At 44.6% G+C, this 71,375-nt stretch overlaps 5 protein-coding genes across 6 annotated transcripts; 1 reads left to right on the plus strand and 4 right to left on the minus strand.

Moving 5' to 3' along the window:
• Positions 1-15,389: 15,389 nt before the first annotated feature.
• LOC130294275 (phospholipase A2 inhibitor and Ly6/PLAUR domain-containing protein-like) lies at positions 15,390-21,836 on the minus strand. The gene is made up of 4 exons (XM_056543888.1): positions 21,680-21,836; positions 19,868-20,017; positions 17,174-17,323; positions 15,390-15,589 (listed from the first exon to the last, which is right to left on the minus strand). The coding sequence occupies exons 1-4, from the start codon at positions 21,693-21,695 to the stop codon at positions 15,390-15,392; spliced, it is 516 nt and encodes a 171-aa protein (XP_056399863.1). The 5' UTR covers positions 21,696-21,836.
• A 22-nt stretch (positions 21,837-21,858) lies between these two features.
• On the plus strand, positions 21,859-28,908 carry LOC130294276 (uncharacterized). Its single transcript, XM_056543889.1, has 3 exons — positions 21,859-21,868; positions 23,349-23,462; positions 28,265-28,908. The coding sequence occupies exons 1-3, from the start codon at positions 21,859-21,861 to the stop codon at positions 28,906-28,908; spliced, it is 768 nt and encodes a 255-aa protein (XP_056399864.1).
• Positions 28,909-29,081: 173 nt separating this feature from the next.
• On the minus strand, positions 29,082-34,864 carry LOC130294277 (phospholipase A2 inhibitor NAI-like). The gene is made up of 5 exons (XM_056543890.1): positions 34,777-34,864; positions 32,261-32,377; positions 31,490-31,636; positions 29,354-29,518; positions 29,082-29,272 (listed from the first exon to the last, which is right to left on the minus strand). The coding sequence occupies exons 1-5, from the start codon at positions 34,838-34,840 to the stop codon at positions 29,082-29,084; spliced, it is 684 nt and encodes a 227-aa protein (XP_056399865.1). The 5' UTR covers positions 34,841-34,864.
• Positions 34,865-40,565: 5,701 nt separating this feature from the next.
• LOC130293855 (phospholipase A2 inhibitor and Ly6/PLAUR domain-containing protein-like) lies at positions 40,566-46,929 on the minus strand. The gene is made up of 5 exons (XM_056543025.1): positions 46,096-46,929; positions 43,711-43,830; positions 43,212-43,358; positions 42,895-43,035; positions 40,566-42,199 (listed from the first exon to the last, which is right to left on the minus strand). Exons 1-5 carry the CDS (start codon positions 46,142-46,144, stop codon positions 41,943-41,945), a joined length of 714 nt encoding a protein of 237 aa, XP_056399000.1. The 5' UTR covers positions 46,145-46,929; the 3' UTR covers positions 40,566-41,942.
• Positions 46,930-53,488: 6,559 nt separating this feature from the next.
• Positions 53,489-67,452, minus strand: LOC130293854 (phospholipase A2 inhibitor gamma subunit B-like). Of its 2 annotated transcripts, XM_056543023.1 has the most exons (5): positions 67,263-67,439; positions 61,246-61,371; positions 59,538-59,693; positions 58,931-59,068; positions 53,489-57,459 (listed from the first exon to the last, which is right to left on the minus strand). In XM_056543023.1, the coding sequence occupies exons 1-5, from the start codon at positions 67,309-67,311 to the stop codon at positions 57,164-57,166; spliced, it is 765 nt and encodes a 254-aa protein (XP_056398998.1). In that variant the 5' UTR covers positions 67,312-67,439; the 3' UTR covers positions 53,489-57,163. The 2 variants fall into 2 exon arrangements, with proteins under 2 accessions (XP_056398998.1, XP_056398999.1); XM_056543024.1 differs by lacking the exon at positions 61,246-61,371 and having other exon boundaries at positions 54,213-57,459; positions 67,263-67,452.
• Positions 67,453-71,375: the final 3,923 nt, after the last annotated feature.

Below are 71,375 nucleotides of genomic sequence, written 5' to 3' on the forward strand. Positions count from 1 at the left end.
AATTTGAGTAAAAAAAAGAAAACGAGAATTTCAGCTCTGCTACATCTGTACATTGGCTTTAGCCTCTAGGGAAGTAAGACAGATTTCACACTGTACCTGTTGCAGTAAGTGCTGAGAAGAAGTAGAGAATTCCAAGAAGGGAAATCATGGTGAGATTTACTGATCCAGTGTGGAAGCCGAATCTGGTGATGTGCAGACTCGGTGCTCATTTATATAGTTTTAGAGAGGGTGAGGCAGATAATAAAGGTCATCATTTCAAGGAGAAGAAAAAAAAAGCAAAAAATAAAAAAAAATGAAAGTTATGTCAGTTTTTATTTGCCCATAACCTTAAGTAAACAATTTTGATAAGTTGGGGAACAAGGAAGTTGACTTTGAGGTATAAGGTGGGAAAGTGTTGTCGAAGTGGATGCCTATTCTTCTTTTCTAATTCTCAATAGTGGTATATGGCTGCTTTAGAATCAGTGACTCAAATAAATCTGCTAAAGACGTAGTGGGGACCTTCTCCTGTGTTACCTGTTACATTATATGTCAGTTGTTTGTATCTACCATCCATATATGGAATTTATCATGAAGAGAGCTGGTTAACAAAGTTCCCACAAGCTCAGTGGCCTCTATAGTTCTAAAATGGAAGAAGAATGGAACAACCAGGCTCTTCATAAAGTGCCCGCCCTATTAAACTTAGTAATTGGAAAGTAGGGCTTTGGACCAAGAACCTAAAGCTCCAAAGAGCCATATGCAGATGGGAGAAAGTTAGAGAAGGTCCAGAACCATCACTGCAGCCTCTGCAATCTGGGCTTTATAGCCGAAAGAAGCTTCTCAGTAATAACACATGAAAGACCCCTGGAGTTGACAAAAAAGCACCTAAAGGACTGGAGTAGACCAGGCATTGCCCATCATCTGCCCAATATCATCCCTTCAGTAATCATGGTGGGGACAGCATCATGCTTGGAGGAAACCAGGTACTGCCCATCACCTACCCAATACCATCCCTACAGTGATCATGGTGGGGGGGCAGAATCATGTCTGGAGGAAACCAGGTACTGCCTATCACCTGCCCAACACCATCCCTACAGTGATCATGGTGGGGGGCAGCATCATGTCTGGGGGAAACCAGGCACTGCCCATCACCTGTCTAATACCATCCCTACAGTGATCATGGTGGGGACAGCATCATGTCTGGGGGAAACCAGGTACTGCCCATCACCTGCCCAATACCATCCCTACAGTGATCATGGTGGGGGAAGCATAATTTCTGGAGGAAACTAGGCACTGCCCATCACCTGCCCAATACCATCCCTACAGTGATCATGGTGGGGGCAGCATAATGTCTGGAGGAAACCAGGCACTGCCCATCACCTGCCCAATACCATCCCTACAGTGATCATGGTGGGGGCAGCATCATGTCTGGAGGAAACCAGGCACTGCCCATCACCTTCCCAATAACAGCCCTACAGGGATCATGGTGGAGGCAGCATCATGTCTGGGGGAAACTAGGCACTGCCCATCACCTGCCCAATACCATCCCTACAGTGATCATGGTGGGGGCAGCATCATGTCTGGAGGAAACCACGCACTGCCCATCACCTGCCCAATACCATGACTAGGGTATCATCCACATACGCTGTGACCCGTACACCCCTTCCATTTTCCCCACATAACACACTGCCGGGGTTCACAGCACGAGGCTGGGTACCGCCCCCAGCCTCACCATCCCATTCAGTGCCAACTCTCTCCAATTGTCTCCAAGTCCCCCTCTAGCTCCTGCCACAGACGGCCCTTTGTGACCCCTTACAAGCGGCCATCCGCCCACAACTGGACCGCTCTCTCCACCACACCCCTGATTTCCCAAGCCCAGAGGTCAGTACCCACAGGGTTCAAATGAATCCCATCCGGCCCTAGAAACTCAGAGGAGGCTACCTCCAGCTCCCTATGTCGGACCACCAAGCCGCCATTTCTCGCCACAAATCGACCCACCACCGATTCACCTTCGCCCTCGCCCTATTCAAGCTGGACACCGATCTAGCATTCCTCTATTTAAGTCGAGCCACGATATCCGACCAGATAAGAAAAATCCCTGGAAACGAATTCCATACCCTCAACAGATCCAACTTGATGTCCCTCATCAAGGATCTAGCAGTCTGGCCCCCTAATCATTGCCCCCAATGTGAAATACAAGTACATCCGGGGCCCTGTCCAGCTCAACATACCTCTGAAGGAAAGGCAACACCCCCGACCAAAGCATACCCCCTTTTCCCAACCACCGCACCTGTGCCACTTCCCTGAATAACCCCAACTGCCTCCCATCTGGCCGCACCGCGGCCCTCGCCGCTCCTCTCACCACATAGGAATGTCCCAGGATCCATATCAGGCACGGAGCACCACCTGGAAAACATAAACGGAAAAAAAACCCTTACCACAAATAATCCCACTCCCACACAAATCACAACAAATGAGGACGTACGTACAAACGAAACCTCTCTGATTCCCAGCGCCCAATGCGCCGTATAGCATCAGGCCCCAGCCCCCACCAAGACGCCTCACTCGCAGCCCCAATCCTAAAGGAATTGGAACTGAACTCCCCAGAGCTCCTCCCCAGCAACTACAAAGCCTTCCTGAAAACCCTTATAAATTGAAAAAGGGGTAAAAATTCCCCACCAGCATGCAACAATAAGGGCCCCCCAAGCGTGGGGCGCCGTGCTCGATATTCCCGAAAACAACGCACCAGGCACATCCCAGACCCGGCCAAAGGCGCCAATCGTACCACAAACCCCCGCCCCACTTGATCCGTTTTCGAATGGCGAACCACACACTCCAAAATGGCCCCATCATAGATCACATCAGTAAAAAACAATCCCCCCGCCTTCACCTTGCTAGGCGCCACTAACTCCGAAATCCCCCAAAAAACGCCAACCAGAAGGCACACCTAAACAAAACCTGTTTAAACTCCGAAAAACACACACTGGCCAAAACCACAGCCAACTCCTCTAACAATGAAAAGGAAACTGGCCTCCTTTTTTTTTACGTTCACGCCGTTCACCGTACGGGATCATTAACATTTTATTTTAATAGTTCGGACATTTACGCATGCGGCGATACCAAATATGTCTATTAAATTTATTTTTTGGGGGTAAAATAGGAAAAAACTGACATTTTACTTTTTTTTGGGGGGAGGGGATTTTTCACTTTTTTTTTTACTCGTAATTTGACGTTTAAAAAAATTTTTTTTTAACACTTGAATAGTCCCCATAGGGGACTATTCATAGCAATACCATGATTGCTAATACTGATCTGTTCTATGTATAGGACATAGAACAGATCAGTGTTATCGGCTATCTTCTGTTCTGGTCTGCTCGATCTCAGACCAGAGCAGAAGACGCCGGGAGCCGGACAGAGGCAGGTAAGGGGACCTCCTTGCGGCGTTCTGAATGATCGGATCCCCGCAGCAGCGCTGCGGGCGATCAGATCATTCATTAAAATCGCGTACTGCCGCAGATGCCGGGATCTGTATTGATCCCGGCATCTGAGGGGTTAATGGCAGACGCCCGCGAGATCGCGGGCGTCGGCCATTGCCGGCAGGTCCCTGGCTGCGATCAGCACCGCATGACATGGGCATCGCTCCGATGCCCGCGGTTATGTACAGGACGTAAATGTACGTTCTGGTGCGTTAAGTACCACCGCACCAGGACGTGCGTCCTTAAGGGGTTAAAGGGTACTTCGGTGGAAAACTTTTTTTTTTAAATCAACTGGTTCCAGAAAGTTAAACAGATTTGTAAATTACTTCTATTAAAAAATCTTAATCCTTCCAGTACTTATTAGCTGCTGAATATTACAGAGGAAATTATTTTCTTTTTGGAACACAGTGCTCTCTGCTTCTCTGCTGACATCTCTGTCCATTTTAGGAACTGTCCAGAGCAGCATATGTTTTCTATGGGGATTTGCTCCTACTCTGGACAGTTCCTAAAACGGACAGAGATGTCAGCAGAGAGCACTGTGCTTGTGATGTCAGCAGAGAGCCCTGTGGTCGTGATGTCAGCAGAGAGCTCTGTGTTCCAAATAGAAATGAATTTCCTCTGTAGTATTCAGCAGATTATAAGTACTGGAAGGATTAAGATTTTTTTTATAGAAGTAATTTACAAAGTATTGTTATAAAAAAAAGAAGTAATTTACAAATCTATTTAACTTTCTGGCACCAGTTGATTAAAAATAAAAAGTTTATTGCCGGAGTACCCCTTTAAATCATGACAAGGGGGCAACTTTCTACAGGGGATCTTCAGAGGACAATTACATAAAAGGGACCTACCTACAGGGTTCAACTATCTAAGGGGGTCTACCTACAGGGAGGCAACTATTTTGGGGGGGGGGGGGGTCTATCTATAGGGGAAAACTGTCTAGGGGGTATCTACTAGGGATCGACCGATTATGGGTATGGCCGATATTATCGGCCGATAATCACGATTTTGGGCATTATCGGCAATTACCTTGCCGATAAGCCGATAATGCCCCGCCCACCGCACATCAATCGCCCCCCCCCCCCTGACCCGCCGCATTGCCCCCCCCAACCCATCGCACCGCGTCGCACCCCTCCACCGTAGAGCTGGGCGGTATACTGGTATGAACCGGAGTGGAGAAGATGACCCCCGGAGAAGAAGGACAGCCCGGACCGCTTCACCCTCCACCCGGAATGCCGCCGGACACTACAGGAAGGAAGGATGGCCCGGACCACCCTGACAGGTAGGGGAGAGAAGCGGGTGGCGGCGGCGGCCTATGGCACCGCAAAAGCCACTGCAGTGCATTGATTTAAAGTGCCCGCTTTAAATCAATGATCTGCAGCGGTGTCGCAGGGGGATAAATAGCCGATAACTTATACCGGAATATCGGTATAAGTTATCGGCTATCAGCCTTAACCTCCACCGATTATAGGTATCGGCCCTAAAAAAACGATATCGGTCGATCCCTAGTATCTACCTACAGGTGTCAACTATCTAGGTAGTTCTACATACAGGGGGCTACTCCCTACATGGGGCTGCCAGGAAGCTCTTCTGAACAATTTCACTTGGAATTAGATATCGCAGCATGTAATAGGTAAAAGAACATGCAGGATAACACATCTAATGGCGGTGTAGTAGCGCAGCGGTTGGCATGTTGCTTTTCAGCACCTCTTCATTGAGTTTGTATGTTCTCCCTATGTGGTGTGCGTCTCCTTCTGGTTTCCTCCCACCCCTATACATACTGATGGGTTCATTTGGAATCAGATTGTAAGTCCCATTAGGTACAGTGAGTTATGTCGGAATTGTAAATACATCAGCTTTATATAGGAATTATTAGAATGTGGTAAATTTTTATTTTTATTTTTTATATTTTTCTTCCTTTGTTCATGATAAAAGACTTCCATTTTATCACAGTTACCTCAAACATTCATTACCATTGCCGCGTTTTGTCGCCGACGTTTTTTTCTATAGTTTATATAGTTACATTTTAATCTCTCAAGGACGCAGATAATTTTGGTTCTTTCATTTTCATTTCTTTTCATTTTCTTTATTGTAATGTTTTACGACTCAAATAAATAAAGAAAGGTGTCGATTTAAATTTTTTTTTGACATGTCCTACATTACGCTGGTCGTTGGTGCCGTCCATGTCTAGAAGAGAAATGAGAGAAAAAAAATATGATAATCATCAGTATTGTCACATGATATCAAGACTAGACATCATCCAGAACCCCAAATAATCCTAAAGGGGTACTCCGGTGAAAAACTTTTTTTTTTTTTTTTTTTAAATGAACTGTTGCCAGAAAGTTAAACAGATTTGTAAATGACTTCTATTAAAAAAAATCTTAATCCTTCCAGTACTTATTAGCTGCTGAATACTACAGTGGAAATTCTTTTCCGTCTGAAACACAGAGCTCTCTGCTGACATCATGAGCACAGTGCTCTCTGCTGTCCATTTTAGTGTCCAGAGTAAAAGGAAATCCCCATAGCAAACATATGCTGTTGCTGGACAGTTCCTAAAATGGACAGAGATGTCAGCAGAGAGCACTGTGCTCGTGATGTCAGCAGAGAGCTCTGTGTTTCAAAAAGAAAAGAATTTCCGCTGTAGTATTCAGCAGCTAATGAGTACTGGAAGGATTAAGATTTTTTAATAGAAGTAATTTACAAATCTGTTTAACTTTCTGGCACCAGTTGATTTAAAAAAAAAAAAAAAAAAAAGTTTTTCACCAGAGCTCCCCTTTAAAATCTTGCAGTTTTCAGTCTGGCCACTAGGTGTAGTATTAGGAGGAGACTTCCTTTTGTGTATGTGATAATAAAGAGTAGACTGCCTGGAAGGGATCTTTACAGCATTACAGTAAAATGTGACACAGGCGGGTGAAATAAATATTGAACATGTTGCCGTTTTTTAAATGGACCTATAAATGACCTCAACTCCCACCAAGCTAATATGCGGCACCTTTAACAAACCGACAGCAAGAAATAGTTTCATACTTTTTTCGAGTTGCCACTTACCCCGGTGGCATTCCATGCGGGTGCTGAATCTCCAGTTTCGGAAACCTCTGGGTTTCTGGGACTGGGGACGTGATGTGACGCGACACCCCCTCTATTCATGTCTATGGGAGGGGGCGTGACGGCTGTCACGCCCCCTCCCATAGACATGAATAGAGGGGGCGTCGCGTCACGTCACGTCCCCAGTCCCAGAAACCCAGTGGTTTCCGAAACTGGAGATTCAGCACCCGCATGGAATGCGGGTGCTGCAGGGAGATTGTGGGGGGTCTCAGAAGCGGGCCCCCCAATGATCAGACATCTTATCCTTTGGATAGGGGCTAAAATGTTTTTTGCCTGGAATATCCCTACAAGTCAATATAGACGATTAAAAAGAAACTGCACCAGTGATCAGCAATACCAAATTGAAGCGAAAAAATTCCTAGACAAAGACTTTCCAACTAAAACTTTAGCAAGCTCCAAAGAGAAAATTCAAAAACTCGACAGAAAATAAATAATAATAATTCAACCAGAAACGAACAATAACGCCACACGCCTAATACTTCCCTTTAACCGAGATTACAGAAAAATAAAACAAATCTGCAATAAAAACTGGCACCTGCTACAGCAAGACAAATATCTAGGTACACTGTTACCACATGCAACACCCATTGGGGGAGATTTATCAAAAGGAAAAGTTGTCCTGTTGCCCATAGCAACCAATCAGATCGCTGCTTTCATTTTGAACAAGGCCTCTGCAAAATGAAAGCAGCGATCTGATTGGTTGCTATGGGCGACTGGGCAACTTTTCCTCCGCACAGGATTTTGATAAATCTCCCCCATTGTTTTTATAAAAGCACCTAATTTGGGAATCCAAGTTGCCCCAACCATCCGCAATAGACAAGAAAGCAGATCGGATTCGTGGTTGTCCACGAAGGGGTTTCATCGACGCAGTCTCTGCTCATGTTGCAAAATAACCAAATTTCCAAAAAAGACTGACAAAATCACATCCACATCCAATGCATTCCAGTGGGAAATATAACAACTGTTAAAGGGGTAATCCAGGTAAAAAAAAAAAAACTTTTTTTCTATCTATCAACTGGCTCCAGAAAGTTAAAATAAATCTTAATCCTTTCAGTACTTATGAGCTGCTGAAGTTGAGTTGTTGTTTTCTGTCTAAGTGCTGTCTGATGACACCTGTCTCGGGAACTGTCCAGAGTAGAAGCAAATCCCCATAGCAAAACTCTGTGCAGTTCCCGAGACAAGCAGAGATGTCAGCAGAGAGCACTGTTGCCAGACAGAAAAGAACAACTCAACTTCAGCAGCTGATAATTATTGGAAGGATTAAGATTTTTTAATACAAGTCATTTACAAATCTGTTTAACTTTCTGGAGCCAGTTGATATAAAAAAAATACCCCTTTAACATCCACTCAAAGGGTGTAATTTATGTAATAACGTGTACATGCCTTAAACAATACATTGGGAGAACCAAACGTCCATTAACCCCTTGGGGATGGAGGGTTTTCCAGTTTTTGCACTTTTGTTTTTTCCTCCTTACCTTTTAAAAATCATAACCCTTTCAATTTTGCAGCTAAAAATCCATATTATGGCTTATTTTTAGCGTCACCAATTCTACTTTGTAATGACATCAGTCATTTTACCCAAAAATCTATGCCAAAAACGGAAAAAAAATCATTGTGCGACAAAATTGAAGAAAACATGCCATTTTGTAACTTTTGGGGGCTTCAGTTTCTACGCAATACATTTTTCAGTAAAAATGACACCTTATCATTATTCTGTAGGTCTATATGATTAAAATGATCCCCTACTTATACAGGTTTGATTTTGTCGCACTTCTGGAAAAAATCATAACTACATGCAGGAAAATTTATACGTTTAAAATTGTCATCTTCTGACCCCTATAACTTTTGTATTTTTCCACGTATGGGGCGGTATGAGGGCTTTTTTGCGCCATGTTCTGAAGTTTTTAGTGGTACCCTTTTTGCATTGATAGGACTTATTGATCGCGTTTTATGAATTTTTTCATGATGTAAAAAGTGACCAAAAATGCACTATTTTGGACTTTGGAATTTTTTTGCACGTACACCATTGACTGTGCAGTTTAATTAATGATATATTTTTATATTCAGACATTTACGCATGCGGCGAAACCACATATGTTTATTTTTATTAACACTTTTTTATAACCCCCCTTTTCCCATTTTTTAATGGGAAAAGGGGGGTGATTCAAACTTTTATTATGGAAGGGGTTAAATGATTCTTTATTCACTTTTTTTTCCCCACTTTTTTTTTTTGCAGTGCTATAGGTCCCATAGGCGGCTATAACACAGGAAACCATTGATCAATGATTCTGCCGCTTGACTGCTCATGCCTGGATCTCAGGCACTGAGGAGTCATTTGGCGATCGGACAACAGGAGGCAGGTAGGGATCCTCCTCGCGTCCTACATCGCAATTTCACTGCGGCGGTCCCGAACAGCCCTCTGAGCTAAACGGCAGCACTTTAGTTTCACTTTAGACGCGGCAATCAACTTTGAACGCCTCATCTAAAGGGTTAATAGCCACGGATCCCGGCTGTGTTAGAGGCTAACCTGCTATGACACGGGGCCACGGAATGGTCCCGCGTTATAGAAAGGGAGTGGGCGAAGGGCATACAAGTACGCCCTTCGTCCCCAACAGGTTAACATCATTGTGCGAAAAAGACATTATCCTGCCAATCTATATGGTGGAAAGACAGTAATTTGAGATCTCCAGTCCTCCTAGTGAGACGTTATGCCAATGGGGAATTAATTTCTCTATATAAAGAATTTTTAACTCTGCATAGTATAATTTTTACCACATTTATCTTATTTTATCATTTATTAACCTATGTCTGATGTAAGGGCCCTGCAGAAGACATTATAGGGTATTTTTAGTGTATAATAAATTCCTATTATTTAACATATTCATATATAGTTTTGGCCATAATGTGAATCTGCTATATATTTATTAATGATTTATGATTTGGTCTCATACAATACACAGCCTGCACTAAGGGTTTATTGTACGAGGTTTTGATGTTTCGCAGTAGTAATTTTGTGTGTTATTCTAAAAAGTAAAACATTATGTAAGTTTTATATGTTTTTAGCACATTTAATGGAATTCTTTAGACATATACATTGTGAACTTTATATAGCATGCTGTAAAAATGTGCAGAAACAAGTTTATGATATGTCAGTTTAACCCCTTAAGGACGCAACGATCTTTATTTTGCTTCATTGTGTTCTTTCTTATCTACAAACGGTGGGAGAGATGGGGCGGTCAAATTGTCTAAGGTTCACACGGGCGGGTTGCAGGGGATTTTCCTGTGAGTTTCCTGTTGCGGTTTTGAGCCTCAGCAGCAGCGGGGAAATCACTTATAGGGAAGGGTCACACGTAACAGATCCGCAGCGTATTTTATGCTGTGGATCAGCTGGTGACCTGACCCATAGTGTGCCTCTAGCTGTTGCTACCCCCGTCCCACTCCCTGGCCTACTCACAGTAGCAATCCATCTCTCCGAGCAGCCACACAGGGGCCCGCAAGTCGCCACGAGCATGCGCAGTGTACTCCTCTGCTCCGTGATGTCTGAGTACACTGCAGTGCACATAGCAACTCACAGGCCCCTGTGGCTGTTTGGAGCGACGGTTTGCTACTGTGAGCAGGCGAGGGAGTGGGACAGGGTAGCAACAGCTGGAGGCACACTATGGGTTGGGTCTCTGGTGGATCTGCAGCGTAAAATACTCTACGGATCCGTTATGTGTGACACTGCCCATGTGAACATACCCTTAGACAGTTTGACCATCCCATCTCTTCCACCATTGGTAGAACTGTAAAAACACAATGGCGGTGAAGCACGTGGCTCACTATAAGGGTACGGTCCAACGTAGCGCTTATGCAGCTACGCGCTGTGCAAAATGTGCTGCGCCGCAGAAAATACGCTGCATATTCTCAGATCAGCATACGTACAGGGCTACCCTCCCCACCCCCAAAAACCTCACTGAACACACAGGGTTGCCGCCGGGTAGCCCTGTGTGTATGATCATTGCTGAATACGTATTGTATTTCCCGCTGAGCAGCACATTTTGCGCAATATAAATACGCTGAGTTAGTGCTATGTGGGACTGTACCCTGAAGCAGAACGTCAGAGCACAGAGATCTTAAAGAGAATTTCGTAAGAATAAAATTCTCAGATTACATTGACCTCAATGCGGTCTGCTATGGATAAATCAAATTGAAAGTGAAAATAACACATTTATTACATTGCTCATAAAAGACGGAATAAATGATTTCAAAGTACATTTATTATTCTTTTTCTCCTAAATAAAACTTTGCGAGCTTTTATTCCAGTAAGTTTATTCTTCTTATCTTGGGTGCTGTTAGTTTTCTGCTGCCGACGCATTTCTACAGACTATTTAAACCAGATAAAGAAATGTTTACAATACTATAACCCAGTGGTTCTTAACCTTGTTGGAGATCCTGAACCCCACCAGTTTCATATGCGCGATCACCGAACCCCTCTTAATTGGAAAAATAAAATATGATTTTTTCAAATTCAAAACATAGGAGGTATATATTTATACATAGGAGGTATATATTTATACATAGGAGGTATATATTTATACATAGGAGGTATATATTTATACATAGGAGGTATATACTTATACATAGGAGGTAGATATTTATACATAGGAGGTATATATTTATACATAGGAGGTATATATTTATACATAGGAGGTATATATTTATACATAGGAGGTATATATTTATACATAGGAGGTATATATTTATACATAGGAGGTATATATTTATACATAGGAGGTAGATATTTATACATAGGAGGTAGATATTTAAGTATATATTTATACATAGGGGCACAAAATGAAAAAACCATTAAGAACAAAGAACAAAACCATGAAAACAGGATTATCACACAAAAACATAATGAATATTTACTGCAGATCAGTGAATTCTGCTGTTGTCTTTCAGAGACCAGTTCAGAAATGAGCGGCTTTACCTTGGCAAGTGCCACTCTCATGTCATTAGGCAGGCAGTGTTCCCCCCACATTAGGCAGGCAGTGTTCCCCCACATTAGGCACAGGCAGTGTTCCCCCCCACATTAGGCAGGCAGTGTTCCCCCCCACATTAGGCAGGCAGTGTTCCCCCCCACATTAGGCGCAGGCAGTGTTCCCCCCCACATTAGGCAGGCAGTGTTCCCCCACATTAGGCAGGCAGTGTTCCCCCCCACATTAGGCAGGCAGTGTTCCCCCACATTAGGCAGGCAGTGTTCCCCCCCACATTAGGCAGGCAGTGTTCCCCCACATTAGGCAGGCAGTGTTCCCCCCCACATTAGGCAGACACAGTTCTCCCACATTAGGCAGACAGAGTTCACCCACATTAGGCAGGCAGTGTCCCCCCACATTAGGCAGAAAGTGTTCCCCTACATTAGGCAGGCAGTGGTCCCCCACATTAGGCAGACACAGTTCTCCCACATTAGGCAGACAGTGTTCCCCCACATTAGGCAGGCATTGTTACCCCACATTAGGCAGGCACAGTTCCCCCACATTAGGCAGGCACAGTTCCCCCACATTAGGCAGGCAGTGTTCCCTCCACATTAGGCACAGTGTTCCCCCACATTAGGCACACAGTGTTCCCCCACATTAGGCAGGCAGTGTTCCCCCACATTAGGCAGGCAGTGTTCTCCCACATTAGGCAGACAGAGTTCACCCACATTAGGCAGGCAGTGTCCCCCCACATTAGGCAGAAAGTGTTCCCCTACATTAGGCAGGCAGTGGTCCCCCACATTAGGCAGACACAGTTCTCCCACATTAGGCAGACAGTGTTACCCCACATTAGGCAGGCATTGTTACCCCACATTAGGCAGGCAGTGTCCCCCCACATTAGGCAGGCAGTGTTCCCCCACATTAGGCAGGCAGTGTTCCCCCACATTAGGCAGGCACAGTTCCACCACATTAGGCAGGCAGTGTTCCCTCCACATTAGGCACAGTGTTCCCCCACATTAGGCACACAGTGTTCCCCCACATTAGGCAGGCAGTGTTCCCCCACATTAGGCAGGCAGTGTTCCCCCACATTAGGCAGACACAGTTCTCCCACATTAGGCAGGCAGTGTTCCCTCCACATTAGGCAGGCAGTGTTCCCTCCACATTAGGCAGGCAGTGTTCCCCCCACATTAGGCAGGCAGTGTTCCCCCCACATTAGGCGCAGGCAGTGTTCCCCCCACATTAGGCGCAGGCAGTGTTCCCCCACATTAGGCACACAGTGTTCCCCCACATTAGGCAGGCAGTGTTTCCCCACATTAGGCAGGCAGTGTTCCCCCACATTAGGCAGGCAGTGTTCCCTCCACATTAGGCAGGCAGTGTTCCCTCCACATTAGGCAGGCAGTGTTCCCCCCACATTAGGCGCAGGCAGTGTTCCCCCCACATTAGGCGCAGGCAGTGTTCCCCCCACATTAGGCACAGGCAGTGTTCCCCCACATTAGGCGCAGGCAGTGTTCCCCCACATTAGGCGCAGGCAGTGTTCCCCCACATTAGGCGCAGGCAGTGTTCCCCCACATTAGGCGCAGGCAGTGTTCCCCCACATTAGGCGCAGGCAGTGTTCCCCCACATTAGGCGCAGGCAGTGTTCCCCCACATTAGGCGCAGGCAGTGTTCCCCCACATTAGGCGCAGGCAGTGTTCCCCCACATTAGGCAGGCAGTGTTCCGCCACATTAGGCAGACACAGTTCTCCCACATTAGGCAGACACAGTTCTCCCACATTAGGCAGGCAGTGTTCCCCCCACATTAGGCGCAGGCAGTGTTCCCCCCACATTAGGCGCAGGCAGTGTTCCCCCCACATTAGGCGCAGGCAGTGTTCCCCCACATTAGGCGCAGGCAGTGTTCCCCCACATTAGGCACACAGTGTTCCCCCACATTAGGCAGGCAGTGTTCCCCCACATTAGGCAGGCAGTGTTCCCCCACATTAGGCAGGCAGTGTTCCCCCACATTAGGCAGGCAGTGTTCCCCCACATTAGGCAGGCAGTGTTCCCCCACATTAGGCAGGCAGTGTTCCCCCACATTATGTAGGCCAGTGGTCTTGAACCTGCGGACCTCCAGATGTTGCAAAACTACAACTCCCAGCATGTCCGGACAGCCAACTGCTGGGAGTTGTAGTTTTGCAACATCTGGAGGTCCACAGGTTGAAGACCACTGATATAGGCAGTGTTCCCCCACAGACATACAGCCTCCAGCCATATACAGTATATGCATGAGGAGGAGGTTTGTTACAGTGTGTCACCCAAGTAGTAAAGAGATTACATGAGCAGGAGGTTTGTTACAGTGTGTCACCCCAGTAGTAATGTGGGGCGTGTCAAAGGGTGGGCCAATGGGTGGAGTCAAGGAGTAGGGGGTGGCAAGATTTTGCTTAGGGTGGAACAATCCTGTGAATAGGTCGTTATCCCTAGTACTAAGGCTCAGGATGGAATATGATGACAGAATGTAAATATATCTGCAGATTATCAGCCATGTCTGAACTATACTGTATCTTACAAATGTTTGTTTACTAATACCGGTAATATGTATGTGATTATATTCTGAAATAGTTTTCTTTCTCAGATCAAAACGTAACTTTTGTTATTTGTAGGAAACAAAATATATTGAAATGCGTTGGCAGCAGAGAATTTTGAAGTTTGATGTTGCTGTAATAAAATACGTTTTCATCAGAAAAAAAAAGAATAAAAATCTTTTTTGAAATATTCTATTATGTCTTTTATTAGCAATATATTGAATATTTTATTTTCACTTTCAGTCTCATTTATTAGGAAATTTTTTGGGACATTTAGGTAACAGAAAAAGGTGTGCATTGCTGATCACAAGTGCTTCCAGGGGGTGCTGCTAGAGTGGTAAAAGATCAGGGACACAAAGCAGATAAAACACAAAAATATAATTTATATAAAAATATCGGTGTTAAATAATACTGCTATATGGACCGAATATTGCTGCCATACATTAATCAGCTATGGGACAGTGGTATGCAATGATTTGGAAATGCCACAAACAAATTAATAGACTGAATAACAGGATTATTTACACTATTTATAGCGAGAAAAAAAAATATCTATATATCTATAAATAACTATAGTAATATAAAAAGACATCAAGAATGCTGGATATATTCCCTTTATATTCCTGCCTGATGCATGGCTCATGTGGCCCCTGTTGTCTTCTCTGGCTGCTTGATATTCTTTACCATCCTTCTCCCCCCCTTACCTACATCTCCCAGAAATCATTGCAGCTCTGCTCTGCCAGCCCTCACCTTCCTGCTCTAAGCATTAGAGAGAGATTCAGTGTCTGATTGGCTGAGACTGCACACACCTCCCAATTCTCAGCTCTATAGAGAGGATGACTCATCAGTGATTGAAATAAACTTCTCAGGAGGGTGGGGGCTGCTTTCAGAGAGGGATTTGGACAGAGACAGAGTGGATGCCTGGATGATGTCATTCTCTCACTTCATGCATCTAAGTGACAACCAAAGAGGGGAAACTGCTCTATATAGCCAATGAATGATGAGAGGGAAAGGATGGGCTATGGATTTAGTTCCTCAGAGTACCCCTTTAAAAATCTATCCTAATCATAGTATCAGAGCTCTGTTTTGTAACAAATCCTCTGTTGTGTAACACATTGCACAAACTTCAGCACCCAGCATTCCCGGACAGCCGTTGGCTGTCCGGGCATGCTGGGAGTTGAAGTTTTGCAACATTTGGAGGGCCACCAGTTTGAGACCACTGTTTTACACAAATGGAATATAACCTAGTTGTCATTAATATCACATATGACCAATTCTCACAAAATTCAATATATCTGAAATAAATGTGCAGAGGACCAAGGTCTAAGAAGTAACATTCAGTATAAACACAAAAAAGGTCAATAAAATAATGGAGCCGTAATGGAGCCCGGTGGCGGCACTGGTACAGATGTAGTTATAGACCGTCGACAGTCCGCTGGTCTTGAACAACTGTTGGTTCATGTCACAGACGCTTCTGGTGGCGCAACCGCGAAAGGCCAATACGGATTCTTCTTGCGGATATCCTGTAGAAAAAATTTAAAAATATATTTTTTCCATAAATTAGAACATTATGTAGAGAGGTGGCGGTCCTCAAGGCTCCACCAACAGCTCAGGATAAAAATTGTCTCCTGTTCTATTTCAATGGAGTAACTGAAGAAAAAGAATGTTGGTGGCCTTAAAGGGGTACTCTGCTGCTCAGCATTTGGAACAAACTGTTCCGAATGCCAGAGATGGCGCCGGGAGCTCATGATGTCATAGCCCCGCCCCTCATGATGTCACACCCCGCCCCCCTCAATGCAAGTCTATGGGAGGGGGAAAGCCCCTTTAAGGACTGGGTCGGGGTTCACTGATTCAAAGGATCTGTACAATTTAAAAAATAAATAAATAAATAGCAACAGCCTTTGGTTAAACCTTTAATATTCTAACCCTGTTATGTGTATACAGCTCTAATGTAGATTTGAAGGGGTACTCCATCCCTAGACATCTTATTCACTATCTAAAGGATAGGGGATAAGATGATCGTGGGGGGTCTGGCCTTTGGTACCCCTGTGATCTCCGGGCCAGCACCGCAGCGTTCGGAACACGGGAGCTTGGAGGTTCCGTGTTTGTGATGTCACGTCACACCCCTTCCATTCATGTCTATAGTACGAGGCATGACGGCTAGTACATAGCCGTTATGCCTCCTTCCATAGACATGAATGGAGGGGGCATGACGACTGTGGCACAGAATGGAGTTCACTGGATGACTGGGGTGCCGCACCAAAGATCAAGAGGGGTCCCAGTGGCTGGACCTCCTCAATCAGACATCTTATTCCCTAACCTTTGGAGGAGAGGATTACCTTTTTAGAGGAGCGGATTACCCTTTTAAGTTTTTTTCTTCAGATTACAAACATTTCCTGCATACTCTAATTTAAATGTATATAGGTCTGTAGGGGGGAAATTGAAAAGTTATGGCTATTAAAAACAGCCGAATGGGCAATTTTATGCACTTCATTTAACTCTCAGAGGGGTTAAAGGGGTTATCCAACATATGGTCACTTTAGTATTTATATGCCAGACAGTAAGGGATATGCTTAGCAAGGATTCATCCTGTGTCTCCAGTCATGCTGCTGGCTTGTTTGTGTGCACAGGCTATTTCCTGTTGGACTTTCCTCCCTTTAACTAAAATCCCCAGGATTCCTTGCTTCTAGGTGGGAGTTGACTTATCTATTTCCAATACATCAGCCATCTCACCCATTGCAGCACAACTAAGCTCCCTTCTATGCGTGCTATGCTTAAAACTACAATTCCCTGCAGCCCTGTGTAGAATGATCTCCTTCCCACCTAGCAGTCAGGAAACACTGCTTTATGGGATGTTTTCTAAATAATTATCTGCCAGCTTAACCTGATGTGTCTCTTTAGTGAACTGAAAAATTGTGGGTTGTGCTAATGCTAACCAATCTATTGCTGCGTCTGTCAGCAAGGCTCCGCCTATGAGGAACAATGTTTGTAAATGTGCTAACTACGATCACATTTCCCTTATTGTTATAGGTGCATTTTATTCGTTACTGCCTGAGTATTTTTTTCAACTTCAGAGAAAATAAAAAGGAAACAGCAATAAGACCTACCTGAGGTAATTGTGCTTAGACGGATGCACATGCTTTCATTTCCATAACACACTGTGGAATTCTGGGTATCACAGCGGTCACTGTTGATAGTCTGGCACTGGCGACACACTATTCCGTTCGCCCAGGTATTATTTGTAGCTGGACTTGCAACTTGAAATATAAAAAAAAAGAAAAATCTGTATTTTTTTGTTCCTATACTTTGTCAGAAACTGTGTTTTTTTTTAATTGGTCTTGATAGGATCCCAAAGTATTATGGTCTTTCAATGGAACAAACTATCTATTGTCATGATGGACATCACATAGGACAGGAAAGAGTGAGCCCTAAGCTGACCCTGAACCTCTTTCCCTGCCTACTTGCACAGTCGCCCTAAAACTAGGGATCGGCCGATATTGATTTTTTTAGGGACGATATCGATAATCAGTGAACTTTGAGGCCGATAGCTGATAACTTATACAGATATTCCGGTATAAGTTATCGGCTATTTCCGTTGCGTTGAGGACGTCACTCGTCATTGCGCAGCGCACAGCAATAGCGCAGGATGCCGCAGGAGCCAGAAGTAGCGCGGACCCCAGGAACAGGTAATTATAAAACCTGGGATGGGGGAGGCAATGGGGCAGCGGCGGCGGACGTCTTGGGGTAGGGCATTATCGGCAAATCGGCAAGGTAATTGCCAATACCGATAATGTCCAAAATCGTGAATATCGGCCAATAATATCGGCCAAACCAATAATCGGTCGATCCCTACCTAAAACAGTGACTCTACAGTACAAATGGGCAACAGTCCGTACACTAACTAAAGTGCAGGGGCGCCATGGTCAAAACAATAAATGGAACAGTACAAGGTTGGCGACAAGTCAGAAAACAAGAGGTCAATAAACCATAATCAACAAACAGGAAACTAGAATATTAAATAACGGCAGGAATGCAAAGTAGTAAAAACAGATATTTGGGAAACATGGCAGCAGGTATACAGCGTAAAACAGCCTAAGACAACAAAGACAACAGCCTAAGAACCATAGGTTATAATATGGCAGATATGATAATATGAACAAGACAGGATACTAGGAAATACATAAAAGCAAGACTAGACCAGGAATGCAGGGGATGAACAGGTTAAACTGAAGTTAGATACTATATAGATCAGGAAGGCATAAGAGCCAATTCACACTAGAAAAAATACAAAAACACACAAAGACCCAAAGGTCTGAACATGGACCAAGATACTTTACAGTCCAGGATACATTAGAACTAGGAACCAAAACAGACTCCTATGTTAGGGATAAACCGAAGATCAGAAAACGGATCTAACAATAGGAGGAACCAGATAAATTACAAACACCAAACTCCAATCATGGAGGGACACAAAATACAAATAGATTCCAAGTTAGGGGCACACAACTATGTGGGACAGGACCTAACGTTGGAGGAATTTGCAAATTACAAAAACATAGGCAAAGATTCAGGTTAACAGAATCAGGTGTGAACACTAACCAAGACACAGGTTCACTAAACAGATACAAAGCTAGAACAGGCTAAAACCGACCAAGTACACACAGAATAATAGAGAAGTCAGAACGATGGTAAAGGCTAAACAAAAAGGTGAACCACACAAACTACAACAATAATACATGTGTGCACAGACAGAGACAAGAGTGCAAGGTTCTTTGCCCTGGCGCTGCTCTCTAGCGATCGCTTTCAGACTTTAATCCAATATTTATGTATCAAATAACTTTTATTGACATATAAATGTGTCAATAAAAGTTATTAGATACATAAATATTGGATTGATGCCTGAAAGCGATCACTAGAGAGCAGTGCCAGCGCAAATAATTTTTCCCTGCTGTACAAGTTGTCTTCACGCTACCAGATTCTCCCCGTCTGTGAGGAGACCGGTCCAGAAATTTGCAGGCAGCAGCTCGAGATCCTACGTCTGTACCCCACACGGAGGGGTTATATATACATGAACCCAAGGGTCATCTCAGGTGAGCGCAACACCTATACACGGGATCTTGGGGACCCTACCACACAGAATTACGCAAGGCGCTGTTTCCTCCTTCTCTTTTTTTTTCCCTTCACAAGAGTGCAAGGTGATACAGAGTAAAAAATCACATGGTTAGGATCTGTAAATCCAATAGTAGGTAGAATGAAGTCTCGGCACTCATGTATAGCTGCAGAATCTCTCGTATTTATTCACACTTCTTAATAAAGTGACACACAGGATGCGTTTCTGCCTCAAGCCGTTATCAACCGTAATGCTCACAGATAGATACAAGGTACAATATAAAGGAAGCCTGCCCCATCCGGTAGGCCATTCCTCAGAATTAGGACTAATTGGCCTACCGGATGGGGCAGGCTTCCTGTATATTGTACCGTGTATCTATCTGTGAGCATTACGGTTGATACCGGCTTGAGGCCAAAACGCGTCCTGTGTGTCACTTTGTTAAGAAGTGTGAATAAATACAAGAGATTCTGCAGCTATATGTGAGTGCCGAGACTTCATTCTACCTACTATTGTTGTTCTTCGATCTGCGAGGACCACTCGATATACATGAGTGCTCAGACTCCATCTACTTCAGGATCTGTAACTCCTACCTGACCAGGGAGAAGAATACGCAGACTGGTCAGATGCGCTCATTACATCTATCGTCTTAATTGTTATAGAAAAAATATTATATACCAATATCCATACTTACATTGAGGTTCATTGGGAGTGCACCGATTCTCCACAGTACAACAGGTGGAAGCCATCTGTAACGTACCACCTGGAAAACTACTGCTTCCGGTTACATTGCACTGATTCTTGGGCGCACAAGATCTGAAGAAGTTTTTCGCAGTAGCTCCATCTGAAATACAATAAATAAAACTAAAATATTACCCTATATCTCTAGTAGATGCCTGTAACCCTGCGGTAATAAATAGTTTAGGCATCTTCTTAGCAGCTACCATAATGTACGATGGTCACAGTTTTCTAGCTAATAAATATAGTTAAATAGTAAAGAAAAAATATGAATTCCCTTGTAGATCTTGTACATTTGAATGATTCAGATGTTTATTGGGAAACTTCAGCCAGGCTTGTACATGTGATTTCTTGAGCAGAGGGACCTTGCAGCGGGATCCTGCAAGGTCCCTCTGCTCAAGAAATCACGGTGTAGTTAGTTACCAATTGTCCTCTTGGTGACTATGGTCCCAGCTGCCTTGAGATCATTGACAAGATCCTCCTGTGTAGTTCTGGGCTGATTCCTCCACGTTCTCATGATTATTGAGACTCTACGAGGTGAGATCTTACATGGAGCCCCCGACTGAGGGAGATTGACAGATATCTTGTGTTTCTTCCATTTGTGAATAATGGCTCCAACTGCTGTACACTTCTTCCCAAGCTCCTTGGAGATGGTCTTGTAGCCCATTCCAGTCTTGTGTAGTCTACAATCTCCTCCCATGGTGGAGAGTCTGGAATCTGATTGATAGCTCCTGTGGACAGGTACCTAGCTGAGATTTGAAGTGTTCCCTTTAAGAGAGTGCTCCTAATCTCAGCTTGTTACCTGTATAAATAACACCTGGGAGCCAGAAATCTTGCTAAATGATAGGGGATCAAATACGTATTTTACTGAGTACAATAGTAATCACTTCATAAATTATGTGAAATTTTTTGGGGGGGATTTGTTGTTGTTATTCTGTCTCTCACTGTGCAAATAAACTGACCATTAACATTATAGATGGGCCATTTCTTTGTCAATGGGCAAACATACAAAATCAGCAAGGGGTCAAATACTATTTTCCTTCAATATATCTAGTGTTCAACATGAAATTACTTGCAATTCATCATAACAAAAACATTTGGAAAGTTGAATGTTTTTATCAGAAATAGATACGATTTAAAGTAATATTTTTGGGTAAACACAAAAAGATAAAATTACATTACCATTATTTTAGTTGATTTAAAGGGGTACTCCGCTGCCCCAGCATTTGGAACATTTTGTTCCGAACGCCTGGAACGGGCGATGGGGTCGTGATGTCACGGCCATGCCCCCTCAATGCAAGTCTATGGGAGGGGGCGTGGCGGCTGCCATGCCCCCTCCCATAGACTTGCATTGGGGGGCGTGGCCGTGATGTCACGACCCCCCGCCCGCTCCAACAGTTCTTAACGAATGCCGGGTGCTGCACATAGATTGCGGGGGTCCAAGCGGCGGGACCCCCGTGATCAGACATCTTATCCCCTATCCTTTGGATAGGGGATAAGATGTCTAGTTCAGTGCATCCTCGTGTGTATACCCCGCTACAAGCAATAAAGCAGCAAGTTTTGCAAGAAGCGTCCTGGATGCCGTGTCATTCTTCTTTGATTAGGTATCGTGCATACATCTGACTGAAGACGCTGGCACCGGATGGTCTGCTGTGCGACTCCTGTCTGTGGCTGCTATCCTAAGAGGAGCTAAGTTCACATTGAATGTACGGTGGAGTGGTGCTGACTCTACTTTCTACTGATTGCGCTTAAGTTAAGTTAAACTTACTTATTGTAGTTACCATGTACAGAGATGAGCACTGATCTCCATCAGAACAGGCAACGCTGCCGCCGGTGCAATTTGTTTCAGTCCCACTGAAGCAAGAGACACAAGACAAGGAGTAACCTAGGAAGGAAAAAAGAAGACATACAGCACTGTGGAAGAGTTTTAGGTAGGTGTAGAGCAAAATGCTGCAAAGTAAGATAACTCCCACCAGTAGGCATCTGCTAGGCTATGAAAATATTATTCTGCTGCAGAACGGCGACCCCAAACATGCCGGCAATGTCATTAAAGGAAGTCTGCTGCCAGTTTTGGCAAAATTAAACCGCTGTTATTGCTAAATAGAGACTTTACCTTTAGTATCATGATGTGCTGCATTGTTGTTTAGGATTTTTAAAAATTTAATATGCAAATAAGCTATTTGGTGCCTTGGGGGTGTGGCTATATCTAGAGGTGCACCGCTATTTCTGTCTTGACTCCTTCTATATCCTACTTAAAGGGGTACTCACATGCCCCAGTGTTCTGAACATTTTGTTCAGAAGGCTTGGAGCGGGCAGCCGTGATCATGACATCATGGCCACGCCCCCTATGCCATTATGACATCCCCCCCTCCATTCATGTCTATTGGAGGAGGCACATATATATATACGGTATATATATATATATATATATATATATATATATATATATATACACCCCATTTCATGATATTTGTCTATTAACAAAGTGGTCTCTAAACGGTGGTCCTCCAGCTGTTGCAAAGATACAATTCGCAGCATGCCGAGACAGCTGATGGCTGAGAGTTGTAGCCTTGCACAAGTTGGAGGGCCACTGTTTAGGGACCACTGTATTAGCACATGGATAGCCCATTTCATTGGAAACCTCCCCTGTAGTGAAGCTGCAGGGGGACTAAAAGCTTTCTGACAGTTTCCCCATAAATCATTGTTGAGGGTTCTAGAAGCAGGTTACCAAGGATCCACTAATGTTTACGGGACATTTCTAATAAAAAGTGGACGTACCTCTACAGGAGATCCAGAGTTGTCACCTGGGTCTTGTGGTACCTGTTTCTACACAACAGTTCACTATAGGCCACTATTTAGCACAAGTTATGAAGCATCATCTACACCCCTCACAACAGGGGCCCCAAAAATACATGCTCAAGGGCTCACAATGAATGTCGCCCCCAGGGGTCCAATCCTGGAAAGAAATGTCTATGCTCAATATTTCCTTTCAATGGCCGATCCTGCTTATGGGAACAGTGGTCCTGCTGTGGAAAAAGTGCAGGAACTCTGTTCCCATGCATTCCTGCAGGACTTGAACCCTGGTCCCCCCCCCAACAAAATAGGTCATGTTTTCCTGGGATCCCCCAGGAATTAAGTCCTGGGAATACTATCAAGATTTCCACTCAAGGGCTGATCCTGCTAATGGGAACAGTGGTCCTGCAAATCTTGAACCCCAACAAAATAGGTGATGTTTTCCTCTACCTATAGGAAGTCCATAAGATCATTCCACTGGGTATCAAAATATACTATGTTATAGAGTTAGAATCATATAAGCACCAAATATATTTATCTACAGCATGCATATGCACAACATAGAAAAAAATAGAGACTTACCATAAGATAAAAGAGAGAATAAAGACAAAATAACCAAAAACATTGTCATCTTGATTCTTCAGAGCTGGGGATGGCCGGCTGCAGGGTTGTGTCTCCAGCCTCTCGCATTCTCTCGTGTGATAACACAAGAAGCTCTGGCGTGGAGGAACCGGATGAGTCCGACAATGACATCACACGTGACTAACAATGAAATGTTTCTCAGGGGTGCAGCCATGAAGAGCCGAAGACAAGCCCAGAGTTCACTTTTCGTCACATACATCATCTACGTACTGTACTAAGGAGGAACCTGCCGTCAATCAGGGTGTGTTTCTCTCCAGGCTAAATACCATGACAGTTTTGTGAAGTTCTGTGTTTTGAAACACATGGGAAGGTCTGAGGTGTTTTCTACGAGCAACATAAAAATGTCAAACCAACTATTTGTTTTTTTTAACCCATGGCTACAAATTCACAATAAGTGGCAGTGCCGTAGAAAATTGTGAGTTTCCCTTAATAAATTCATCTGATTGTGCGGGATACCAGCACTGAGGCTACGTTCACATAACGTCTTTGCATTTCGGCTGCCGGCAGGGGGAATTTAAAAAGCAGCCATTGCTGTATCCTTGCCAGCCCCGCGCCACATCCTATTCATTTTGAATGAGCCAGTGTTAAGTCCAGCAATAAAACTCCAAAAATTAGCCAGAGTCAGATAGTGACTCCGGTCAACTCATGATTGGACTGTATCGGTTTTATTGCCGGACTAAAAACCGTGGCAGACCACAGTTTCCAGTCCGGCAGAAAAACTGGATGAGGTCCAAAAATGAGCCAACCGGAGTCACTATGTGACTCCGTCCAGCTGATTCAAATCAATAGAATGCGGCGGGGATACGGAAGCGGATGATTTATAAATTACCCCGCCGGATGCGTCAGCCAAAATGCAAAAACGTGGTGTGAATGCACCCTAAGACTCGAACCCCCAACTAGCTTTACTGAAATGGTGTAGTGCAACAACAGGGCCATGATGGGACTCAGAGACACTACTATAGCAGACACTGCCAGGTAGGTAAACTGTGTAGTTGCTGGCACTATTAGGTGGTATGCTAAGGAAAGGCATCGCCAAAATTCACTGTGGTTGGCAAATTAAGCAATATGGCTAAAAGCACAATAGACAGGGCCATGCACTGTACTGACCCTATTGGTAGAGGTGTATTCTGAAACAAAGTCTCTAAACCTACCATGTGCATCCATAATACTGTTGTCTTCCTATATGGCAGGGGGGCCTTTCAGACCCCTCAGGCACCAGGGTCTGGATGCACATTTTTCCTGTGCTGATTCTAAGGCGTTCAGTATTTTAGTTTTTTGAAGTGCGAAGGCTAAAAGCAGAAGGGCTGGATAGCCATGGGACTTATTGTTGCTTTGTGGCTCAAACTCCCACATAAACTTAGATCCAGCTCTGCTAGTCTGCAATATATGTAATACAGACATTTAAATGATCCCCAAGTTGTCTTGGTCAGTGACAGATTTGGTGTATGGGATTCGTGAATTGCCTGTGGTTCCACTCACTGGTCACATTGGACACATGGTGGCTCAGTTAATGGCACTGTTGCCTTGGTGGAATAATAAAGGGGTTCTCCTCCATAAGGTGATTTTAGTACTTATCTGCCAGACAGTAATGGACATGCTTGGGAAGGATCTGTGTTTGTCTTGTGGCTAAATGGCTATGTTGTGAGTCCACCGTAATGCTGCTGTTTTATTTTTGTGAAATGGCCATTTCCTGCTGGAGTTTCCTACTTCTAACTACAAGTTCCCTGATTTTCATCATCTGACTAGTGATGTAATGTCTCGGGCCACACTGCAACCTGATGACAGTAATTTTTTATGCTCTTAAAATCAATATTATTAAAATAATAATATTGTGTTATGTTGTTTTTATATAGCTGTATGAGGTGGCCAGGCTCCCCTGACCATCACCAACTGAGATGTTTCCTCCCCGGGCCTCTGTGCTGCTGAGTAAGTAGAAGCGGCATTATGCCGGCCCCAGATACAGAGATTAATGTTGTACACACCAGGTGAGCCACATTTTGGTGAAATTTGTCAAGGGTTCTATTTTACACAATGATCAGATATTCTGGCCTCATTGGGTTTGCTTGGTCTTATACACATTTTATAATTATACGAATACACTAGATTACACAGGAAACCCTTAAGAATATACCTACCTTTAGCTATAACAGTAAAAAGTAACCCTCAGACAGGCGTCGCTCCGGAAGGAACCCAGGGCCACAATGTCATTGATCAATGTGTCCTGCAATTCACACTAATTATTGCAGCCAGCTACATCATGGACCCAGGCCTTGTCCTAAAAGTAGTTGTAGCAGCAGCAGCCATGTGCCCATGCCTAGTTCTAATAGTAACAGCAGCCATGTGCCCATGCCTAGTCCTAATAGTAGTAAATATAGCCATGTGCCCAATCCTAGCCCTAATAGTAGTAGAACAGCCATGTGCCCAGGCCTAGTTCTAATAGTAGTAGCAGCCATGTGCCAAGGCCTAGTCCTAATAGTGGTAGCAGCAGCCATATGCCAAGGCCTAGTCCTAATAGTAGTAGCAGCAGCCATGTGCCCAGGCCTTGTCCTAATAGTAGTAACAGCAGCCATGTACCCAGGCCTAGTCCTAATAGTAGTAGCAGCCATGTGCCCAGGCTTAGTCCTAATACTAGTAGCAGCCGTGTGCCCAGGCCTAGTTCTAATAGTAGTAGAAGCAACATTGAGCCAAGGCCTAATCCTAATAGCAGCAGCAGCTGTGTGCCCAGGCCTAGTCCTAATAGGAGTAGCAGCAGCCATGTGCCTAGGCCTAGTCCTAATAGGAGTAGCAGCAGCCATGTGCCTAGGCCTAGTTCTAATAGTAGTAGCAGCAGCCATGTGCCTAGGCCTAGTTCTAATAGTAGTAGCAGCAGCCATGTGCCTAGGCCTAGTTCTAATAGTAGTAGCAGCAGCCATGTGCCCAGGCCTAGTCCTAATAGTAGTAACAGCAGCCATGTGCAAGGCCTAGTTCTAATTGTAGTAGCAGCAGACATGAGCCCAGACCTAGTCCTAATAGTAGTAGCAGCAGCCATGTTCCTAGGTCTAGTCCTAATAGTAGTAGCAGCAGCCATGTGCCTAGGTCTAGTTCTAATAGTATTGGCAGCAGCCATGTGCCTAGGCCTAGTCCTAATAGTAGTAGCAGCAATCATATTTCCAAGCCTAGTACTAATAGTAGTAGTAGCAACAGCAGCAGCCATGAGCCCAGGCCTAGCCATATAGTAGTTGAAGCAGCCAAGTGCCCAGGCCTAGTCCTAATAGTAGTAGCAGCTGCAACCATGTGCCCAGGCCTAGTACTAATAGTAGCAGCAACAGCCATGTTCCCAGGACTAGTCCTAATAGTAGCTGCAACCATGTGTCCAGGCCTAGTCCTAATAGTAGCAACAACAGCCATGTGCCCAGGACTAGTCCTAATAGTAGCAGCAGGAGCCATGTGCCCGGACCTAGTCCTTATATTAGTAGCAGCAACCATGTACCTAGGCCTAGTCCTAATAGTAGTAGCTACAGCCGTGTCCCCAGGCCTAGTTTTAATAGTAGTAGAAGCAGCCATGTGCCTTAGCCTAGCCCTAATAGTAGTAGAAGCAGCAGCCATGTGCCCAGGCCTAGTCCTTATAGTAGTAACAGCAGCCATGTGCCTGATAGTAGTAGCAGAATCAGCAAGCCACATGTAATGTCCATTTATGTGTTTTTGCATTCTTCTGTTTTAGGCCTTATTCTGACTTTGTTTTTATGTATGAACTGTTTTCTTTGCTATTTTTCCTGGCTAGGAAATAGTTAATGCTATTCGCCAATGGGAACCCAAGCTCTGTCGGTACTCGTGCTGCTGGTGATTAGTTCTTACTCTGCCTGTTTTTTAGTCAATCTGTCAATATCTGAGTTTTAACCATGGTTTTATTCCTGGTATGGTATCGATTATAGTCTGCTTTGTTTTAAGTACATTTGTTGGCCTTTAGTACCGTGATATATCTTAGTCTGTGTTCACACTGTGAGTCTTTCTTGTTCCTGTGCTCTGTAATTAATATTCCTGTTTAGGGTCCTGACTTGTATTCCTCCATGTTATGGAGTTTGGTTTTGTAATATTCCTGTATGTTATCATGATCCATTCTCAGTCTAGTGTACATTGTATTTTATTTCTGACTCCTTCTAGGCCAGTATCTTGATCACATAGTGGAGTGTGCTCGCTGGCTAGTAGTCTATTTGGCTTTGGTATTGATGTCCCTCCATGTTTGGAGTGGGGTGTCTAGTTTGTTCGTTGTTCAGTGTCCAGTGTGAACAATGTTCTATGTTTCCTGACCTGTTTAGTGTTTTACATTCAGTTCATCTGTTCATCCCCTGAATTTCTTGGTTTCTGCTGTATACTCATTCCTTATCTAGTCCTTTTCATTTTTTCATATCTGCAATTTATCTTGATTCCGGTTTCTGAACTGTATGTTAGTACGCTATATCCTACCTAGTTTGTATATTTATATCTTGTTTGTATACTTATATCCTGTTTGGTTTGTTTTCCCATTATGTTACTGACCTGTCCTTGACTATGTACAGTATTATTTGTGTACCTTTACACCCATTGCACTTTAGCACAGGGAGGGACCGACTCCAAGTTGTCGATCCACCATTTGGGGTAGATGGGCAAGTAGGCAGGGAAAGTGTTTTTAGGGAAAGCTTAGGGCTCACTTCTCCCTGTCCACCCCCGGTCATGACACCACAATTGTGGCACTGGCAAGATAAACAGGCATCCCAGACGTGGCCTGCTGGTATGGTCAAGTCAGGAGCTTGTGATTGGAACCCTGCTGCTTCTATAGAGTGGTAAACCTGATGTAACTTTTATTCTTCTGGCTAGACCTTTAAGGGTTTGTCCCACAATAAAGCCTGTTTTTTAGCTTTCTAATACAATGACACAAATAAAGTTATTTTACTTATTTCAGTGGTCTTTTATGCACCTCCTGTTACCGCTGTCACCTTGCCTCCTACAGCACCTCCTGTTACTGCTGTCACCCTCCCTCCTACTGCACCTCCTGTTACTGTTGTCATCCTCCCTCCTACAGCACCTCCTGTTACTGCTGTCACCCTCCCTCCTACAGCACTTAATGTTACTGTTGTCATCCTCCCTCCTACTGCACCTCCTGTTACTGCTGTCATCCTCCCTCCTACTGCACTTAATGTTACTGCTGTCATCCTCCCTTATACTGGACCTCCTGTTCCTGCTGTCATCCTCCCTCCTACTGCACCTCCTGTTCCTGCTGTCATCCTCCCTCCTACTGCATCTCCTTTTGCTGCTGTCACCCTCCCTCCTACTGCACTTCCTTTTACTACTGTCACTCTCCCTCCTGCTGTACCTCCTGTCACAGCTGTCATCCTGCCTCCTTCACCCTCCCTCCTGCTGCACATTCTGTCACTGCTGTCACTCTACCTCCTGTTGCACCTCTTAACTGTGCTATCACCCTCCCTCCTGTCACCCTCCATCCTTCTGCTCTCCCTGTTATCCTACCTACCTACATCCTACCTCCTGCTGCACATCACTACATCTCCGTTTCACCATCTTCATTTCATCTGTATCTTCCTGAATTAATACGACCCACATGTCCATAAAGTCCCAGGAAATCCGACACATCACACCAGTTTGGAGAGACGCCCTCAGTTTTATTCTCCAAATAAATATAAATACTGTACAATGACACATTAGATATAAACAGAAAAGTACAGTAAAAAAAATAATATTTTAACAACTCAATAAAAAATAAATTACAAAATATACATGCAGAAAAAGAACACCATCATTGAGGTTAAGAGGCCACTCTTTAGAACTACACCGCCATCGGTGCAAACAAACGTGTTCACTGAAGAGAGTTCACTAGTGCTGAAGGACTGAGTGCTAAGGGTGCAGAGAGACCGAGTGGCGCAACCCCGAACCGCCATCGTAACAGCTTGGGGACCTGAGGAGAAAAAGGCAAAGATGTCAACGATTAAGAAGCTAAAATAAGAAGACATAACTGTATAGACAGCTAAACCCTCACCTGTTATTTTTGTTGAGTGCATTACACACGACAACTCATTTCCGGTGCAACGAATAGTGTCGGACGTATAACACCAATCGGAGTTCACGGTCGCACAACTCCGGCATGTCACTCCATTGACTGCAGAGGTGGAGTTGGTGGAATTACTGGTGGGTGCGGCTGTTACTATGGGAGACATAGGAAAGTTTACTATACAGTAGGAATCAATTTCTCACAAAGTATCCAATCCAGATAACCGCATAAATTGTTTTTTTTCCCCATGATCAACATTGGTTATAATACACGGTAAGGACTTCCAGGGAGTGGTGGGTTTCAACGGCGCTGACCTGGTCAGCGCCGTTGAAACCCACCACTCCCTGGAAGTCCTTACCGTGTATTGTTCCTACGATTGGGGAGGCTGCAGAGTTGACCTATTACTCACTCACACCGACCATTGTTGTGTGTGAACTCACACAACCGCCTTCGGTAAGAGTTATTTCTATCCATTAATTGGACCTTACATTGGCGGTTTTACGCTATGGAGCGCTCTTCCATTTCATTTCAACAATGGTTATAGACATCGGATCACTAGGTCCCTCACTTATCACTAGATTGGGGGTCCGGACAATAAAGTCTTACATGGAAAATCAAGTGCCTATTTATGTAATATATGGACACTACTAGTTGCTCAAAACTCTTTGACCGACATTTATCATTGTCTTTAGACCTTTTTTTTATGTCTAGAAAAGGCACAAAATAGGGTTTATTTGCACCTTTTTTGTGCCTTTTGGTTTGCACATTTCTGCTGATTTTGAGTTGCAATTCACTGATTTTGGCAATACACATGATATGGACGGGTTTTATGAACTGCGCCTTTTTGTGAAAATGGCGCAAAAAAGGCGCAAAGCCACTGAAAAGTCTCTAAAACTACAACAGCCCAGACTTAGCTTAGCTTTTTGATGTATGTGAAGAGAGAAATTTCAGAAAATGTGACCTGCACAAAATTTATCAAATGTTCTGTGACTATTTAATAAATTTGGTGCTCCTACACATTACCAGCACCCAAAAAAAGGTGTAAAAAATGATAAATACAATGATAAATGCCGGCCTTTGTGCCCTGATGAAACACCTTTTTACAGTTTCTTGATACACCCTTCCATTCCTGAGATATATAGATTTATAGTTTGACATTTCAGGGAATAGTCAGAGAGGTGTAAACTTAATTTAAATAATGGGTGGGACTATTGTCTGATGGGTGGAATCATACAGTCATGGGGTGTGAATGTGGTACATTGAGGGGGTGTATGCCTAATACACCCCCCCCTGATTGTATGATCATGCCTATCACTTGATACTCACTCCCATTATTAAAATTAAGTTCACGCCCATCTGACTATTCCCTGAATTGTCCGACAACTCAAATCCACATATGTCAGGAACGGGAGGGAGTGTCAAGAAACTGTAAAAAAGTGTGTGATCAGGGCGCCCTAAGCTATTTAAAGGGGTACTCCGGTGGAAAACTTTTTTTTTTTTTAATCAACTGATGCCAGAAAGTTTAACAAATTTGTAAATTCCTTCTATAAAAAAAATCGTACTTATTAGCTGCTGAATACTACAGAGGAAATTATTTTCTCTTTGGAATACAGAGCTCTCTGCTGACATCATGACCACAGTGCTCTCTGATGACACCTCTGTCCATTTTAGGAACTGTCCAGACCAGCATATGTTTTCTATGGGGATTTTCTCCTACTCTGGACAGTTCTTAAAATAGACAGAGGTGTCTGCAGAGAGCACTGTGCTCGTTATGTTATCAGAGAGCTCTGTGTTCCAAAAAGAAAAGAATTTCCACTGTAATATTCAGCAGCTAATAAGTACTGGAAGGATTAAGATTTTTTTTAATAGAAGTAATTTACAAATCTGTTTAACTTTCTGGCACCAGTTGATTAAAAAAAAAAAAAGGTTTTCCACCGGAGTACCCCTTTAATGATTTTATGATCTTATTTTCTGCGGGTTGGCCACAGGTCCTCTTTAATACTCAGATAAATGCCCCACTTTGGGTGGAATCGCTTGGTGAATCACTAATCCAAGCCTGGAATCCTGAGTCACAGATACATATGTTTCTATTCCATTCACAAAGCTGAACCTATGGGCACTTACATGTAGGGGTTGGTGGGACGCAATTGTCAGTGGAACAACATGTGGCATTTGTCTGGACGGTGCCCCCTGGGATGGTCATGCTTCCGGCTGCATTACAATTGGTAGGCGGGGAACAAGATCTAGAAAATACCGGTGTGCTCGATCCACCTGCACAGAGACGAAAGAGTAAAGAAGAATCGAAAACGTCATCAACATTTTTTTTAAAGGGATACTCCGGCGCTAAGACATGTTATCCCCTATCCAAAGGATAGGATACAAGATGCCTGATCGCGGGGGTCCCGCCGCTGGGGACCCCGTGATCTTGCACGCAGCACCCCGTTACAATCAGTCCCCGGAGCATGTTTGCTCTGATGACTGGCGATCACGGGGCCGGAGCATTGTGACATCACGGCCCCGCCCCCGTGTGATGTCACGCTCCACCCCCTCAATGCAAGCCTATAGGAGGGGGCGTGACAGCTGTCACGCCCCCTCCCATAGGCTTGCATTGAGAGGGTGGAGCGTGATGTCACACGGGGGCGGGGACGTGACGTCACAATGCTCCGGCCCCGTGATCGCCAGTCATCAGACCCGGAGCGATCATGCTCCGGGGACTGATTATAACGGGGTGCTGCGTGTAAGATCACGGGGTCCCCAGCGGCGCGACCCCTGTGATCAGGCATCTTTTCCACTATCCTTTGGATAGGGGATAAGATGTCTTAGCGCCGGAGCACCCCTTTAACATCTTTTCATTCTTCATTTATTTATTTATTTTGAATCACACATTTCTTGTACCTATTATCGTGTTGGTGTATCTCGCCGCACAAACATAATCGGTGGGACAGATGACACTGACGCCCGTGCAGCTCTGGGCCATTGAGGTCACACATAGTTGGCAGGAGATACAGTATCCTAAAAAAAAAGAGATTTCTTCATTAGGGTCTTGTTCACACTGTGTTTTTTTTCGGTCATATTTGCAGTTCACATTTTTATATTTTTTTTGCCATTTTTTTCTGTTTTTACGATTAGTTCTTCGTATTCGGAGTATTATATCTTACTTAGGCTGGGTTCACACTACGTTTTGTCCCATACGGGACCGCATACGGCAGGGGGAGCTGAAAACTTGCGCTCCCGTATGCCTTCGTATGCGGTCCCGTATGTAATGGATTTCAAGGAGCCGTCCGGAGTGAAACACTGACTCCGGTCGGCTCTTTTTTGCCCCGTATGCGGTTTTCCCACCGCACCTAAAATCGTGGTCGACTACGATTTTAGGTCCGGTGGAAAACCGCATATGGGGCAAAAATGAGCCGACCGGAGTCAGCGTTTCACTCCGGACGGCTCATTGAAATGCATTACATACGGGACCGCATACGGGAGCGCAAGTTTTCAGCTCCCCCTGCCGTATGCGGTCCCGTATGGGACAAAACGTAGTGTGAACCCAGCCTAATGACCATAAATTATCAACGTAGTCATTATTTAACAGCCTTGGGTTGGGAATTACAGACGTTTTTTTCCTACAATGTGTCCATAGACTTTCAAACATCACGTTTTTTCTTTTGTTTTGTAAAACATTTTGGAAAACATTTTTTTTTTTTAAATAAACTGGCTCCAGAAAGTTAAACAGATCTTTAAATGACTTCTATTTAACAATCTTAACCCTTCCAGTACTTATCAGCTGCTGTATGTTCCAGAGGAAATACTTTTCTTGAATTTTCTTTCTGTCTGACCACAGTGCTCTCTGCTGACACATCTGTCCATTTTTGGAACTGTCCAGAGTAGGAGCAAATCCCCATTGCAAACCTATCCTGCTCCGGACAGTTCCTAAAATGGACAGAGGTGTCAGCAGAGATGTAAGGATTTTTAAATAGAATTAATTTACAAATCACTTTTACTTTCTAGCACCAGTTGATTTAAAAAAAAAAAAAAACTATTTTCCAAGGGAGTGCCCCTTTAAATGGGTAATGTCACCTTAAAGGGGTACTCCAGTGGGAAAAAAAATGTTGTTAAATGAATCGGTGGCAGAAAGTTAGACAGGTTTTTAAATTACTTCTATATAAAGATCTTAATACTTCCAGTACTTGTCAGCTGCTGTATGCTCCACAGGAAGTTGTGTAGTTCTTTCCAGTCTGACCACAGTGCTCTCTGCTGACACCTCTGTCTGTGTCAGGAACTGTCCAGAACAGGATAGGTTTGCTATGGAGATTTGCTCCTGCTCTGGACAGTTCCTGACACGGACAGAGGTGGCAGCAGAGAGCACTGAGGTCAGACTGGGAAGAACTACACAATTTCCTGTGGAGCATACAGCAGCTGATAAGTACTGGGAGGATTAAGATTTTTAAATAGAAGTAATTTACAAATCTGTTAAACTTTTTTGGCACCAGGTCATTTAAAAACACTTTTTTTTTATTTTATTTTTTTACCCCTTTTAGAAATTTTTCACATACTGTTGAGACAAGTTTTGATCGGTCGGGGTCTGAGTGTTCAGACCGTGAACGATACCTAGAATCAACAGGGAGAATAGCGCGCTAAGAAAGACAAACTTACAAAGTAAGTTTAGAGGATTGTCTCTATATCCGCAACAATTGGTCGAGGTCTTAACTCTGAGACCCCGACCGATCAAAGCTTTTGACATGTCAACATTTTTTTATTTCTTTTATTTTTTTTAAAGCGACAGGTACTCTTTAAAGAAGCTGCATGAGATCAGCAAAAATGTAATGGGACCAAGCTGCCATTTGGATACGTATGACGCTGTATCTGGAATATATTAGATTTTTCTACGTGATCTCAAGACGACCATGATGGTCCTGTTTTGGTTTACCTGCAGTCAAGTCGGTGGTCACATTCATGGCAAAAATATGCAGGCACAAAAATTGCCTCCTCTATGCTAGATCCTGTTTCAGTGCCCATGTGATGCCTAGTGGTCAATAGTTAGTCCTAGAGAAGAGGTCTCCAAACCATGGACCTCCAGCTGGTGCAAAACTATAACCCTCAGTATGCCCGGACAGCCAACGGCTGTCCGGGCATACTGGGGGTTGTAGTTTGCAACAGCTGGAGGTCCACAGTTTAAGATCACTCTCCTATAGGACGCTGAAAGTCATTGCCAAATTTTGTCACCTTTTATGGTTTCCATTTGGCACAGCCTCCTACTGCGTTGACAGTAAGCAGCAATCTATTTAGATTGCTGCTTACTGTCTGGCTGTCAAGGATTTAGGTGGTGATCTACTGTTTGCATCTGGTTTGCTGGTTCGAATATAGTTACTACAATGGTATAAAAAGCAAGAAACAATCTCAGTACTCAATGATTCACTTACCTTTTGCTGTAAGAGTCAACAGTAGACACAGGACCCCAAAAAGAGAGTCCATTTTCGCAAACATCAGTAGTAGGGGTGAGATAGTGTAATGACATCCAAGAGATCTTTTGCTTGTTTTACATAGTCCCTGTAGTAAGACTGAAGGAATTCAGGTGTGTGAGAGAATGACGCCAAAAAGAAGAGCATGCGATCAGTGAACCGGGGAATGGGTGTGACCGTAGGCAGCAGTGACACCCGTCACATACGGACTTGACAGCTCTTGTGTTGAGCCGGTTGATTTATCTAGAACACCTAATGTAAAACTTTTCCTAGAGTCATCACTTACTTTACACTCCCAATGGACTTTTGCTTTTTTCAACAATTTTTTGGGTAAATTAGGGGCACTCTGGTGGAAAGACACAGGTTATCGAAACTCTCAGATTAACCATCCACAAACTGCTGTCTACTGAAGGATCTTCCTGTGTTTACAATTAGGTCCAATACAATTAAAGAAGCCCCTTAAAAAAAAAAAATCAACTGGTGTTAAAAAGTTAAACAGATTCGTAAGTTACTTCTATTTAAAAATCTTAATCCTTCCAGTATTTATCAGCTGCTGTATGCTCCACAGATAGTTGTATAGTTTTTTTTTCTGTCTGACCACAGTGCTCTCTGCTGACACCTCTGTCCATGTCAGGAACTGTCCAGCACAGGAGAGGTTTGCTATGGGGATTTGCTCCTGCTCTGGACAGTTCCTGAGATGGACAGAGGTGTCAGCAGAGAGCACTGTGGTCTGACTGAAAAGGACTTCACAACTTCCTGTGGAACATACAGCAGCTGATAAGTTCTGGAAGGGTTAAGAATTTTTACAGAAGTAATTTACAAATCTGTATAATTTTCTGGCACCCGTTGGTTTGAAATTTTTTTTCCCCCCTTCGGAGTACCCTTTTAAACTTTTATTTTTTTTATTTTAATCAACTGGTGCCAGAAAGTTAAACAGATTTGTAAATTACTTCTATTAAAAAAAAATCTTAATCCTTCCAGTACTTATTAGCTGCTGAATACTACAGAGAAAATTATTTTCTTTTTGGAACACAGAGCTCTCAGCTGACATCACGAGCACAGTGCTCTCTGCTGACATCTCTGTCCATTTTAGGAACTGTCCAGAGTAGGAGAAAATCCCCATAGCAAACATATGCTGCTCTGGACAGTTCCTAAAATGGACAGAGGTGTCAGCAGAGAGCACTGTGCTTGCGATGTCAGCAGAGAGCTCTGTGTTCCAAAGAGAAAATAATTTCCCCCTGTAGTATTAAGCAGCTAATAAGTACTGGAAGGATTAAGATTTTTTTTATAGAAGTAATTTACAAATCTGTTTAACTTTCTGGCACCAGTTGATAAAAAAAAAAAGTTTTCCACCAGAGTACTTCTTGATTTGTTATTAGACAATTTTTGTCAAGTGCCAAGGGTGGCAAATGCCGGTTCGGTAAGCTACCTGTCACCACTGGGTGCAATCTCTATTAGTCAGCCAAGTCAATCGCTCACAGGTCACTGATTTTTTGGGCGAGCAGAGTGATATGCTACTCCCTCTTCCCTTGTGCTCCCTTGCTAGTGTCCCCATAGGTGGAGCGGGCATACTGGTTCGGCCTGGATCCGAAGGCAGGTGACCCAGGATTAATGAGTGTACAACCCTACAGAGGGCGCAACACCATTTGGTGAGAACAATATTTGCATTTGATTTAGCCATCGGTTGTGGTCTCCACTAGGGGCGCACTACTTTTTATTTTATTATCCTATTGATTACATTTTTGACGTGGGAGAGGAGAAACATGAATAGCAATGGTACTGGAATAACCGGTTCCTGTGACCAACCTTCATCCTTGTTCTTGTTCTTAGCCCCGAGGGGGTCACATAGTTGTCAAAACTGACATTAAATTATCTGTGAGAAACTAAAGAATCAAAGATTTCAATAAATTAAAATTTGAAGGTGTTTAGAAGTGATGAATAAGGGAGAGGCAGGATTGTGTAATCCGCTATAGTCCATCTCTATTGATAGCGTGAAGGTTGTTTAGTTGGCGCAGGTGTTTTCTCTCGCTCGATATTATTAGGGCACCTCCAATGATTGGTTAGGCTGCATTCACACCACATTTTTGCTATACAGTTCCCGTATCAGGTTTTTGATGAAAAACGGATTCCTCAAAACCTGACTAAACTGTATCAAACATGTGTACAAATTTCAACCCGTATACAGTTAAAAACCATATACGGTTTGAAAAAGTGATGTTGCATCCATTTTTTAAGAAAAAAACATATACGTTTTTAACTTTTCACTCCATTTTGAATTAAGTTTCACTTGTTTGATTGAAATTCCAAGAAAAAAAACTGTGCAAAGTAAAAAACCGTATGGTGAAAACTGGATGGAACCGTACGCACATACAGTTCTATACGGTTTCCATTGACTCCCATGTTAAAAAAAAAAGTATACGGTTTTGTGGTAGGCCTCAGGGGTAGGGGTAGTACAGTTAGGGTATCAGGGGTTAAGGTTAACCCTATAGTTCGTGACGCCAGGCTGAGGGCTAGTATGCTGAGGTAATTCTCCGGCCTATCGCCGCACTTCCCAGTAACGATAGGGGCATGCATAAAATGACTGAAGGTCCACAAGGTACTTGAACTTGGATAAACTTTACTTAAAGGCTTGCGGTACATCCAATGAACAGTGACAGTCTCTTAAGTACAGTCTTTATACACTTCAGTGACTGGCAGTTGTTGCCGACCTTGACTTGTTTTATAAGTCTCTGAATTTAGGGTAAATTGCGAAGATCCGTCCGCATTTAGGGGATAGATAAGGTCCGGTGATCTTGCAGAGTGCTCAGGGATTGATACACTCACGGTTTGGTAATGATCAGCCATTGCCGCAAGGCTCGGGCCTAAACTCACTGATGACAGCAGCGCAGATCCTTCTCTCATGAAAGCCCGGGAACAAGAGAACGAGCTATGGCCGCCACTCCCTTATATGGGCAGGGACAGGGCCGTTTTAATTGGTCCGATTATCTGTCACTCACTGTTACAAGGAATTGTGGGTGCAATACGTCACAGGGACCTCCAAAGGTCCTTAAGCAAAAACCATAGAGTTTACCTGATCACGTGACCCGCAGGTCCTGCTACGCTCCGTACAGGTAATTAACCACTTATATACATTTGTACAATTACATCCATAGAAATCCTGAGTAAACTGTTAGTTTAATGACTATCTAGATGAGAGGTGACAAGGGGTGGACTAAATAAGAAGGACCCCGACGTCCTAGGGACTCTGGCTATGGGGACCTATATACAGGTACCGTATAGGATGCAGTACCGGGACACCACAGTTTAATACGTTTTTTCACCCGGACCAAAAATCGTAGTAGGCTACGGTTTTGGGTACGGGAAAAAAAACTGACAAAACCGTACAGGATGCAAAACGGACACAACCTGACGCATCTTTTGGCATACGGTTTTCAATATGGTTCCATACGGTATACGGGAACTGTATTGCAAAAATGTGGTGTGAATGCAGCCTTATTGCTCTGTTTACATCCTTAGCTTAGAGGATACAACTATTTACTACCAGTTAAAGGGTTACTCCGCTCCCCAGCGTCCGGAACATTGAGTTCCGAATGCTGGGTGTGGGCTTCCGTGTTCACGCCCGCCCCCTCGTGACGTCACACCCTGCCCCCTTTCGCACTGCGAAAGTCGGCCATGCCCCTTGTGACATCGCAGCCATTCCCCCTCAATGCAAGTCTATGGGAGGGGGCGTGACATCCGTCACGCCCCCTCCCATAGACTTGCATTGAGGGGGCGGGACGTGATGTCACGAGGGGGCGGGCGTGAACACGGAAGCCCACACCAAACGTTCAGAACTCAATGTTCCAGACGCTGGGGAGCGGAGTAACCCTTTAAAGAGGTACTCTGCCCCTAGGCCGGCTTCGCGCAGCCGTGGTCAGGATGTCATGCCACGCCCCCCTCCATTCATGTCTGTGGGAGGGGGCGTGACGGCTTGTTTAGGCCATGTTCACATGACGGAATTTCCGAGCAAAATCCTCCTGAAAAATTCTGCTCAGAGATTCCGTTGCAGCAGAGCCCCATTGTTTTCCATGGGATTCTGCTGCTGCACTGTCACATATCAATTCTTTCGGCGAAATCCACTCGAAGGGTGCACCACGTTTTTGCTTTACAGTTCCTGTATCAGGTTTTTGATGAAAAACGGATTCCTCAAAACCGGACTAAACTGTATCAAAACGTGTGTACAAATTTCAACCCATATACGGTTTGAAAAATGATGTACAGTTTTAACTTTTCACTTCATTTTGAATAAAGTTTCACTTGTTTCATTGAAATTCCAAGAAACAAAACTGTCCAAAGTCAAAAACCGTATGGTGAAAACCGTATGGAACCGTACGCAAATACGGTTCTGTACGGTTCCCGTTGACTCCCATGTTAAAAAAACCATATACGGTTTAATACGGTTTTTCACCCGGATGAAAAAACGTGGTAGACTATGGTTTTAGGTACGGATAAAAAAAACCTGAAAAAAACGTATGATGTGTTTGACGTACGGTTTACAATGTTAAGTCAATTCATACGGTTTTCTATACGGTTCCGTGTGGTTTTTAACTTGAAACCGTATAGCAAAAACGTGGTGTGCATGCACCCTAAGAAGACTGCGCATTTTTGGACAGTCCAAGCATTGGCATGTTCCACTCTGCTATTTGCAAAATGTCCTCCGTGTTAACATAGCCTGATAGGTATAGTTGGGATCTACTGAAATTTTTGGGAACATGACTGGGGGCGGAGCCTTTATAAAGGAAATGCAGAATGTGGAAAATGTCCTATCATTGCCCATAGACCCACAGGATGAATCCTGACCATATTACAAGGAGTTTGGAGCAGGTGCATTGTGGGAATCAGGGTCTTGCAGTTCACTCCCCTTCCCCATGTAAGACAATGGCGCCAATAAGGCATTTGTTTTACCGTTTTACTCATCTTGTATCACATAAAAGGTACAATCATATTACAGTTTACAAAAATGAAGTAACAATTACTATACCTTAATAATTATGTGTATAAAAGGAGGATAACAAAAGAAATGTGTTTTGGGTAAATATAATTAAAGGGATACGCCAACATTAGGTAACAAAATATAAAAATGCTGCAGTATCATTCAGCATTGCTTAAAGGGGTACTCCGGTGAAAACCTTTTTTCTTTTAAATCAACTGGCTCCAGAAAGTTAAACATATTTGTAAATTACTTCTATTAAAAAATCTTAATCCTTTCAGTACTTATTAGCTGCTGAATGCTACAGAGGAAAGTCCTCTCTTTTTGGAACACTGATGACATCACGAGCACAGTGCTCTCTGCTGACATCTCTGTCCATTTTAGCAACCATGCATAGCTAGATGCATGCTAAGGGCAGTATGGTGGCTCAGTGGTTAGCACTGCTGCCTTGCAATGCTGGGGACTTGGGCTCAAATCCCACTAAGGACAACAATAAAGAAAGTGTTATTATTATTATAACGTCAGCAAAGAGAACTGTGCTCGTGATGTCATCAGAGAGCATTCCAAAAAGAAAATAATTTACTCTGTAGTATTCAGCAGCTAATAAGTACAGGAAGGATTAAGTTTTTTTTTATAGAAGTAATTTACAAATCTGTTTAACTTTCCGAAGCCAGTTGATTTAAAAGAAAAAAGGTTTTCACCGGAGTACCCCTTTAAAGGGATACTTCCGTTCGTAAGTGAATGTTCTCAACGCTGTTTTTGCGCTGCAGGAGGTGGCCACGCCCCTAGTGACATCACGTCTATGCCCCCTCAATGCAAGTCTATGGGAGGGGGCGTGACGGCTGTCATGCCCCTCCCATAGACTTGCATTGAGGGGGCGTGGTCATGATGTCAAGAGGGGCATGGCCGACCCCCACATTCCGAAAACAGCGTTCGGAACATTTACTTCCGAATGCTGGCCAGCCATCATGCCCCCTCCTATAGACTTGCATTGAGGGGGCGTGGCTCTGATGTCACAAGGGACATGGCCAACCCCCGCAGTGCAAAAACAGCCTTTAGGAAAATTTACTTCTGAATGCTGGCCAACCGTCATGCCCCCTTCCATAGACTTGCATTGAGGGGGGCGTAGTCCTGATGTCACAAGGGGCGTGGCCAACCCCTGCATTGGGAAAACAGCGTTGGAACATTTACTTCTGAATGCTGACCAGTGGAGTACCCCTTTAAGATACTTTCACTTTAACGTTTTGCTCTGACCCTTTTCCAGGGCCTGTTCGGCACCAAACAAAGCCGAATGGACCCAACGGATCTTATTAACTTGAATAGGGTCCATGGGGTGTCTGTTATTTTAGGGGAATAAAACAGAGAAATATATATCAGACATGCAGTATTTTTTTCCTGGGTCAATTTCCGTCCTTTCGCAAAGGAAGTCCCTTTATCTGAACAGTGATGTGAAAATAGCCTTACTTGTCTGCCCCGGTCCTCAAACCACAAAAAAATCTATTTGTTTTGGGGGGTCTTAGTCCTGTAAATCTGGGTTAAACAGTTGCTTAGTACTTTAATTCCCAGAATGCATTGCTTTCCTTCAAATCTTCATCACAGACCTCTCACCCTGCCAACTCTCCTCCCACTGCCTTACCTGATGTATTCACTCCCTGTCTGCTCCTCTGCATGTGGCATTACTCAGCACACAAAAAAGCATGCTTTAACCACACCTCCTTCTCCCTAAATGTCATATTTAAGATGTATATTTATACTGGGCATGCTGGGAGTTTTAGTTTTGTAACAGCTGGAGGCACCCTGATTGGGAAACACTGAACTGGTCTCTCTGTATACTCAGAAAAGAACAAGCACTGCAATACCTATTTCTAACACTAGATGGCCCTTAGAGTGTTGAATACAGATGCTGTGCTTTGACATTTTTCTCCATAACAGCACGCCCAGTGGTCAGGCATGGTATTACACAAGCATAATTTAAAACTCACTTTAAAGGTTACATAAAGTCTTAAATGAGAGTGTCAGATGCTCTATATTTCCACATAAAATAATTACATTCCTCCAATTACTATAAGTTTTACATGTTTGTATTCCTTATAACCATTATCCATGATTTTTTTTATCATGATGAGACAACAAAAGTGACGCCATATTACATTATACATCACATTAACATTAGAAAAAGGAAAATAGAGATAAATGAAGATAGTAAAAAGCTGCAAAGAGAAGTCCCAGTGTTGGTTGTCTGTGTTAGTGAAGCTGCAGTGGTAGAAATTATATTGTACATGGTAAAATTTGTTGCATTGGTGCATATGTATGAGAACTCCGTATAGACGCCATCTTCAGTGTAGTTCAGATTACTTCTAAGGCAGTAATTACTGGAGGCGCAGCCACGAGATATAGTGAGCAAACTCTGGACACCTGTGAGAAGGAAGAGGAATGGTTAATAGATATGAGATAGATAGATAGATATGATATGAGATAGATATGAGATAGATAGATATGAGATAGATAGATAGATATATAGATAGATAGATATGAGATAGATAGATAGATATGAGATAGATATATATGAGATAGATAGATATGAGATAGATAGAGATGAGATAGATAGAGATGAGATAGATATGAGATAGATAGATAAATATGAGATAGATAGATAGATAGATAGATAGATAGGAGATAGATAGAGATATAGAGATAGAGAGATAGATAGATATATAGATATGAGATAGATAGATATGAGATAGATAGATAGATAGATATGATATGAGATAGATATGAGATAGATAGATATGAGATAGATAGATAGATAGATAGATAGATATGAGATAGATAGATAGATATCAGATAGATAGATAGATATGAGATAGATAGATATGAGATAGATGTATAGATAGATGTGAAATAGATAGATAGATATGAGATAAATGTATAGATATATATGAGATATACAGATAGATAGATAGATATGAGATAGATAGATAAATAGATATAAGATATATAGATATGAGATAGATGGATGGATATCATAGAAAGATGGATAGATATGAGGAAGATAGATAGATTGATAGATATGAGATAGATAGATATGAGATTATTATTCTTATTATTACCGGTGATTTGTTGTTTAGTCATAACAAGACACATGGTCATGTCTCCAGAACAATTCATGTACTGATCAGCACTACATGAGCCGACGGGGAGGGAACACGCTGAGCACACCAGTCCATTGGGTACTGAATTCTGGAATGGCACTGTCACAATAAAAACCCACAAAAAAAAACATAAGTTCACAGTAGGTGACCAGGTGTGTAGATCTAACTGTAGATATACCTGTGGCTATACATTACAAATGCCAGTTCAGTAAGAGGTTAAATAAGAGAAACTACCCAATCCCCCTTTACTGGGTGGTGCAGTTGTATCTACTTACATTTGGGCGTTTCTGGATTACACAAGTCGGTGGAGCAGCATGTGGTAGATACTCTCTCCGATGTGGTGCCATAGGTGAACGTGCCCAACACACCGCATTCACTTTGTGGAGCACAGGATCTCCTGAAATTCAGGGAGATGACTTGACCTAATAAATACGGAAACACAGGAAGTAAGTGGAAATATTTAGGCCCCTTCTAAGTTGTCCATGTTTTGGGCCTGAGAAGGCCAAACAGGTTCCTCCACCATATAACAGAGCTGCAGGTTTATAAAGAGTCAGTACAACATTGTAATGATGTAAAACCTGAAGACCGGCCTATTATACATTGCACCTGTGGGTAAGGAGCCCTCTTCCACCCTACTGTCTATTACATTGGGATAGAGACAAAAAGGATGGGATCCTTGATGAGGTGATGGGCAAACCGCTTCTTCCGCTGTCTTCCGCACCTCAATAATACAATTTGATATAACTCATTACGATTAGATATTGCTCAACTTACTTGTTATAGACGACGTAAACTGAGACGCACACACTTGGCCATCGCTGCAGTTTCCAGATGTGTTGACTGAGCAAGGATCTGGAGAAACTGCTCTACAAGTTACACACTCCAGGCACTCACCTAAAATAGAACAAAAAGGATACACAAGCAATGTAAAGCTACTGTGTGTTATTTACAGGGCACACATAAACCCCGATGACAACCTTAGGGATTAAATCATTAAAAACTATGGGAATCCCATATACCAGGGAACCTAGAGGAGCCGTACAGAACCTCTAGGTTCCCTGGTATATGTGATTGCCATAGCTTTTGTGTGTTATTTACTGTGTGTTATTTACAGGGCACACATAACCCTCGACAGCAACCTCACAGATTAAATCATAAAAAACTATGGGAATCCCATAGATCCAGGGAGCCTAGAGGAGCCATACAGAACCTCTAGGTTCCCTGGTGTATGAGATTCCCATAGTTTTTGGGTGCTATTTACAGTGTGTTATGTAACCCACGATAACAACCTCACGGATTAAACCATAAAAAACGATGGGAATCCCATAGATCCAGAGAGCCTAGAGGAGCCGTACAGAACCTCTAGATTGCCTGGTGTATGGGATTCCCATAGTTTTTGTGTGTTATTTACAGGGCAGACATAACCCTCGACAGCAACCTCACGGATTAAATCATAAAAAACTATAGGAATCCCATAGATCCAGGGAACCTAGAGGTGCCGTACAGAACCTCTAGGTTCCCTGGTGTATGACATTCCCATAGTTTTTGTGTGTTATTTACAGTGTGTTATTTACAGGGCACATGTAACCCACGATAACAGGGAACCTAGAGGTGCCGTACAGAACCTCTAGATTCCCTGGTGTATGGGATTCCCATAGTTTTTTAGGATACACAAGCTACCCATAAACAGTGAATATTTTCATCTGACCCCCACAGATTTTGGCAGGAGTCAGCAATTACTGAACATACCTGGTGACCACCTATAATGGAAAGGACCAGCAGCCACTCCTCGAAAGCTGCTCCATACACGTCCAATGATATTCTTGACCAAAATCATTGTTAGTCTTATAGTTGTCTCTAGGTGTCTTAGCAGTGCTTGGGTCAGAGTTCACCCAACCCAGTCCTAAAGGCTCCACCAACAGTCTAGGATTGGATTTTTTTTCTTATTCTATTCCAATGGAGTAATTGAAAAGACCAGGAATGTTGGTGGATCTTGGGGATTGAGTTGGGGATCACTGCCTTGGGTGACAGAGGCACGGTTGCATCCTGAGTACCCCAACTTTGGCTTAAAGGGGTTCTCCGCCCCTAGACATCTTATCCCCTATCCAAAGGATAGGGGATAAGATGTCTGATCACGGGGGCCGGCACCTAAGCATTCTTAACTCTTTGTTCAGAATGCCGGCTTCAGGCGACCATGGTCATGAAGTCACAACACGCCACCTCCATTCATGCCTATGGGAAGAGGCGTGGCGGCTGTGGTGGGATATGTAAATGGAAGTCAGCTACTATCATCTCTGTAGCATACACCGGTTATTGTGGTTCTTCCCTTCACCAACATTTTCTTACCTGTGCTTGTATTTTGACCTCACCTGACCCATTGCCTGTTTCCTGACTAATCTTTAGACCGCAGATTGTGCACCACATTTTCCTCCTGATCTGACCCTGGCTTCTTTTGGATTTTGATTCTTGTTGTGATTTTGTACTTCTCTTATTTCCTGGTTTTGACCATTTTCGGTGTCCCTAGTTGATCCCTCTGTGTTGCTGACCTGGTCTGTCTGACCTCCCTGACACCCCGTGATCCCTGGGATCTCCCTGCTGAACCCGGCCTTCATTTAGATCGCCAGGTGCAGTGCCAGAGGCTCGTGATGTCATGGTCACGCCCCCTCAATGCAAGTCTATGGGAAGGGGCGTGACAGCCTTCCATAAACTGGCATTGAGGGGGCATGGTCGTGACGTCACGAGCGGGGCGTGACTGTGACATCACAAGCCTCCACCCCGCATCACCAGTCATCTGGCAAGGTGCAAAGTTTTCTCCCTGCACCGGATATCTGGGGGCAGATACTCATCCGGTTCCGATCCATTTCAGCTGCAGTACAAACCCATAGAAATCAAAACTCTCTAAGTATAAAACTCTCTCTTACAAGCTTCTTTTGACTTAACATGGACCCCAACTAATATTAACCTTTCCCAGAGGCCCACTAGGTGACCCACCCCATAGTGTTTCACAGACCTGCATCACACACTCACGCTCATGTCGGTATCAGGCCTTTACTGGGATTGTGCTGGTTCTTGTACCTCCTCCTATTAATTGTCAACCAAGAAGCCGATCAATCTCCCTGCCAGCTGTTGTGTTGTGGCATGGCGGTATAATGGTCTTACCTGTTGCTGCAAAAGCGGTGAGAAAGAACAAGAACCCCCAGAGATACATGTCTGCAGACAGGTGTCACTGCACGTTGTCCCCTGCAACCACTGCCACAAAGAGATACAGGTTATTACTGGGATGAGAAACTCACGTAACTCTATATATCATACTAGACTGGTTACATATCCAACATGGACTTGTAGGGCACAAATATAGTAATAGTATGATACTTACTACCAATACCATACCTACTATTACTACTCCTACTATTACTACCACCACTATTGCTACTGCTACTACTACCACTATTACTACTATCACTGCTACTACTACTACCACTATTACTACTACCACTGCTGCTACTACTACCACTATTACTACTACTACTACTACTACTACTACTACTACTGCTCCTTACTACTACTACTTCTATGACTACTACTTACTTCTACAACCAGCACCACCATTACTAGTAGTACTACCACCACCATTACTACTACTACTACTACTATCAGCATCACCACTACTACTACTATTAGCACCACCACTACTTTTTGCACCAGCACCACCACTACTACTACTATTATCAATATGAGTAGGTTCAAGAAAGACACGTGGGCACTTGCGTCTCGTGGATCAGTCGCTGGCTTCTTTATTCTATGAAGGTGCGGTGAAACACATGTTCCGGCGTGGCGCCAGGAGAAAGCGCGTGGTCACGATAGCTATTTCGTGCTGATCTTGGCACTTGAGTAGGCTCTATAAGGGTTCATTACACTAAGGAGGCTCTATAAGGGTCCATTACACTAAGGAGGCTCTATAAGAGTCCATTACACTAAGGAAGCTCTATAAGAGTCCATTACACTAAGGAGGCTCTATAAGGGTCCATTACACTAAGGAGGCTCTATAAGAGTCCATTACACTAAGGAAGCTCTATAAGGGTTCATTACACTAAGGAGGCTCTATAAGGGTCCATTACACTAAGGAGGCTCTATAAGGGTCCATTACACTAAGGAGGCACTATAAGGGTCCATTACACTAAGGAGGCTCTATAAGGGTTCATTACACTAAGGAGGCTCTATAAGGGTCCATTACACTAAGGAGGCTCTATAAGGGTCCATTACACTAAGGAGGCTCTATATTACACTAAGGAGGCTCTATAAGGGTCCATTACACTAAGGAGGCTCTATAAGGGTCCATTACACTAAGGAGGCTCTATAAGGGTTCATTACACTAAGGAGGCTCTATAAGGGTCCATTACACTAAGGAGGCTCTATAAGGGTCCATTACACTAAGGAGGCTCTATAAGGGTTCATTACACTAAGGAGGCTCTATAAGGGTTCATTACACTAAGGAGATTCTGTGTTTTACTGTGAGGAGGAACTATTGCTATGTTGGGGCAGCAAGGGGGCACTATTACTGTGAGTAGAGCCCTAATAGCAATTACTACTGTGTAGAGCAAGTATAGAATTCTATTATATAATTGGGACACTTTAATCTCTACATGTAACTAGAGAGTAAGAAACCCCCTACTTTTGCTGTATAGCTGACAGATAACAATATACTGTAAACCTCCCTTATTGTGAGTCACCAGTTATGGGACATACATGTACTATCTTTCTACTTTAAAAGTATGCAATGCAAGTATCTTGATGTGTATAACCATAGCATCACATTGGGGGTGTATCACCAGAAAGAGTTTTAGAGTGGTAGTGCCAATCATTCTAGATCCTTCAATCTGTTGTCACGATGCCGGCTGGCAGGTAGTGGATCCTCTGTGCCAGAGAGGGATTGGCGTGGACCGTGCTAGAGGATCGGTTCTAAGTCACTACTGGTTTTCACCAGAGCCCGCCGCAAAGCGGGATGGTCTTGCTGCGGCGGTAGTGACCAGGTCGTATCCCCTAGCAACGGCTCAACCTCTCTGGCTGCTGAAGATAGGCGCGGTACAAGGGAGTAGACAGAAGCAAGGTCGGACGTAGCAGAAGGTCGGGGCAGGCAGCAAGGATCGTAGTCAGGGGCAACGGCAGAAGGTCTGGAATCACAGGCAAGGAACACACAAGGAACGCTTTCACTGGCACTAGGGCAACAAGATCCGGCGAGGGAGTGAAGGGGAAGTGAGGTGATATAGGGAAGTGTACAGGTGTAAACACTAATTGGAACCACTGCACCAATCAGCGGTGCAGTGGCCCTTTAAATCGCAAAGACCCGGCGCGCGCGCGCCCTAGGGAGCGGGGCCGCGCGCGCCGGGACAGAACTGACGGGGAGCGAGTAAGGTACGGGAGCCGGGGTGCGCATCGCGAGCGGGCGCTACCCGCATCGCGAATCGCATCCCGGCCGGAGGTAGTAACGCAGCGACCCGGGACCGTGGAACCGACCGGGGCGCTGCAGTGAGGGAAGTGTAGCGAGCGCTCCGGGGAGGAGCGGGGACCCGGAGCGCTCGGCGTAACAGTACCCCCCCCCTTGGGTCTCCCCCTCTTCTTGGGGCCTGAGAACCTGAGGATCAGACTTTTGTCCAGGATATTGTCCTCAGGTTCCCAGGACCTCTCTTCTGGACCACAACCCTCCCAATCCACTAAAAAAAAAGTTCTTCCCCTGACCTTTTTAGAGGCCAAAATCTCTTTGACAGAGAAGATGTCCGAGGAGCCGGAAACAGGAGTGGGAGGAACAGATTTAGGAGAAAAACGGTTGAGGATGAGAGGTTTAAGAAGAGAGACGTGAAAGGCATTAGGGATACGAAGAGAAGGAGGAAGAAGAAGTTTGTAAGAGACAGGATTAATTTGACACAAAACTTTAAAAGGACCAAGATAGCGTGGTCCCAACTTATAGCTCGGGACACGGAAACGGACATATTTAGCGGAGAGCCATACCTTGTCTCCAGGGGAAAAAATGGGAGGAGCTCTTCTTTTCTTATCTGCGAATCTCTTCATGCGAGAAGAAGCCTGTAAGAGAGAATTTTGGGTCTCTTTCCATATGGTGGAAAGATCACGAGAAATTTCATCCACAGCGGGCAGACCAGAGGGCAAGGGGGTAGGGAGGGGGGGAAGAGGGTGACGGCCGTACACCACGAAAAACGGAGATTTGGAGGAAGATTCAGAGATTCTGAAATTATACGAGAATTCGGCCCAAGGTAGAAGATCTGCCCAGTCATCCTGGCGGGAGGAAACAAAATGTCGTAAATAGTCACCCAAGATCTGGTTAATTCTCTCTACTTGTCCATTGGATTGAGGATGGTATGCAGAAGAAAAATTTAATTTAATCTTGAGTTGTTTACAGAGAGCCCTCCAGAATTTAGACACAAATTGGACGCCTCCATCCGAGACGATCTGTGTAGGCAACCCGTGAAGACGAAAAATGTGTACAAAAAATTGTTTAGCCAACTGAGGCGCTGAAGGAAGACCAGGAAGAGGGATGAAATGTGCCATTTTGGAGAATCGATCAACGACCACCCAAATAACAGTGTTGCCATGGGATGGGGGTAAGTCAGTAATAAAATCCATACCAATCAGAGACCAAGGTTGTTCGGGGACAGGTAGAGGATGAAGAAAACCAGCGGGCTTCTGGCGAGGAGTCTTATCCCGGGCACAGATAGTGCAGGCTCGCACAAAGTCCACCACATCAGTCTCTAGAGTCGGCCACCAATAGAAGCGAGAGATGAGTTGCACAGATTTCTTGATGCCCGCATGACCTGCGAGATGGGAGGAGTGACCCCATTTGAGGATCCCAAGGCGTTGGCGTGGAGAAACAAAGGTCTTTCCTGGAGGAGTTTGCCTGATGGAGGCTGGAGAAGTGGAAATCAGGCAGTCAGGAGGAATGATGTGTTGAGGAGAGAGTTCAATTTCAGAGGCATCTGAGGAACGAGAGAGAGCATCGGCCCTAATGTTTTTATCAGCAGGCCGAAAGTGAATTTCAAAATTAAATCGGGCAAAGAACAGAGACCACCTGGCCTGACGAGGATTCAGCCGTTGGGCAGACTGGAGGTAGGAGAGGTTCTTGTGATCGGTGTAAATAATAACTGGAAATCTTGATCCCTCCAGCAGATGCCTCCATTCCTCAAGTGCTAATTTAATGGCTAGAAGCTCTCGATCCCCGATGGAGTAGTTCCTCTCCGCCGGAGAGAAGGTCCTGGAAAAAAAACCACAAGTAACAGCATGCCCGGAAGAGTTTTTTTGTAGAAGGACAGCTCCAGCTCCCACTGAGGAGGCATCAACCTCCAATAGGAAGGGTTTAGATGGGTCAGGTCTGGAGAGCACGGGAGCCGAAGAAAAGGCAGACTTGAGTCGTTTAAAGGCGTCTTCCGCTTGAGGAGGCCAAGACTTGGGATCGGCATTTTTTTTTGTTAAAGCCACAATAGGAGCCACAATGGTAGAAAAATGTGGAATAAATTGCCTGTAATAATTGGCGAACCCCAAAAAACGTTGGATGGCACGGAGTCCGGAGGGGCGTGGCCAATCTAAGACGGCAGAGAGTTTATCTGGGTCCATTTGTAGTCCCTGGCCAGAGACCAAGTATCCTAGAAAAGGAAGAGATTGGCATTCAAACAGACATTTCTCTATTTTGGCATAGAGTTGATTATCACGAAGTCTCTGAAGAACCATACGGACATGCTGGCGGTGTTCTTCAAGATTGGCAGAAAAAATCAGGATATCGTCCAGATATACAACAACACAGGAGTATAGTAGATCACGAAAAATTTCATTAACAAAGTCTTGGAAGACGGCAGGGGCGTTGCATAGACCAAAGGGCATGACCAGATACTCAAAGTGTCCATCTCTGGTGTTAAATGCCGTTTTCCATTCATCCCCCTCTCTGATGCGGATGAGATTATAAGCACCTCTTAAGTCCAGTTTGGTAAAAATATGGGCACCTTGGAGACGATCAAAGAGTTCAGAGATGAGGGGTAGGGGGTAGCGGTTCTTAACCGTGATTTTATTAAGACCGCGGTAGTCAATGCAAGGACGTAGAGAGCCATCTTTTTTGGACACAAAGAAAAATCCGGCTCCGGCAGGAGAGGAGGATTTACGGATAAAGCCCTTTTTTAAATTTTCTTGGACGTATTCAGACATGGCAAGAGTCTCTGGGACGGACAGAGGATAGATTCTGCCCCGGGGTGGAGTAGTGCCCGGGAGGAGGTCAATGGGACAATCATAAGGCCTGTGAGGAGGTAGAGTCTCAGCTTGTTTTTTGCAAAAAACGTCCGCAAAGTCCATATAGGCCTTAGGGAGACCGGTTACATGAGGAAGCACAGGGACACGGCCAGGTTTACTGGGAACCGGTTTTAAGCAGTCCTTGGAACAAGAGGGCCCCCAACTCTTGATCTCCCCAGTGGACCAATCCAGGATTGGGGAATGGAGTTGAAGCCAGGGAAGTCCAAGAAGGATTTCAGAAGTGCAATTGGGGAGGACCAACAGTTCAATCCTCTCGTGATGAGATCCGATGCACATTAGAAGGGGCTCCGTGCGGAAACGTATAGTACAGTCCAATCTTTCATTGTTTACACAATTGATGTAGAGGGGTCTGGCGAGACTGGTCACCGGGATGTTGAACCTGTTGACGAGAGAGGCTAAGATGAAATTTCCTGCAGATCCAGAGTCCAAGAAGGCCACAGCAGAGAAGGAGAAGGCAGAGGCAGATATCCGCACAGGCACAGTAAGACGTGGAGAAGCAGAGTAGACATCAAGGACTGTCTCACCTTTGTGCGGAGTCAGCGGACGTCTTTCCAGGCGGGGAGGACGGATAGGACAATCCTTCAGGAAGTGTTCGGTACTAGCACAGTACAGGCAGAGATTCTCCATGCGGCGTCGTGTCCTCTCTTGGGGTGTCAGGCGAGACCGGTCGACCTGCATAGCCTCCACGGCGGGAGGCACAGGAACAGATTGCAGGGGACCAGAGGAGAGAGGAGCCGGGGAGAAGAAACGCCTCGTGCGAACAGAGTCCATATCCTGGCGGAGCTCCTGACGCCGTTCGGAAAAACGCATGTCAATGCGAGTGGCAAGATGGATGAGTTCATGTAGGTTAGCAGGGATTTCTCGTGCGGCCAGAACATCTTTAATGTTGCTGGATAGGCCTTTTTTAAAGGTCGCGCAGAGTGCCTCATTATTCCAGGATAATTCTGAAGCAAGGGTACGGAACTGTACGGCATACTCGCCAACGGAAGAATTACCCTGGACCAGGTTCAACAGGGCAGTCTCAGCAGAAGAGGCTCGGGCAGGTTCCTCAAAGACACTTCGAATTTCCGAGAAGAAGGAGTGTACAGAGGCAGTGACGGGGTCATTGCGGTCCCAGAGCGGTGTGGCCCAAGCCAGGGCTTTTCCAGACAGCAGGCTGACTACGAAAGCCACCTTAGACCTTTCAGTGGGGAACTGGTCCGACATCATCTCCAAGTGTAATGAACATTGGGAAAGAAAGCCACGGCAAAACTTAGAGTCCCCATCAAATTTATCCGGCAAGGATAGTCGTATTCCAGAAGCGGCCACTCGCTGCGGAGGAGGTACAGGAGCTGGCGGAGGAGATGATTGCTGGAGCTGTGGTAGTAACTGTTGTAGCATAACAGTCAGTTGAGACAGCTGTTGGCCTTGTTGCGCAATCTGTTGTGACTGCTGGGCGACCACCGTGGTGAGGTCAGCGACAACTGGCAGAGGAACTTCAGCGGGATCCATGGCCGGATCTACTGTCACGATGCCGGCTGGCAGGTAGTGGATCCTCTGTGCCAGAGAGGGATTGGCGTGGACCGTGCTAGAGGATCGGTTCTAAGTCACTACTGGTTTTCACCAGAGCCCGCCGCAAAGCGGGATGGTCTTGCTGCGGCGGTAGTGACCAGGTCGTATCCCCTAGCAACGGCTCAACCTCTCTGGCTGCTGAAGATAGGCGCGGTACAAGGGAGTAGACAGAAGCAAGGTCGGACGTAGCAGAAGGTCGGGGCAGGCAGCAAGGATCGTAGTCAGGGGCAACGGCAGAAGGTCTGGAATCACAGGCAAGGAACACACAAGGAACGCTTTCACTGGCACTAGGGCAACAAGATCCGGCGAGGGAGTGAAGGGGAAGTGAGGTGATATAGGGAAGTGTACAGGTGTAAACACTAATTGGAACCACTGCACCAATCAGCGGTGCAGTGGCCCTTTAAATCGCAAAGACCCGGCGCGCGCGCGCCCTAGGGAGCGGGGCCGCGCGCGCCGGGACAGAACTGACGGGGAGCGAGTAAGGTACGGGAGCCGGGGTGCGCATCGCGAGCGGGCGCTACCCGCATCGCGAATCGCATCCCGGCCGGAGGTAGTAACGCAGCGCCCCGGGTCCGTGGAACCGACCGGGGCGCTGCAGTGAGGGAAGTGTAGCGAGCGCTCCGGGGAGGAGCGGGGACCCGGAGCGCTCGGCGTAACATCTGTATTCCTATTGCTTCATGGTATTCTACAATTTGTCTATAAAGCTTTTGCAAAACACTTCTCACTCCTAACATCTCCTCACTTCTAACTCCTTCACTCATAGTGAAGGACAGGTGGAGTCTGTGTTCTTAAGGGCAAACTGTGTACTTTCATTATGTCTTTAGTTTACAACATTCAAAAAGGCCTAAAGGATTTATTAAAAATTATTTCTGCCTCCCCAACATGTTTCACCCCCAACTTGCTTCTTCAGGGAATTAAGGTCAGAATTCTGTCACTGCACTGCAATCAAGTGAGAACAGTAAAATTAGCAATTAGTTCAAAGATATCAGAAGAAGGATCAGGTAACCTATTAAGAAATTGAGAATTCTTGTCATCATCTCATGAAATTACCAAAACTTTTAAAGAACTTCTGATGTATATTTATTAAATATTTAAATTCTATAAGTTACTAATTGAAGATTATTATGACATGTTGTCGTTTTTTTCCTTATTTTGTTACTACACTACAAAGATATTGGTATTTTTGTTACAGATGGTTTATGCCAGTCACCAATTGTCCTCTGCTAATAGACTGTGGCAACCATTTTGGTGGCAGATTCTGCTGTCTCAGTAATGTCTGCTTCAATTGGGAAATATCAATGACCTGAAATATTGTAGAATTTGTGGCTTCATACTACTTCAATAGAAACAAAACAACAAGAAGACACTATGTAGATTTTATTGTGGAATATCAAGCTAGTTGGGGACAAAATAGTACTCACCAATGGTCATAGCCAACATCAATACTCCTACAGCTGGTATATAATCTGTCAGGTTTGGGCTATCCTCTGGAATCCTAACCATCCAAAGACAAATGCACAATCATGTTACTTGGACCAGACAAGACATCTAGTACATGTAATATGGAGCTTGGTTGAAGAAGATCTTCACAAGCTTGATGCCAAGATTGGAATTCAGGTTCTTCACCTTAAAGAGTCTTCCCTTACCCGAAAAATATAACTTAAGGAGCTCCCAGATTGCCCATTGTTTAAATTGTCTCCCGAAGGATCTTCCAGAGTTTAGAATTCCGTCCAAAGCAATTGAAGGATCACCTTAGACTTCAGCTTCAATTTCAGGAACTACTTAAGAACCCAAACCATCCATATACAGCTCCACAGTCATGGTACTCGGCACTTCAGAAAACATCTAATGCATGTATGTTAAGGCTTGGTTGAAGGGGTTCTTGACTCATAAACTTGAGGATGACCATAGAGTTCAAGTTCTTCAGTCTTTCCTACATCCAAATAATCCAAACGAAGGAGTTATCAATTTAACGATGGCATACATTGTCTGCCGAAAGATCTCACAGTGTTCACAAGAGAATGTTTTTTTTTTTGTCAAAATGACTGGGTGTGGAGCTTTTTCATAAAAAAGTTATGCAGAATATGTAAAACCGGTTATGGCTGGCATTTCATTTATTTTTTGCCACTAGACTGTTTTTGTCTAATGCACATTTAAAGCTATGCAAATGTCTTCTAAAGAAAAGAAGAATTCTTGACATTGCAAAGGTTCAAGTAAATTGATTCTTCTGTTCTTGAGTGCTATTATTGGGAAATATAACCTTTAGGGGTCACCACTCACCTCAAATGCGAAATAAACATTATAAGCTATGAGAGTCACCACTAAGACAAGTTGGACTGGTCGATCTCAATACTAGAGGATATTATGGTGATCCAAGGCTGTTACACAGATATGGATCCTAAGGGTTAAGCAAAGACAACTCTATTTAAGCAATTTTGTTGATTATTAAATTTAAAAATGACCTGTGTGCACAATGATAACAGAGCAATATAGCTAAGAATAGAGATGAGCGAACCGCAAAAGTTAGATTTCTGAAACTGCTAAAATTACATCAGCCACATGACAGAAAGGAGAACCAGGAAGGATCACATGACCTTAGAGAATACCATAATGCCTTGCAATCAGCTCTCCAATTTAATAAGGAGGTAATATAGGGGTGATTTCAAAGCCCATATAAAAGCCTATGCACATAGCTTCAGCATCTATTATAGAGATATCAGGTGTTAGATGAAGTTCTCTGTGAGGGACAGTGAGCAGTAAACAACACAGATAGGAGTAGGGGCCACATATAGTATAAGTGTAGTGAATGCAGCAGTGTGTGTTGCACTTCTGTTCAGTGCAAATATTATCAGAAGTGTAACAGGATTTTTTGGTTTTACCCTAATTGTGATAAAGCCGCATAGAGGGTTTTGTGTCACTTCTGCAGTCTCTAGGACACTAATCCTTTTGCTATACCTCAAAATAGGAATAATTTTTTACAGCCTGTAAAAATCCATTTCTCCTTCCCTTTCCAGGCACAAAACCTCCCAAAAAAGGGATCATTTTTTGACCACTTGGAAAAAGCCACTCCTTCTCTCAATAGCTCTATGTGCACATAAACACCGTCAGGGATGATTTTTATTTTTATTTTATTTTTAATTTTTATTTTAAAAGGCATAAAAAATACACCAGTTCAATAAGTTTTTAATTATCCTCTTAGTTACCATCAGTACCATCTGGTTATCCATAGCCATACATGTTGCCATAGCTTTGAAATTAGCTTTGCCTTAAAAACAGCTCAGAAGTCCATAGATACACTCCTAGGTGACCTAACAGAGTTATACAGGGCTTTTAGGACTCTAAGACAGTGTTACACATGGGTCTTTGGGTTAATGGTGAAATGCAATTGAGGACAGAACTAGTTCTGTCAGAACCAGAACTTTTTGCCAGAGATTGGCGAATGGGCAGAACCGAACTTTTAAAAAGTTTCTCTCCTCTAGCTAAGAAGACATACGCTGGCTCTTCAGAAAAGTCCTGTGGGAGGACGAATTTCAAAAAAGTCTCTTGGACATAGACATTCTGTTAAAATGGAAGATAAATGTTGATGCATTTGTTGACTAGATCTTGTCAATATGAATGACTATAACATACCAAACATTCTAAAATATTAAGACTTTAGAGATGTCACTCGTGGTACTAGCATGATACCAACTATGTTTATTATGAAATAAGAGCAGTCTTTTCCAATCAGGGTGCCTCAAGCTATTGCAAAAATACAACTCCCATTATGCCCGGAACAGCCAACGGCTGTCCAGGTATGCTGGGAGTTGTATATTTGCAATAGCTGGAGGCACGCTGGTTGGTAAACACTGGATTAGAGTCTACCTTACCACTAAAACCAACTTAGGGTGCATTCACACTACATTTTGGGCATACAGCTACCGTATCCGGCAGGAAAATTGAAAAACTGGCTGCTTCCATATCCCTGCCGGACCCATGCCGCATGCCGGAGTCAGATTGTGACTTCTGTTGACTCATTTTTGCACCGTTTCAGTTTTATTGCCGGACTGAAAACCATGGCAGACCACGGTTTTCAGTCTGGCAACAAAACCGGATACAGTGCAAAAAATAAGCCCATCTGCCTCTGCAATCTGACTCCTGCCAGCTCATTTAAATTAATGGAATGTGGCATGCGTCCGGCAGGGATACAGCAGCTGACAGTTTTTAAATTCCCCTTCTGGGTAGCCAAAATGTAGTGTGAATGTAGCCTTATGCTCTAAAAATGGTTGTATGGTTTGGTAAGGGGAGTTCCCAATTTTGACGAATTATTATTTTTAAGACAATCACTGTAATGAAAACTATTCACATCAACATCCCCAAGATGGCTCCTGTCTTACAAGTCGCATTTATTAAACTGGATTAGAACCGTAATGAATGACAGTAGAGGTGACAAAACTATTAGTGCCGTAGGTGATAGATTATATGGAGCTCCACTAGCCAAAGTGGCTCCACTAGCCGGAGTGGCTCCACTAGCCGGAGTGGCTCCACTAGCCGGAGTGGCTCCACTAGCAGGAGTGCATGAATACATAGTTTCTTCACGCACAGTACCAGAAGTGGAATCCGTGTTTCCTAAATAGCAGAGTCCTTTGGAGGCACAGCTGTTTTGTGTTCTAGTTAATGTCACGGAACCTGTGAAAATAAATATAAGATATAAGGACTTTTAAAGTCACAGTGCAGTGTCCTAGCATGGTCTTCCAACTGCTAAGGTGTAAAGATGTCGGGTGGCCGACTTTCATAACATGTCTGATTTAAGAGACTTATAAAATCACAAATAGAATCATAATCCCAAGCAAGCCAGGGTCAGACCAGGAGGACAATGTGGTACAAAATTTGCAGTCGAAAGGTTAGTCAGGAGACAGGCAATGGGTCAGATGAGGTAAGAATAGAAGCACAGGGAAGACAATGCTGTTGAAGGGAAGAAACACAATTACCAATGTATGCTCCAATGGCGAGAGTATCAGACTCCCATTTACACCTCTCACCACAAGGAGGTGTGAGCGCAGGTGCCAGGGCTGTTTGGCAAATTGCTCCAATCTCCTGATTGGCTATGCAGACTGTGTCACAGAGTTGCAAGGGACTATGTGGGATGTTTCCGGTGGCGTCTGAGAGATCTGAGGTGGCATTGAGCGGGGACAGGTAAGTTCATGAAAAGCATTGTCACTTACCTCCATGTGTCATACATTAAGCAGTGCAGTGCTTACAACGAGGAGCAGAGACTTCTATCAAAACAACGAGAGCCTCTGCTCGCTATGTAATTTTCATGGTGCCTTAGTGCTCCCTGGAAACTGCATGGTGTTCAGGAGGCAGTGAGAATACTTGGGCTTGAGCTATCAATCATCGCTGAATACGTGATCTGAATACAGAGAGCTGCAAACACCTAAGCGGGGCACATGTGGTAGCAGCCAGGAACTTCACAAATGTATATATATATATATATATATATATATATATATATATTGTGATCATGTAAATCAATTGTGTATATCAATCAGTGTATATTAATATATCAATCAATGTTTATATATTATAATATCGAAATCATGAAACCTGCATGACGAATACATCATGTATGTATGGACTCCCTTCCCTGACCTCCAAAGGATAGGGGATCAAATGTCTGATTACAGGGGGTGGGGTGGGGGAGGTGGATGGGGGTCCAGCCACTTGGGCCCCCAGGTATTTCTAGGCCGTCACCTCATTGTTCTAAAAATGTATGTTAAGAATGTCAGCCTTGGGCTTCTGTGTTCATGACGTCACCCCCCCCCCCCTGTTCATATCTATAGGAGGGGGTGTGACAGTCTTCATGCCCCCTCCCATAGACATGAATGGAGGGGGCATGGTGTGACATCACAACCACACCCACCTGAATCCGGCATTCTGAACATAAATGTTCATAATGGTGGGGTGCCAGTCCGGAGATCATTAGGGGTCCAAGCGGCCAGACCCCCCTGCATCCCCCGACCTCCCCATCTCCCGCGATCAGACATCTGATCCCCTATTCTTTGGTGGAGTACCCCTTTAACATGTCCTGCAGACAAGCTCCCTTGGTTGTCGTTGTATGTGATGTATTGTTTTGTTTGGATTTTTGTTATAATTTTACCTGTGTTTTTTTTTGTAGTTGTAAGAAGGCACATGTTCTCATCTCCCATACAGTTCACGGAGCCCGGAATAAGACATGATGGATCTCTAAAGCATTGGTCACATTGTAATCCATTGGGCTCCGAACTTTCATCTGGCGCTGCAACAACACAAAAAGAGTAAAAAAAAATCATATCTAAAGAATATTAATGACTACAAAATCACGAGGAGGGAGGATTATACTAAGTAACTGATAAGGGGATGATGGGATCTCGGAGAACTGTCCTGTTATCACCAAAGCCATTTATATCCATATGGAGCTAATGCCGCACTCAAGGCTATGCTGACAGTCTTGACTTTTATCGTTTTATCAGTCTCTGTGTTAAGCTCCTATAGAGAAGAGTATAGCTTTAAACTACAAACCAACCTAGTGTAATGGTTTATTTATTTATTATTTATTTATTTATTTATTTACTTTGTGTTTTATTGTAGCTGTCTCTTTTATGGATGCCAACGTTTTGGAGCTACCAAATGTTGTTAGGAAATGTGTGCATGCGTGTGTGCGTGTGTGTAAACCATTGTACCCATGGACCCTTTCCCATAATACAATTCTGCTACTGTCTATTTACCTATGGGCTTTTCTGGTGTACATCGATCTGTAGAACAGCATGTAGTCGCCATCCTCTCCAAAGTATTGTAGCTTTTTCGTAATGTCCCAGTTACATTACATTCACTTGGATGAGCACAGAATCTATCAAAATCCTGGGAGATGAACCCAATGGCACCTAAGGATAATACATGCAAAACAAGTTAAACATTTTTAAGCGTTTCAAAATTTACAGTAAATAAAGTGTATGGGCGGGGAGGCGCTGTTGGACACCCTCTTCTCTAAATGAGATCAGGCTGGCAACTATCTGATCACTGCTGCTCTGGCTGCTGTAACCCAGACGGATCCATTGATGTCAATGAAGGGAGCTACTAGCGGCCACTATAGACGTAATGTGGTATTACATACAGTAGCTACTATTAGGAAATTATCCATACATATCTACATTTTCTCTCTCGATCCAATCTCCTGGTATTGGTTAAAAAATTGAAATATTTACAGCAGGGGAAAATTGATTGTAATTTGGGTCACTTGGACATTCATGGTCATCGGACCCTTTCCCACTATTAAAGACATAAAATAAATTGCAATTAAATGGGCACTGTCAGATGCAAAAACTTTTGATATGTTGTAAAGCATGTATAACCAATAGATTTTGCAATTGCTTTCATTAGAAAATTTTCAGTATTTAATACTGAAAAATCCAGTCAAACAACTGACCCCCCGGCCTGCTTTGACACATACTAGTCCTGCTGTGTCCGTGCGTCATCACCTATGTCATGGACACACTTCCTTGATTGACAGCTGTGAGCGCAGGGCTCAGAGCTGGAGGATAAACCCTCCCACTGTCAGCTTGTGTCCCGCTACTGTCAGTGAGGACATGCTGGGAGTTGTAGTTTTGCTAATGCTAGGGGAGATGTGAGCAGACAGCATACTGAGGGAGGGGGCGGAGACCTGCACAGTGAGGCCACACCCCCTCTCTTTGAGAGGAATTCAGACTAATGAGCTAAATTAAAAGTCTAATAAAAAAATAAATAAAGGAGCTAGACACATAAAAATTCGATGTACATGGTCAGGATTAGGTACTGAGTGATATATTAGAAAAAATGTTTTTTTGATGGATCTGACGGGTACACTTTAAGGAGCATTCCCCTTGATTAGAGGGTATTAGGACCCTTCTAGTCATGGCCCCTTGGGCACTGCTCTAACGCCCATATGGTTAGTCGGCCCCAGATCTAATACCCATTAATATCTACTCTACAGAAAACAAAGAACTGGTAGCATGGTATACCTAATTGTTGGCTTGTATTTAAACCCCATTGCAGTCAAATATTGAGGATTTTGCAGCGTTAGTACCCAGTCATGTTGTTATCATCCATGAGCATTAAAACAAATACTTAGAGACGAAATACCATTCAAAGGACACAGACAAGGGGCTGGTAGAGAAGAGCGGGGTCATGACTTTCCATATTGCATTTCCTTTCCTATAGTAGGAGTTGTCACTAGGCTCTTCCTTATCCCGGGTAAAGACTCCATTTGCTGTCCTAGTTCTTATACACATCAGAGAAAAAATGGCCAAGTCCGTTGATTTTTGCAGGACCAGCCGACTGTCTAACGTACACAGGGGCTTCCTGACTCAAGAAGGAAGTTTCTTAATTTATTTATTTAGATTGTTTTTCCAGAAATGATAGCGTAGGCTTCATAGCAGATCAGATAGTCCCACCTCTTACCTATTATAGATATCCTATACCGGGAGGCGCAGACGTTGCCATCGGGGCAGGAGGCAACAGAGGTAAGGAAGGTACAGGAATCTGAGCCAAAGATGGAACACTGAATACAATGCAAACCACCATAACCTGAAATAAAATACAAATATTATGATGTCAAGATGAAGAGGAAGGTTCCCCCCCCCCCCCCCGCTACCACACACAAATTGACGCCGTGAAATTTTGCATATACAAGGCCTAGAAGAATGTTTGGCTGACCTGAAGTCTACCTCAGGGCACTACCTGGCGCCCATGGATTGATTTTGCCTCGTCTCCCCAGTTCTTGAGATATGGCCTCCCTGCACCCTCGCCTGGGACCCCCTGACCTCACGTGTGACCTCTTATGTTTACAATTCATATTTGTACTTTGGTACCCTATTCTTTGCTTCTTTGCTCTCATCTTGTACCCTTGATTATTTGTTTTCTTAATAAACATTTAAACAAAAGAAAAAAAAAAAAAAGAAAGAAAAAGAGGAAGGTTCTTGGTAGAATTTTGCACATAAGGGGGGAGATTTATCAAAACCTGTGCAGAGGAAGAGTGGTACAGTTGCCCATAGCAACCAATCAGATCGCTTCTTTCGTTTTCCACAGGCCTCTTTAGAGGCCTGTGGAAAATGAAAGAAGCAATCTGATTGGTTGCTATGGGCAACTGCACCACTCTTCCTCTGCACAGGTTTTGATGAATCTCCCCCAAGAAGTGTATGCTGAAGCTCCTGAGCCCCAATGCAAAATCTCTACCCCGGCCCTCAACCAACAATGTGCCGTGACGGGCCCCTGGCACCCTATAACTGCTGGAAGTTGTATAAAAGCACAAAGCACCATGAGCTAAACTGGGTATATATCTCCAATAGTTATGGGAACCATATTACTGATGCTGCAAGGAAGTTTATTCAACTACCATTAAAATCAGAACTGGCTCAGTTGTTGTCAACTTCCTGACTACCTCCAGCAACTGCAACCCCTAAGTGCTGGTATATACTGCAGAGAAACCATAAATATCCCAGATGAAAATAAGGATAAGGAATGTATGTACACTGTGACCCCACCAGCAGAATAGTGAGTACAGCTCTGGAGTATAATACAGGATATAACTCAGGATCAGAACAGGATAAGTAATGTAATGTATGTACACAGTGACCCCACCAGCAGAATAGTGAGTACAGCTCTGGGGTATAATACAGGATATAAATCGAGATTTTCCTAGCTAACGTGACGGAAAATATAAGTTATATGAAGACAGGAGGCGAGTATCTTGCATTAAACCTTTCTTTTTAATGCCCATAGCAGAAAATTACAGAGAATTTACTTCATAACATTAGAAAATTTTATTAAAACTACAACTCCCAGCAGCCCTTGGAATCCCCTCCCCTGGGGTGGAGACCCTATATAAGGGGCTGGCTGGATCTCCTCTTTCTTTCGTGCGAACTTCGGAACAGCGCACGACATCTTGATACCCCGGATATACTCCGACGGCAAACGAATTCCATCTCCCGAACTAGACGACAGGGCCAACTGGACCCCCAGCAACTGTGTTTCAACTGGAACCTGGTCGTCAGGGCCAACTGGGCCTCCGTGAACTGTGTTCGAACTGGAACAGAAAAGCATAACCACTGTAACTCAGGGTCTCCTCAGATTCTTCTGTGTAGAAGGAAGTCCCGTTCTTCAATATCCTGAAACGAGAAAGGAACACCATGACAGTATCTAGGACGGGGAGGACGCTTATATTTTACTCCCCTTAAGAGCCTACATACCAAAGGATGTTTGCCAACTGGCAATGCGTCCACCGGGCAATGGTATGCCGATATGGCGGATCTGTACACGTTGAGTGAACTATACGATTTCCCAGACTCAATAAGAGTCCGCAAGGTAGTTCACTATCACTGAGACAGGTGCTTGAACGGCATCAACTTACCGTTGATCACACCAACGAACCCACAAAGCCCAGGCCGATCGATATGCCGATCTAGTCCCTGGGGCCCAGGCCAAGGCAAGGAGGTCTCTAGCCGACTGTGAAAGGTCACCACCGTTGTCCGGGATCCCGAAACCAACCACGCAAGGAGTGGAAGGTTGCCCTCCAAAATCAACGGATGAGGACCCATGATAGGGTTCATGAGAAGGTGAGGCGACTGGGGAATCAGTCGAGGAAAGTCGATTGTCATCCCTAGGAGAAGGGGAAACCACAGTTGTGTCGGCCACCAGGGGGTGATCAACACCACCGTCGCCTTCTGATTCAGTACTTGGAGAAGGAATCTGGAGATCGTATTGAATGGGGGGGAACGCATAGTGTGTACCCCGTGACCAGATCTGGCGGAATGCGTCCACTGCGGATGCTTCCGGGTCCGGTCTCCAGCTGTAAAAGCGAGGCAATTGTCGATTGAGGCGAGATGCGAAGAGGTCCGTGTGTAAGGGACCCCAAAGATTCAACAAAGCCCGAAAAATAGAACGGTCTAATGTCCAATCGCTGGAATCCCTCAAATAACGAGAATTCCAGTCTGCCACTGTGTTGGACACACCAGGAAGACATTCCGCAATAGGAATGATGTCCCGGGACAAGCAGAAGTGCCAGAATTCGGATGCGATGTCTGCCAGTACCCTGGACCTTGTCCCCCCAAGGCGGTTGACATATTGAACCGCAGCCACATTGTCCATGCGTAAAAGAACGCAACAATTGGTTTTGTGAGGGATAAAACTCTTGATAGCAAAGAACGCTGCCAAAAGTTCCAGGGCATTGATGTGGAGGAGAGACTCCTCTACGGACCATCTCCCTCCTGTGGTATTGCGCCCGCAATGAGCCCCCCAGCCTTGACGGCTCGCATCGGACTCTATTATGATGTCCGGGCAGGAATTGAATATAGTCTTGCCGTTCCATTCGACGGCATGGCGCAGCCACCAGTGTAATTCCTCCACTGCCTCCGGGCAAAGGGCAACTTCGTCTGCATAGCGGAGACCCTGGCGTATGTGAAGGTTCTTGAGTCGTTGAAGGGCCCGATAATGAAGTGGGGCCGGGAAGATGGCTTGAATCGAGGCTGATAATAGGCCGACTATGCGTGCAATCATCCTCAGGGACACTCGATCCCTGCGCAAAGTCGTTCTGATTTCCTTCCGAATCAGAGCTAATTTGGAGGTTGGTAGCATCAGAACGGCACGTTTGGTATCCACTAGGAAACCTAGGAATTCTAGTTCTTGTGAGGGAGTCAGCACAGATTTCTTGTGGTTGATGAGGAATCCTAAGTCCTCCATCAGAGAAACCGCCCATTGTTTGTGTAACAGGGCCTGCGATCTGGAACGTGCCATGATCAGCAGATCGTCCAGGTAGATGATAAGCCATACCCCCCTGCTCCGGAGCGTGGCTACCACCGGTTTCAGTAACTTGGTGAAACACCAAGGGGCTGATGATAATCCGAATGGCAGGCAGGTGAACTGCCACATTCGGTCCCTCCATAGAAACCGAAGAAACGGTTGGGACGAGGAACGAGGTGAATAGGAACGGTAAGATATGCGTCCTTTAAGTCGATCTTCACCAACCAGTCTCCTGGCCGGAGAAGGTCGCGTAACAGATGGATACCCTCCATCTTGAAGTGCCGATATATCACGTGTTGGTTTAAATCTCTTAGATTTATCACCGGGCGATAACCGCCATCCTTCTTCTTTACCAAGAAGAGGTTGCTTACAAAACCGGGGGACAAGGGGTTTACCTCTATCACCGCCTGTTTGGATAGGAGCTCTCGGAGCTCGTTGTCTATGAGTGCTATGTTTTGAGCGGAAAACTGAATGGGTGGAGGTATAGAATTCAGTACGGGGAGAGATTGGAACTCTATCTGGTATCCTGCTACCGTATTGAGGATCCACACGTCTGCCGTAATCATGGACCAGACGTGGGTAAAATACATCAGTCTGCCCCCCACCGTTGTGTGTGGAATGGAAATTGTGTGTGTACTCACCGGTCGGTGGACGAGACCTAGGATATCCGCGGCCTCCACGTCCTCTCCAGGGGCGTCCTCGAGGGGGAAAGAAAGGAGCCGGCTGGGCCACCGGCATGGTGTACTGTTGTTGAGCGGTAGCAAACTGTTGGTGCGCATAGGGCCTAACATAGGGCCTATAGGGGGTTGAGCGGCCGGCAGATCGGCCTCTGCCTCTACCGGCCTTGCCAAAAACCTTGGTAGTTTGGCCTGTTTTCTTTAGTGAGGTCTGCGCCTTATCTAGACTGGAAAATAGGCTGACCACCTTATTAATGTTCTTAATGAGATCCTCTCCGAAGAGGAGACCTTCCGCGGAGGGTCCGGGCTCATTCTCCGCTAAATGACTGAGCTGGGGTTCCAGCTTCATTAAAATCGAACGGCGACGTTCGGTAGAGCACGCCGTGTTTGCGCTGCCTAGCATGCATATCGCACGCTGGGCCCAACCTCTAGGTTGTCAGTTGGTCAGCTGAGGCTGCTTGTTCAGATAAATTAAGAATCTTTGTGAGCGGTCCAAGCAGATCTAGTATGCGATCCTGTATTAATTTGAAGGACCGTTCAATGCCCTTCTTGGAATATTTGCCAGCCCGGGTCAGGTACTTACGGAGGACCGGGTCTATCTCTGGGGTGACCGCCACCTTCTTGGCCACATAGGGCCTAGGGCATTCCGCCCTGAGTTTGTTCCTATTTGTGCGGTCTAGTGACCATCTAGTCCAATGTTCTATGTACTGAGCTACGTGTGGTAGCGGCGCCCAGTCACCTGAGCGAGGATGTATGATCTCATCAGGGTTGAAGAGTGGTTGTCCCTGAGCGTCTAAAATCGCCTCACTGGACACTTCAGGTTCGGCATCATGACAATCAGCCTGAAACCCCGCATCTTCATTATCAGAGTCAGAGTCCGTGGCTTGAGCCGTGTCCGACTCGCCGGATGACTCGTCGTTGGATGTGTTGTATGAGTCCGGTTTTATACGCCTGGCGGACTTCAGCCCTTTTTTAATATTCTCCTTGGGGCCCAAGGGTCGAGGGAGGTCACTGAGATGCGGGGTGCGGCAGGCCGGTTCGGGTCCTGCCTGGGGCACATTATAAACTTCCCCTGTACACAGTGACCTCACCAGCAGAATAGTGAGTACAGCTCTGGAGTAAAATACAGGATATAACTCAGGATCAGTACAGGATAAGTAATGTAATGTATGTACACAGTGACCTCACCAGCAGAATAATGAGTACAGCTCTGGAGTATAATACAGGATATAACTCAGGATCAGTACAGGATAAGTAATGTAATGTATGTACACAGTGACCTCACCAGCAGAATAGTGAGTACAGCTCTGGAGTATAATACAGGATATAACTCAGGATCAGTACAGGATAAGTAATGTATGTGCACAGTGACCTCACCAGCAGAATAGTGAGTGCAGCTCTGGAGTATAAAACAGGATATAACTCAGGGTCAGCATGGAGGTTGCAGGGGCCCCAGTGGTGGAACCCCCACAATCAGCCATTTTATCCCCTATCCTTTGGATAGGGGATAATATGTCTAGGGGCGGAGTACCCCTTTAAGGGATTGTTGTGAATACAAGTATGAGGGAAACAATACGGACCTCAGAAGACACATGGCCCCAGACAGTAATAGGTGAGATGTTGGACCATCTGATCTGCTATAAAGCCGTCTCTATTATTTCTGGACAGTCAAAGGATGTCTGGGCATGCTGGGAGTTGTAGTTTTGCAAAAGCTGTTCTAAAACTACAAGTCCCAGCAGGAGGCAGCACTCAGAACAGAATGCCAGAGGCTGCATAGGTGATCGCGGGGGTCCCCAGCGGAGGGATCCCTGCAATCATACATCTTATCCCCTATCTTTTGGATAGGGATAAGATGTATAAATCCAGAATTCCCCTTTAACCCTTATATACAAGATCAAACTTAACAATTCACTTGAACAGATACATTGTCGTAATACAGTGTATATAACAGTATATAAAAAAGAGATGGGAGGATGCATAGGTTACACAAGTATACGATCTTACCTGTTGCTGCGATGGCAGAGAGGAACAATACGAAGTGCGGGAGACACATGGCTGCAGAAGGGGAGTCTTGTTCTGCAGATGAGCTTTTATATCAAATCGTTTCATTGTTGGAGAAACGAAACTAATTTAACTCTTATACATTTTTGATTCTCTTCTTTTGCTGTTTGGTTACAAAACAAATTACAGCATCAGAGGTTCCTTATTTGTTGCCAGGTTTTCTTCCACTAATACAAAAGATTCCACTCTGTAGTGGGCACAATGGATTATTGTGCCCAACCCTGGTATTCAGCTGGCAGATACATGCCCCCCTCTCAGGAGTCATATCAGTAATCGAGCATACCAATTTGACATTACTATTATATAAGAAAATAGAGACATTCAAATAATAACAGAAGTAAAGAAGGTAAATAGGAAAATAATAATAAAGTAACAAAAATACAGTGTATCCTATTAAGGCTGGATCTAGTAGTGAACTATATGCTATAGACCTTTGAAAGCATTAGGACATGAGTTAAAGGAGTACTCCGCTCGTAGACATCTTATCCCCTATCCAAAGGATAGGGAATAAGATGTCTGATTGCGGGGATAACGCCGCTGGGGACCCCCACAATCTCCCTGCTGTATCCGGCGTTCGTTTAGGAGCGCCGTGTGCAGTGCTGTAGCGCAGGAGCGCCAGCGGCTCGTGACGTCACAGTTGCGTCTCGCTTGTGACATCACAGTCATGCCCCCTAAATGCAAGTCTATGGGAGGGGTTGTGATGGCCGACACACCCCCTCCCATAGACTTGCATTGAGGGGGTTTGGCCGTGACGTCACGAGCGGGGTGTGGCCGTGACGTCACAAGCCTCCGCCCCGCATTGCCAGTCATCTGGCACGGGGCGAAGTTCGCTCCATGCACCGGATGTCTGGGGTGCGGTAGCCGAGATTGCCGGTGTCCCCAGCGGAAGGACCCCCGGGATAAGATGTCTAGGGGTGAGTATCCCTTCAGAAAAATATAATATGCCAATTTCAGTCTACTAGCATGTCTAATCGCAGGGATCCCGCCACTGTGACCCCCCCCCCCATGAGTTCTCCATACAGCATCTGGTATTCTGTGCCAGATGCTGCTTCCGAAACGGAGACATGACATCATGGCCACGCCCCCTCTCATAGACTTGCATTGAGGGGGCGGGGCGTGATGTCATGAGGGGGTGGGGCTATGACATCACAAGCTCCCGGCGCCGGCTGCACCATTCGTAACAATTTGTTCCAAACGCTGAGCAGCGGAGTACCCCTTTAAGGGAGGAAACATCTGCAAATGATTTTCCCATTTTCACAGTAAAATGAAACATTTCTGTGAAAGGTAAAGTGTACGGTCCATGTAGCTGCTGTGTCCCTCTAAATGATTTTGTGAAGAAGAAAAAGTCCAGCACTGTAACAATGCAATCCAAATGCCTTTGCCTTATTGAACATAGTCACACCAAGATACATACAGGAGGTAAGAACTTTCTGATGCGTTTCACGCGGTTAGCGCTTAGTCATAGAATAGTTTTACAATTTTTTAAAACTATTCTATGACTAAGCGCTAACCGCGTGAAACGCGTCAGTAGGTTCTTACCTCCTGTCTGTATCTTGGTGTGACTATGTTCAATAAGACAAAGGCATTTGGATTGCATTGTTACAGTGCTGGACTTTTTCTTCTTCATATATTCTATTGATTGAACGGAGATGATACCGGCAGGCTACGTGCACGAGCGTGCAGCAAGAGGAAGGGGTGAGCTGTTACCTGTGGTTGTTCTAAATGTTGTTGACAAACCTGAACAGAAGACTAGGAAATATGACAGCCCTGATCAAAAAGTGTGCAAAATAAAAGAGATAACAATACATTAAACAAAGACCACACCTATCATCCATAACTATACCCCTAATCCATAACCACACCCCTTATCCATAACTACACCCCTTATCCATAACTACATCCCTTATCCATAACCACATCCTTAATCCATAACTACATCCCTTATCCATAACCACATCCTTAATCCATAACCGGACCCTGTATATTTAATCACACCCTTCATCCATTATTTCTCCCCTCATTCATAACCCCATCCTTCATCCATAATCACTCCCCTCAGCCATAACCACACCCCTCATCCATAACCACTCCCCTCACCCATAACCACACCCTTTATCCATAACCACTCCCCTCATCCATAACCACACCCTTCATCCATAACCCCTCCCCTCATCCAAAAACCACTCCTCTCATCCATAACCACACCCATCATATATAACCCAATCCTTCCATAACTACTCCCTCATCCCTAACCACACCCCTCATATATAACCACTCCCCTCATCCATAACCACACCCTTCATCCATAAGCACATCCTTCATCCATAACCACACCCCTTATCCATAACCACACCCCTCATCCATAACTACTCCCCTAATCCATAACCACACCCTTCATCCATAACCACACCCCCATCCATAACCACACCCTTCATCCATAACCACACCCTTCATCCATGACTACTCCCCTAATCCATAACCACACCCTTCATCCATAACCACTCCCCTCATCCATAACCACTCCCCTCACCCATAACCACACCCTTCATCCATAACTACTCTCCTCATCCATAACCAATCCCGTCATCCATAACCGCACCCTTCATCCATAACCACTCCCCTCATCCATAACCACACCCTTCATCCATAACCACTCCCCTCATCCATAACCACACCCTTCATCCATAACCACACCCTTCATCCATAACCACTCCCCTCATCCATAACCACACCCTTCATCCATAACCACACCCTTCATCCATAACCACTCCCCTCATCCATAACCACTCCCCTCATCCATAACCACACCCTTCATCCATGACTACTCCCCTAATCCATAACCACACCCTTCATCCATAACCACTCCCCTCACCCATAACCACACCCTTCATCCATAACTACTCTCCTCATCCATAACCAATCCCGTCATCCATAACCACACCCTTCATCCATAACCACTCCCCTCATCCATAACCACACCCTTCATCCATAACCAATCCCCTCATCCATAACCACACCCTTCATCCATAACCACACCCCTCATCCATAATCACTCCCCTCATCCATAACCACACCCCTCATCCATAACCACTCCCCTCATCCATAACCACTCCCCTCATCCATAACCACACCCTTCATCCATAACCACTCCCCTCATCCATAACCACACCCTTCATCCATAACTACTCCCCTCATCCATAACTACTCCCCTCATCCATAACCACACCCTTCATTCATAACCACTCCCCTCATCCATAACCACACCCTTCATCCATAACCACTCCCCTCATCCATAACCACACCCTTCATCCATAATCACTCCCCTCATCCATAACCACACCCTCATCCATAACCACACCCTTCATCCATAACCACACCCTTCATCCATGACTACTCCCCTAATCCATAACCACACCCTTCATCCATAACCACATCCATCATTCATAAGCACAACCTTCATCCATAACCACTCCCCTCATCCATAACCACACCCCTCATCCATAACCACTCCCCTCATCCGTAACCACACCCTTCATCCATAACCACACCCCTCATCCATAACCACTCCCCTCATCCATAACCACACCCCTCATCCATAACCACTCCCCTCATCCATAACCACACCCTTCATCCGTAACCACAGCCACAACTATTACATAGATCAGACCACTCTGCTGCTTACTACCTCCTCAGATATTACTTGAGCCCCCGGTGACTACATCGGACAGTAAAGTTTCAAAACAAGTTGGTGTTAATTGAAGAGAAAACATTGAATGGATGATGGGTTTTGAACTAGGACTCGCTGCTTCATCAGGTCCATAGACACAGATACATTACATATCTGTACAGAGTGAGGTCTAATGGGCACCAAACTACAGTGACCCCCCGACCTACGATGGCCCCGACATACGATAATTTCAACATACAATCACTCTCAGAGGCAGCATCAACATGCGATGCTTTTGTATGTCGGGGCCATCGCATAAACGGCCATCCTGCAGCGCAGACTGCTTCAGCTGCCCCCGGATAGCCGTTTACGGTGCCCCGTGTGGTCCG

The sequence above is a fragment of the Hyla sarda genome, chromosome 10, assembly GCF_029499605.1.
Source record: "Hyla sarda isolate aHylSar1 chromosome 10, aHylSar1.hap1, whole genome shotgun sequence".
Lineage (NCBI taxonomy): Eukaryota > Metazoa > Chordata > Amphibia > Anura > Hylidae > Hyla > Hyla sarda.

What these genes read in the sequence shown, in the direction of transcription:
- LOC130293855 (XM_056543025.1), bottom strand. Translation starts at nt 46,144, where the DNA reads ATGTATCTCTGGGGGTTCTTGTTCTTTCTCACCGCTTTTGCAGCAACA. An exon ending in CACCGCTTTTGCAGCAACAG is followed by an intron (nt 43,831 to 46,095) that starts GTAAGACCATTA and finishes GTTCTATTTTAG; the next exon opens with GTGAGTGCCTGGAGTGTGTA. An exon ending in TAATCCAGAAACGCCCAAAT is followed by an intron (nt 43,036 to 43,211) that starts GTAAGTAGATAC and finishes TTATTGTGACAG; the next exon opens with TGCCATTCCAGAATTCAGTA.
- LOC130294276 (XM_056543889.1), top strand. An exon ending in GTCCGACAATGACATCACAC is followed by an intron (nt 23,463 to 28,264) that starts GTGACTAACAAT and finishes TACTTATTTCAG; the next exon opens with TGGTCTTTTATGCACCTCCT.
- LOC130293854 (XM_056543023.1), bottom strand. Translation starts at nt 67,311, where the DNA reads ATGTGTCTCCCGCACTTCGTATTGTTCCTCTCTGCCATCGCAGCAACA. An exon ending in GTATAGGATATCTATAATAG is followed by an intron (nt 59,694 to 61,245) that starts GTAAGAGGTGGG and finishes TATTATCCTTAG; the next exon opens with GTGCCATTGGGTTCATCTCC. An exon ending in TACACCAGAAAAGCCCATAG is followed by an intron (nt 59,069 to 59,537) that starts GTAAATAGACAG and finishes GTGTTGTTGCAG; the next exon opens with CGCCAGATGAAAGTTCGGAG.
- LOC130294275 (XM_056543888.1), bottom strand. An exon ending in CACTCCCAATGAACCTCAAT is followed by an intron (nt 17,324 to 19,867) that starts GTAAGTATGGAT and finishes TTATATTTCAAG; the next exon opens with TTGCAAGTCCAGCTACAAAT. An exon ending in TCTAAGCACAATTACCTCAG is followed by an intron (nt 15,590 to 17,173) that starts GTAGGTCTTATT and finishes TTTTTTCTACAG; the next exon opens with GATATCCGCAAGAAGAATCC.
- LOC130294277 (XM_056543890.1), bottom strand. Translation starts at nt 34,840, where the DNA reads ATGTTTGCGAAAATGGACTCTCTTTTTGGGGTCCTGTGTCTACTGTTG. An exon ending in ATACACCAACACGATAATAG is followed by an intron (nt 31,637 to 32,260) that starts GTACAAGAAATG and finishes GTCTCTGTGCAG; the next exon opens with GTGGATCGAGCACACCGGTA. An exon ending in CGTCCCACCAACCCCTACAT is followed by an intron (nt 29,519 to 31,489) that starts GTAAGTGCCCAT and finishes TGTCTCCCATAG; the next exon opens with TAACAGCCGCACCCACCAGT.